Source organism: Cajanus cajan, chromosome 6 (assembly GCF_000230855.2).
Source record: "Cajanus cajan strain Asha chromosome 6, NIPB_CcT2T_4, whole genome shotgun sequence".
In the NCBI taxonomy this organism is placed as follows: domain Eukaryota; kingdom Viridiplantae; phylum Streptophyta; class Magnoliopsida; order Fabales; family Fabaceae; genus Cajanus; species Cajanus cajan.
In genome coordinates this window covers 57,345,813-57,417,901 of record NC_138522.1, presented here as the reverse complement: position 1 = coordinate 57,417,901, position 72,089 = coordinate 57,345,813, and the positions used below count along the sequence as shown (strand labels likewise).

Here is a 72,089-nt window from a genome sequence, read left to right as displayed (position 1 = left end):
ATCTTTTCTTTCCTCTGAGTCTTTCTGATCTTTTTTCTACGTAAAAGGCTTGGCACGCCCAATTTTATGTCGTCTGTTCTATGAGACCTTGTCTGAGCAGTTCTTGACATTCTTGTTTGGCTAATTTAAGATCAGATGGAGACATGCCTGGATGAGAAGCTTTTGTGGGATTTATATGCTCATTCAGCTTGAATGGCAATTGTACAAAGAAGTCAGGATTTTTCCAGAGTGGTTTTGGATGGGTGAAATCTTTATGATTATCAGAACATAAAGATTTCAGTTGTATCTTGATCTCTTCCAATTCTGGTGGAACTTCAGAAAGAGAGTATAACTTATTGGTTGGCACGAAAGGCTTGAATTCTCCTTTGAATCTGAGTCTAGTTGGATGAATGAGTAGCCTGTGTGCTTGAGTGAAGACATCCATTCCAATTAAGATATCTTTGTTAGGTAATTTAGTTCCAACGACTTTGGACCAAATTATGCATTCTCTGAAAAGACAGATGCCTACTGGTGCTCGTGAAATGACTTCTGATTTGAAGATCTTTCCGTCAGCTGCTATGAAGAAGGTATCTTCCTTTTTCCAGAAATGTGGTGGTAAGATTTCTGGGTTCATCATAGTCTTAGAAGCACCTGTATCAAGAAAACCTATAACCTTAATAGGTTTCTCATACTTGGATGGTAGGATCTCAATTTCCACATTGGGTTGTGAAGGGACAACAATTGTCATACTATCGCATTGATCAACAGCGAAGATGGGGACTGAATCTTCCTCTTGGCTATAAACATCTGTATCACTGTTAGAGTTGTCTGAGAAAGAATCTTGTAGAGCAAATACAGTATCTTCATCTGCAGAACTTTGTTCGGAGTAAAGGGATTCTACTTCATCCTTATCATTCAGATGTAAAGATGTAATCATCTTTATTGCCTTTTGAGCTTTATTTGAACAGGACTTAGCAAAATGTCCTCTTTTGCCACAGATGTAACATCTTTGCCCTGGATTTTTCCCACGAATTTCCCTTTTCTTAATATACTTCTTCTTCTTGAAATGAGATTTGAACTTCTTGCCTTTGAATTTTTTCTTTGAACAGTGGCATCGGTCCTTGTCTTTGCATTTGATTTCCAAGAAGGGTTTTCTGCAAGCTTTAGCATATTTTCCTTTATCTTTCAGCATATTTGAGAAGTATTTATGTTGTCGGCAAAGCTTGTCTACAGCCTCTTGGGTCATCTGATGGATTCTACCCATTGTTAGGCCTGTGAAGTCTTTATTTATGGCAGCAGCCATTCTAGCACTGTAAAAAATAAAATAGCTAGTACTGTTACACAGCTCCTTACTCAAACGAAAATCAAAACTTGGTGATCCTTTTTTTCCTAATACAAGTATTTGACGAAGAATGTAGACTCAACACCTACATGTTCATGTATTGAACCTTCTCCCGACAAATATTTACTATTCCTAACCCTTTTGCAGGACCTTTAATAATGGAACTAGAAGGCGAAACTTTATAATTTTCTTTCCATACTCAACACAAATCTTTGATCCTAAAATGATTAATATCCGCAAGTTGAAGGCAGAGAGAGAAAGAAGGGGCCTATATTTCTTGAGTTACACGATACAAATCACATGAATTGCGGTTTGGGTTTGACTTCAAGTGGAACAACAACCATGCACCCACATCCAACTGTAAAGTATAAACCACTGCTAATCTAATCTTGTCTTCGACTTCTGAACCTTTGGACCCTCCTCAAAAGCACACTTGCTGAGAAAGAAGACCAAACAAACGAGTCTAGAAGCCTTCTCTCAATAATTATTACTTTAGTTGAGAGGAAAAAAAATTTATTATATTATGCGTCACATTTAATTATGAAGTAACACTGTTTCTTTAACTTGGTATTGAGCTCACATATAGTTTATTGTGTAATCTTTGTAAAACTGTTTTAGTTGGATATATATTGTTTGGTCTCGTGGAATTAATTAGATCCTGAGCTTGGAATCTATGAATGATCCATTCATGCATCAGTGTGTGGAACAATGCAACTAGATGGAAGTGTAAAAGCAGCCAATAGCATGCATACTTGACCTAAGCATTGAAATCTTATCTATTTATTAAAATGGTCTTTCTGCTTCATCATTTGTGTCCATGACGGGCTTTTCACTGAAAAAGGGACTAGGCTGGCTTGGGCTGTGGGCCATCTCCAAGGATTTTGTAATCTTCATCATGCATGTGCTCCATTAAATGATTCCATTTTGTGTTTGACAGTACTGTTTTGGACACATCCACAATAACCCCCAAAAAAAAAATTTGCACAATTTTTATTTACAGTTATTATTTTATATATTTATTTTCTCATCTATCTCATTTTTTAAATCTTTAACTTCACTTTTCATTACATCATTTTTTTAGTCTCTTTATTTTATCTTCTTCCTTTTAACTTAAAAGATGAGATATACTTAATCTTTCCTTATATTTATTTGTTAGTTTTTTTTTTTTAAACGACAAATATTAATGATTAGTTTATTAATTATTATTGAGGAGATTCGAACTCACACTCTCTTAGTCACTCAACCCTAAACCCTATATTTATTTGTTAGTACCTTTCTTATTGATGTGATTTGTGTTTATTTCGATAAACTTGAGTTCAACTTCATCAGTGGCCACTTGTTTACGTGTGCAAATATTTCTCTGTCCAAAATTTTGAAGTAGAACAAAAGATAAGCGCATATCTGCCATCAAATTAATCAGTTTTATTAAGGTATATATTAGATATAAATTGCAAGTATGCATTTTTTATTTCTCATAATGTTGTTTATCCCTTCATTCTTTTAATTCGTTTCCTCCTTGTAAGGAATTTTATGTATCAGTTTGATTGTCTAAAAAAATATGACAGCTCAACTATAATAATTCTATATTTGATTTGGAAGAAAAAAAAATCATAGAACAACTTGTATATTAAAAAAACTAAAAATAATTTGTGGCTAAAATTAAATTAAATATATTTTAATTATGTTTAATATATTTAAAAATTATTCTTATATATCAAAACTAATAATGTGAATCTTAAAATAAATACAGGGTTAAATGGTTGATGAAACACCCAAGAGTTTCTTTAACATACCATTATGGAATAATATGTTACTTCGTATGATCATTACATTACAAGGTACCAAAAAAGCCATAATGGGCTGAGGGTAAAAGACGGTATAAAGTGGGAAATATTGATAATGAAAAGAAATTTCCCTTTGAGGGGATATTTGAGTGAAGTTTAAGATGATGTAATTTAGATAACAAGATATGTATTAAGTGTTATATATGAAAATTTTACAATTAATTATTTTTACGATAGACTTTTTGGTCTTATAATATTATGGGTATCTTTGTTTAATTTCTTTTCTTCTAAAAGTGTTTCTTTTTAATAAATTAGACACTTTTCTTTTAAAATTTTTTGACGAGTTAGTTTTTTTTTTTTTTTTTTTTAAATGAGTAGTTTTTTTTAGAAGCAATTTCTATCTTCTTCTTGAAAAATTACTTATTTAAAAAAAACTTGTTTAAAAACACTTATTTTAAAGTTTAAACAAACAAAATCTATAAAATGCTAATTTATATACATTTTATTGACTCTGCGGATTTTATTACTAGTATAATTTTTCTTTAATATTTTTAGAATAATAGTACGTTGAGGTTATGTAAATGATCATATAGTGTGTTTGCATTCGAGTTGTAACGTGAATTTTCACGTTTACCTTGAAGCAAAAAATATTAACTTCCATTTTTTGCTGAAATGATACTTTTTTAAAAAAATTTACCTAAATAGTAATTGTGCAAATTTATTTACACCACTAGTACTGTTTATTGTTCACGTTCAGAATGGGCTGTTCTGATATCAGAACGAGTCATTCCAGGTGTAAAAATAACACATGACGAATGGATCAGAACAGGTCGTTTCAGATTCAGAACGGACCGTTCCGAATTCAAATTTAACACATGAAAAGTGGGACTAGAACGGGTCGTTCTGAATCTGGAACAACCCGTTCTGCCCACTTCTAATGGACCGACATATGAAACAATAGACGTGAACACACATTGATGGATCATCCAATACAAGGTCCATTATTTCACACACGAGAATACATGGAATGGTATAAGGCCAATTCCATCTATTTTCTATATGTGTCACGACTACTACAATGCAAGCTCCGACATGAAGATTATTGGCTAATAATGACAAGCCTAGATAACCTGCACATCGCACTAGGAAGACATGTCCAAATAATATATAATTATAATAGTTTATACGCGACATAGTGCATTAAAAGTAAAAATGCATAACATTAAAATTCATATTATATTGATAAAGAGACATAGTGCATTAAAAGTAAAAAACGATAACATTAAGATAGAGTGAATTATATAAGTTTTTTAATCTCCGTAATTGTATCCAATTCCACAACGAGGGCGACGTCTGTTACGGTCTGGATTACGCCGTAGAGGTTGTTGCTCAAAAGGATTTGGTTCATCATCAAACACTGGTTGTTGAAATGCTGCTGAAGAACTACCAGGTTCATTAGCGAATTCCAGTTGGTAAAGAGATTGCATTGTAAAGGGAAATAATAAAAAGTCATAAAATCTGTATAGATAGGTCCTTGGATCTTGTAGTAGTCATGACAGAGATAGGAAATAGATAGAATTGGTCATGTACCATTTCATGTATTCTCGTGTTTGAAACAATGGGCCTTGCATTAGATGACCCAACAATGTGTGCTCACATCTATTGTTCCATATGTCAGCCCATCAGAAGTGGCCAGAACGGTCCGTTCCGGATTCAAAACGGCCCATTCTGGTCCAGTTTTCATGTGTTAAATTTGAATTCGAAACGGGTCGTTCTGAATCCGGAACGGCCCATTCTGATCTATTCATTATATGTTATTTTTACATCTAGAACGACCCATTCTGATATCGGAACGTCCCATTCTGAATGTGAACAGTAAACAATACTAATGGTGTAAATAAATTTGCACAGTTACTATTTAGGTAAAAAAAAATTAAGGTATTATTTCAATAAAAAAAAGTCTATAAAATTCACATAGAGAGAGAAAACAAAATAACGTTAGAAAATAAATACCAAACACGTGCATTGATTATTTGAAGAAAATACTGGCCATGAACCATGGATATACATATAAATTGACGTTGAAAAAGATTGAAAATGGATTATTAATTATTAATTCTGAATAAGAGAGAGCGGAAAGAGACATGTCAATCTCAAATGCATACATTATTAGGTTTGGGTTCAGTTTTTCAGCAAGACGACAACCCATGATTAAAACGAAGATTTTGTGAAAATTGTCGAAAAGTAAAACGCAAAAGAAGGAAAAAGGAGTGGGCCATTTGCTGTACTTGGTGCTGTACATATGTATTTCATTGCCTGTGCAAAGCATACTGACATGTTCACACATTCAAGGAATACTTTTTTGTTAGCAAACGAAAGAGAAGAGGTATATGGCCATTATCCGGGAGAAATAACTATTTTAATTTTAAAAAAGTTGTAATCATTCATTGTAAGGAAAAAAGAGGGGTGTGGGAGAATAAGAATTAAGTTAATGACATTCTACCTCTAAAACATAGATTACAAGTTAGGTATGTTATTCGAACTGCTATTTATACAATTATTTTGTTAAAATGCAATTTTTTAGTTATTTATATTTTTAATCTTATTTCATAAAATTTTTAAAAGTACTAACTCAAAAAATTTACAATATTATTATATATGCATATAATAAAAGCAATAGATATTTTGATAATTACCTTTCTTTTCCGATTTCTTTTAAACACTTCTACCTTTCACACAAATTTCTCATACTATTAGGTTTTATTAAATAAAAATTGCACAATTAACTTACCCAACTAATACTAGTGTGTTTTGGAATCTTTTACCAGCACTTCAAACATGAATTCACTATTTTCAAAACACTAAAATATAAAACAAGTTTTTTTTATCTCTTCTGTTGAACGTGAATTTGCAAGTGACCAGTAAACCGAAAACGTACTACCACTCCTTAACCGTATACAGTTTTGCTTTACATCTTTTTTCTTTAAAAAAATATCTTTAAAGAAATATAGAAACACAATTATCTCCTGCACTCTGGTCTATATTAGCGAATCTTATTAGTTAGATACAAAACTTTATAAAACAAGAAGTAATGTAAGACATAATTTAAATGCAATATTTTAGATGCTATTTTTAATAAGAATTAAAATTCTGTCTTGATAATTAATATATTTATATTAATTATAAGCGTGTGTGTGTACGGTGAGAAAATAAAAATATGCATATATGGTTATAATGATTATCTGTATTTATATAGAATTGATAGGAGCATGAAGGTAATATGAATGAAGGAATGTAGGTGTGAGTGAATTTTGAATGATTTGGTGTATCTGCGGGAATCCAAATTAACGTGGAGGGAAGGCGGGATTTGACAGCATTAGAATAGAGAGTGGTGTTGGGGCCTTGGGGGGACTGAACTAAGTATCTAGGTTCTTGAAATGCGTCTGAATTCTGAAATTAATTCCCTTGCTAAAGTAGGGAAGTACATATAAGAAACAGAAACTTCACATGGATTTATACGAACGCTGTCTACTGAAATGATTCAAATTAAGGGGTAGGGAGAAGCGGGACCATTTCCATAAAGTGAAAATTTAAATATAGACAAATCTCATGAACAATTAAATCGTTAAAGAGATACCCTACCAGACTTTGAAAGGTTTGTCACACATCTTACTACTAAGCAAGCAGGGCCATGGAAGACACTGTCATCAACCGATCGACCCCAATTTAGGACCGAACAATGCGAACAAAGGACACGCGCGTTCTAGTGGCCGACATCATTTTCGTCTTCTTTTCGATATATACCTAGTAAGCATATGAAACACGTGTCCATGTTTCGAAACACTACGGACTTGCCAAGTACATCAAATCATTTAAGTAAACACTATCTTCCTTTATTTATTTATTTAAATGATACATATAATTTTTTTTATATAAAATAACATAATTTATACATTATTTAGGGAGAATAAATTATGTATATAAATATTAATAATTAAATAAAATTTAATCTCTTGATTAATTTTAATTCTCAAATTATATCATAAATATTATGTATTTTATGATTTGAAAAATATATCAATTTCAAAAAATAATTTTTAAGAGTTGATTAAAAAAATTTGTTTTAAAATTTTAAAACGATGAAAATTTTATAAAAAATAAAATATTATATGTAATTCAAAATTAAAGAATAAATACATATTTGATTGGCAAAAATATAAATTAATTTTTATTTTTTTTCTCCTATTTTAATTAATAACATTATTTTAAAAAGAAGTGAATCATTTTTAAAAATTAAAGAAGACGCGTGCATTATCTAAACAAACTCCATGAAAGGTGAGTGCAACTTTTTTTTTGGTTCGTCCAAAGGTGAGTGCAACTACATTACTCACTTATTTTTTTTTTAATATATTCAAGAAAATCCAGTTAAAAATTAATTATTAATTTTTTCAAAATATATTAATATTTATTTATAAATTAATCTCTCAATAAATAATCTTCTATTTACACGAATTTAAAAATAATACATGTTTGATTAGTTGTCGATTGTATATTACTCATTTGTTTTCATAACCCAAAACATAATTAATTCGTCCGTGTGTCATATCTATACACCTTTAATATCCTAATATCTTTCAATTATATATATATATATATATATATATATATATATATACATAGGTTTTATTAATAATAATAATAATATTATTATTATTATTATCATTATTATTATTATTACGTAGTGTGTTTTAAGTTAGTGCGATTCTTTCTACTTCAATTTAGAGACTCGTGCTATACACGTTAGTTAACTAAAATATTCGCATTTATAAATAATACTTTAAAAATAAAATTATAATTATTGATAAGTGATTAGTTTATTAGGTGTAGTTAAATATTTTTAAAAACATCATTATCTTATCGTATCTTTATCTCTTTCAATTAAAAAACTGTATTTATTTCTTTGCTTTATCAACAAATAATATCATTTCTTTTGCCGTCGCGGTATACACTCTTTCATCATTATATAACATATATATATCAAGATTATAAATTAGTTTATAATTACATGATTACTTCAAAAAAAGTCATGAATATTTTCCTTTTCCTCTCAATCATTCAATTTGATCTAATCTAATAATATATATTTATAATTTCTCACAATAATTGAGTATTCTCACGAGAGTCTCTTTGTATATCTATGTGTTTACTTTAGTGAAAAGCTTAATTACACTTCACTATTTAGTTTAATTTAAAGAAAATGATACATAAAATTCATTACAATAATTTAATAATTAATTTATATTTAAAATTTTAAAAGAAAAGGAAAATACAATATAGAAATATTAATAAATTACTTTCGTTAATTTAAAAATACCATATTTTAAAGTGTTTATCCTGAATATAAATTAATATTAAGCTTGCTTTTTTTGGGTAATATTATATATTAAGCTTTCTTTGTTTAGCCATTGATTAATTATTGGAGATATATGATGCTCATGCCACAAGTTATAATGAGTTTATTCTTCTCTTTACTTGATCCAAAATTTTGATAGAGCCAATTTTGTGCATTCAAATCCAATTTAACAACATTTAAATTACATTGCGAATTTACTTGACTTATTGACACAATATACTAATCTTATATTATATATATAGTTAAATGATATAATTAAAGAAATATACACATGCAATTAAAATATATTTTAAATTGCATATATTTTAAGATAAATAAATTTAATATAAATATTATATTAAATAAAAATCTCACTCTTAAGAACAAAATAAATAATCTCAATTATTAAAAAAAAACTGAAAATGTTATATATGTATATATGACAAATTATAAATGTACTCAAGTATTAAATAATGATTTTTTCAACGATTATGATTATTTACATTATTATTCTTACTATTTTAGAGAATCTAGTTGTCAATTTAAGCTAGTTAAACCCTTATCTTGGCTTGGCATTTCCATTTTCCACGCCCTATGGCTATGAATGAGCCAAAAGATCCATCACATCACAAGCGGGATTGTCTCATATAAAACATAAACCTATATAATACGACGGAGAAGGATGTTTGCTCATATCTAATCATAGCCCCTCATAAACATGTCAACTTGATTCTTGTAGGGAAGATATATGTCATAATCGCATACATTGAACCGTGGCAATTCATGTATTCACCACAACTATTCAGAGAAACGTGGGTTTACCACACATCAGATTCAACCATTTTGCCACGCCTAGTCCATTCAGTGCGGTTGCGGTCATGTAATGGGAGTGCATTGCGTCCTTTGAATCAATGCCATGAATTATGATTTTCATTTGGATAAAAAGGAAACGGATAGATAAAAGCATGCAATAGTATAACTACATATATACTTTTGCCATAAACATCTGAGGTAAAGGGCCGCTTCATCAACCACATCTGAGGCTTATCAACAACTAATGCCAGAAAACAAAACCTCAACATCATGGAATATTTTCTGGAATAAGTCACATAAAATTTACGATTTTTTCAATAACTTTAACCGAATATGAATATATTTATCTTTAATGTAATATTAAATATTTATAATCTTAATTTATTAAAATTTGACTTTTAAAGGCAGGACATGAAAATATTTATATACAGCTTTTTCTATAAAAAAAATTAATTTTAATCATTAATGTATTGAAAATCAATATTTATACACATGTATATTTTCTATAACCACATGCGTGCCTATGTATTAATTTAAAAAAAAAATTCTTTAATGAAGTGAAGTAAATTTAAGAAGGGGAAGTGGAGGATCTAGATCTAGACAAGTGGATATAAATAATGAGATGAATGAGAAAGAAGAAATGAAAGAGTTGTGAGGTGGGCATAGTAACTTTTTTTTCACTTTCACACGTTCAATGGTCGGGCGTGGCCTGTTCCCTGTAGTACTACTGTATTGCACGATCGCTCTCCTGCTCCCTTTTATTTTGTTTTTGATACATGAACCAAATTGTGATTCATTAACTGCATATTCAAGCCATTTCTCACGTGTCGTTTTGATAGGAAATGTAGAAACATGAGCACGTATATTATTTCTTCATCTACACAGTATATATTATTCTGATTTTTGAAATAATTCGTTCAATACCTCTACATTGTAAAGGAAGTTAATTTGATGCCGATCTAAATTTTGATATTTATATCATTTGATAATTTTTTTTGAAAATTGTAATCTATAATTAATTCATACCTTTATTTTGATAATTATTTTGAAAAAGTAAATAATACAAATTGAATTTAATTACTAGCAATAATGTTGTAAGAATATTAATGTGAAAAATTTTACATCAGGCTGGTACATTATTATTCGTATATTAATTATCAAGTTTATTTTTTTTACCCAAATATCAAGTTTATTAAATAATATAACATCAAAAATTTTGATAGTACTTTTCTAGCGAGCCATTCAAATTAACCTTATACAATTCTTTCTTTGATTTTAATTTTCAAATAAATAAATTATAGTGGTTGTTGGATTCCCATATTCAAAAAATAAGTTTTTTTTTTTTAAAGATAGGAAAGATTAAAAAGATGATTGCAGTGAGGATTGAACCTAAGTCCTCATGCTTCTAACTATCCCAACCACTAGGCTAACCTTAGTAGTAAAAAAAATAGTTTTTTTTAAATGTTTCTTCAAAATATGTTTTTAAAAAATGACCTCTTTCTTAAAATATACCAAAAATTAAAAAGATATACTTGAGATTTTTATACAAATTTAACAAGTAAGACGAGCTCTCCAGATGAATAATGTACTTTTTTAACAATGAAGATTATCTGCAATACTCTCTTTACCATACTCCTTCTAATATATTTTTATTATTGGTTAAAATTTATTAAAACTATAAAATTAAAAAAAATAGTTATTAAATAAGAAGTGAGAATATAATATATATACCAAAAAAAATTCAAAATAATATATTAAAAAAAATAAGGAGTGAGACTTATCAAAATTTAAAAAATAAATTTCAATCAACAATACAAAATATATTTAAAAGAATGTGTTACATTAACATTTGTCTTTAACTTGTTTTGGTTTAAATTTATTGCATAAAAATTGAAGTCCATCTTTTATTCTTTGTTTTATATCATTCATGATATTGTCTAGTTGTATAATTGACATGAGTATGTTAAAGGGTTATAAAATATGCACACGAGTATGAAATGGTATTTTAATTTTGTTTTGGATAGGAATAGAAGATAAGTCCGCAATAGCGAAAAGACAATAGGGCAATTAAATGAAGGATTGGGACACAGTTAATGTGTGTATATATATGTGGCAGGACGAGGTAGATGGATAGAGAAAAGAAGCATACATGTCTTCGGCACCGAAACTATTTGGTTTCCCACTAACAGAGCAAGAGGAATTTGCAGATGTGGGAGAGGACAGAAAATTCAGATGCCACTACTGCAAGCGAGTATTCGCTAACTCTCAAGCCTTAGGGGGCCACCAGAATGCTCACAAGAAAGAGCGTCAGAGAGCAAGGCGTTTCCAAATCCACACTCACCAATACCATAGACGCTCCCATGCAAATGCAATTACATCAGTAGGACTACTCTCTTCTTCTGCTTCTAACACCTCTCCTGTTACTCTGCAATCCATTTTCTTTCCTTTCCACCTTTATGTTTCATCTAATGTACCGCCTACTTCAGAGAGGGAAGTTGATGTCCATCTCAAATTATAATCTCATTTATAAATTTTCCACTACCAGACACAACCACTTTGCTTCCTTGTCAATTAGATTAAATTTTAAATAATAATTTTTTTTTCAATACTATATAATTAACCCACTTATAGTATTATGGAGTTTTAGATAGGCTTAAGTTTTAATTTTATTGACGCACAATTATAAATTACTCATTTGATTCGGGCCTAAAGAGTGTATGAACTTTGTGCACCATCTAAAACAATTAAAAGGACATCAAGAAGACATAACAGACAACGAAAAATGCACGCATCCCAGCCACATACATGATACATGTTGTATTCTCTGATAACAATCCAAAAGTGTTTTCAGAATAATTTGGTAGTATTCATCATTTGTCAGGTCCTTCACGTTGAAGTCAGGAAATAACATGTATCAAACATTAAAATAACCTAATTAAGTGATTAGTAAGCTAGACTTATTTGGTCAGGTATAATCTCTCACTTTTATAGATTATTATATTAACTCTAGACTCGATCAATAAGAATCAAAGCTTTTAACTGAATCATTGTAGTGATAACATATTTTCCTGAGGAAAATAATTTCATTGGGATTCCAGGAAATGTGGTGGACAGCAGAAGTGACGTCGTATGTAAAACGAAACGAATCATGAGACTCACACACCAAAATGGACAAAGTCGTTGGTTTTACTGCAACCCAAGTATCAAAACACTGCAGCATCCATAAGCGGTCATTTTCATTTTCATTGTCTCTCTCTTAAATTTGAATAAACCGAAAAAAAGTTTTTAAAAAAGAGAGGGTTCATAGTTTCTTTAATCGTGGAAAGTACCATCCCAGATTCCGAGCGCAAAGGCCACTTTTCAAAGATCAGAACATTGCACATTCCTCGCCACTGCACTTCCCAATATACCCTTTAAGTTGAGTCTTTCTCGATTCTCGAAATTTCTAAACCCTAACACAGCTTCAAAAATAAAAGGCACTAGACGCTGTTTTTTTTTTCCTCCGCGGCAGGCATGGAGAGTCACGGGCGGAGGATGGAGGTGGTGAGTGGCAAAAGCCACGGTTGGAGTGGGACTCGGTCGCCGGACTCAACGAGGGCGAGTGAAAAGCCATGGAGAATAAGCGATCCAGAAACGAAGCGGAAGAAAAGGATAGCCAAGTACAAGGTTTACGGCGTGGAAGGGAAGGTTAAGGCTACGCTCCGGAAAGGGCTTCGGTGGATCAAGAAAAAGTGCTCTCAGATCGCCCATGGCTACTAGTAGTGTAACCATGCCACGTCAAATGCTGACATGTCAATATCTGGCTGTTCTGATTTCACTCCTCGCAAAGGTTCTTTTATTTTCCTTTTGCTTTTCTCGATTCTTTTTTCTTTTACTCCAATCACTTTAAAGTTAATATTCTTCCGGACTGAAAAAAAGTTTGCATCGATAGAGGATTGTGATTATCTTGTTACTTCTACTAAGGGATGCCCGTGAAATTAGAGCCGTTAGATTTTTTTTTTTCTTCTTAATCCTAATTTTGATGTAAAATGTTGTTCTCATTTCTAAAATTCCATCTACTTTTAAAAAGTATTTGGATGTATTGTTAATGTCCTCTCAATCTAAGTGTGTTTTGATTAGATTTTGATTTTATCCAAAATTAATTATTATAAAAGTACGTTGAAGACAAAAAAATAATAATAAATAGTTACTTTAATTTTTTTCAATAATTTTCTATAATTTTAGAGTTCAATATCGAAACATATTAACAGTGTGTAACCATTCAACGATGTTGAATCAATTTTTTCATCTTTCCAATATAAAAAAAAAAAAAAAAAAACTATCGTGTAGTGTTATATTAAAGTAAGTGCAGTATTGTTTTTAGTTATGTTAAACGAAATTGCAATACAAACAACCTATATGTTTGTATTTGTACAGCAGTTCAACCAAACGTAATATAAATCCATGTATTTATTATTAAAGTTTTGAATGTATAAATAATTTTACTAATTTAAAGTTTTTTTTTATAGGAAAATGCTGACTAATATCTTACGAGATAGGTTAAAAATAAAGTGGAACATTTTTATGGTAAGAATGTATTTGCACATTTTTTCAAATATCAGACAAATCCTACTGTACTTTTATAAATTTAAAAGGTTTTGGAATTGTTTTATATATATATATATATATATATATATATATATATATATATATATATATAAAAGTTATTGGTATGAGTGACATTGGATTATTTTTTTTAATAAGGCTTTGAATTTGAATTTTGTATATGAAAAAAGTGTAGTTGGAAAGAGAGATCTTAAGAGATGTGTGTATGTGTACGCACATGCAAGTGTGTATACGGAATAAACAAAGGTTTTATGAAGTTTATCCTTTTAGTAAGGGTATATTTTGATGATCTTATGAACCATGAAGAATTGAGATTTTTAACACTTGTGTATAAGTTATCAATAATTTTATTGTGTTTTTTCACTCTTATTTTAATTTCTATAAAATGATTTGAAATATTTAGACCAATATTTAATGATAAGAAAGAATAAATTGACTTAAATTATTCAAAAGTGAAAAGAAAAAAAAATACACATCATTTCATATGTTGGTTTAAAAATTGAATGTATCAAAACAACTCAATTTATATGAATACCGTGGTAATTCTCCTAAATTTATTATAATTCTTAATAAATAAATTTTACATATTGATTTTTTTTAACAAATACTTTTAGAGTACTTGTTAGCAAGACTATTTTCATGTATACTTAATAAATTTTACTTTGTTTCACACTGCAATAACAAAAATTCAAGAAATAAAATAAACAATAAAAAATCCAATATTCATAGCAAAATAAAAAATAAAATCCGAAATCAAAGAACAAATTCCTAAAACTAAAAAATTTACATAACACCAAAAATTGTAGATCCCTTAATCAATTTCATCAAAAAATAATAATTGTTCGTTATTCATCATGGATATGGTTGTTATTTGTTTGTCACATCACTATTACTCAACCAATATTTGTTGGATACGAGATTGAATCATCCAATTGCATAGTGGTACAGACGTAAGTAGGTCTAATGTTGCCTTTTAGAATCTCATCTCAACCAAAATGACCATCACTATCTATATGTTTAGTATGTTCATGAAAATTGGATTTTTGGAAATGTAGAAAACAACTTGACTATCACAATGAACACGTATAGGTTGAGTATGTGAAATACCAAGGTCGAAAAGAATTTCCTTTAACCATTTCATCTCGTAGACAATGGCTGTCAGGGAACGATATTCAACCTTAGTGGATGAGTGCGAAACTATGGGTTGCTTCTTTGTTTTCCAAGAAACAAGAGAGTTACCCAACTGAATAAGTCATCCTGTGAGGGACTTGAGAGTAAGGGGACAACTTCCCTAATCCAAATCACACCATGTAGTCAATTACAAATCATAATTTCTACTCAAGAGCACATTTTACCCTATATTCCCCCTTAAGTAGTGAATTTCTCACAACACAACTATTCCCAATGCTCTCCTCTAGGTTGTTGCATTAACTAAAATAATATGTGGACACAATAAGACAATTCTGGTATAATAAAACAAAGGTAGATAAGGAGTCCCACTAATCATCTACATTGATTAGGATGAAATAATTATAATCTCGTAACAAGACCTAAATGATGATTCTACTTCATGGGAGTACTTGTTGGTTTTGCTCCTAAAAGTTTTGTTTCTCTTATGATATTCAAAACACATTTTTGTTGATAAAGAAAAATTTCACTAGAAGAGCAAGCCACTTCAACACCTAGGAAATATTTAAGTTTTCCTAGGTCTTTCATATGGAAACAAGTATACAAATAATCCTTGAGGAGGTTAATAGTTGCATGATCATTTCTGAAAATGATATGTAAGGTCGTCCACATAAACCAAAACTACAAGGAATAAGTGTTGTTTAAGCAAAACAAAAAGAGATTAGTCAGAAAGTGATTGTTTCAACTCATACTTCTTTAATGTAGTAGCCAATAGACAACTTTGCAAACCAACATCGAGGAGCCTGCTTAAGCCCATAGAGAGACTTCTTGAGTTGACAGACCATCCTAGGGTCATGAACAGTGAAGTCGAGTGGTGACTTCATATAAACGACCTCTTCAAGTTCCACATGCAAGAATGCATTATGAACATCCATTTCATGTAATTCCTAGTCCTTTGCACCCACTATCACTAACATTGTACGCATAGTCACCATTTTGACAACAGGAGCAAATGTCTCAGTGTAATCAATCCCTTCCACCTAATGATTACCAAAAATAACTAATCACTCTTTAAACCTTTCTATTCTCCCATTAGATTTATTCTTTATTATAGACCCATTTACAACTAAGCATTTTCTTCCCAAGGGGTAAATGTGTCAATGCCCAGGTTCTATTATTTTCAATAGCCCGTATCTTGTTTATCATGGCTTCCCTACACCTATTGTCCTTTAATGCTTTAGCATAAGAAAATGGTTCCTTTTCTTGTGAAATAGAGACAAGAAAAACATGATGTGCTAGAGAAAAATTGTCACAACTCACATAGTGTGACATGTGATAAAGATCATCTAAGCATACTATTGAGGAGGATGAATGGTTGGATGAGCTCATTCTTTTAGTAGTGTGAGTCACAAATGGTTGTTTTACTATGTGTCCTCTACCCTATTGTTCAATAAGTTAATCATTTGGTGCACCCTTTTGTCATCCACTAAGGTTACACTTCCCATAGAATCTTGTCCAAGGCTCCTCAGAAGTTACCTTTTCTAAATATTCATTAAAATTCCTAACATTATGGTTACTTTGTTCTTTGAGTGCATTGTCACTAGCAAAAAGGTACATTGACTCAAAGAATTTGAAATCTTAAGAGACAAAGAACTCGTGTCTCCAAATCAAACAACTTCCAACCCTTCTTACCATATGAATACCCAATAAAAACACACTTTCTACTCTGACTTGCAAATCTTTATCTCCTTTTCTTCCTTGATGATGATGTGAATAACACAATGATCCAAACGCCCTCAAATGTTCACACATGGTTTTTTGTCCACGCAATATCTCGTAAGGAGTCTTTCCATTCAACACCGTGGAGGGAGTTTGGTTGATTAGATAACCTGCAACCAAAATACATTTTCCCCAAAATTCAATGGGAAGATTTTCTTGGAATTATAGTGCTCGTGTCACATTCAAAATATGTTTATGTTTCCTTTCTACTTTCATTTTGTTGGGGAGTTGCAATGCAAGATGTTTGAAAAATCATTCATGATAAAGAAAATATTTTCTCATGCATGTGAACTTAGTCTTGTTATCCCTTCAAAATATTTTTACTTGTTTATGAAATTGCCTCTCAACTAAGGCAATTTTTTTTGAAGTTTTTGTGATACCTTATTTTTTATCAATCAACAAAAATATCCAAATGACACGTGAATAATCATCAACAATTGTCAAGAAATAGAAAGCACCACATGTTGAAGGGGTCTTATATGGTCCCCATAAAACACAATAGATTAACTCAAATGTACCACTAGCTTTATGTTCACTCAATGGAAATTTCTCTCTAATTTGCTTTTCTCTAAAACAAATATCACATGCTTTATTTAATAACATATTGTCTTTATGTCTACTAGATCCAGGAATTAACTAAGTAATGTTCATTGAAGGGTGTCTCATTCGTTTGTACCACAAGTCTATGAAACTCATTCCCTCAATCTTATAAGCCTTCACTCTTCAAAATCCCCCCAAATAATAGTCCATCCACGTGTTCACTTGCACCAATCAACATTCTTGAAATGCAATCCTACATAACACATAATTTATTAGTGAATTGAACAACACAATCCAATTCATCCATTAACTGAGAAATTGATATCAAATTGCATTGCAATTTAGGAACATAAAGAACGTTAGTGATTTTCAAGCCTCCATCCAACACAACAACTCCTTTTTTTTGTTTTTGTTGTGTGTAGGGATGGCAATGGAGTAGGTTTTCCTCTTCCAATACTTGCCCCCGTAATTTATATTTTAAATATTTATAAAAATTAAAAATTTAACTTTAATTTTTATATTTATATTTATATATGTGTATATATAATGCTATAAAAATACAACAAGTTGGGTATGCATGCGAGAAGTTACATACTCGAACCCGTACTTGAACTCAATTTCTCAAGTTAAAGAAAATTCGTATCAGGTCAAAGTATATTTTTCCCCTCAAAATCAAATCGGGGTTGGACAGGTACCTACGAGTGTGAGTTCAATTGTCATGCCTAGTTGTGTGTTGTCCATTAGGGAGTCTTATTGGGCAACTTTGTGCAAATCATACATATTGTTTAAGTTTCTGGTCATGTAGTTTGAAGCTCTGGTATCAATAATCCATTCGGTAGTGTTGCACTCGTCTCTCATCTTCTTATTACAATTTATTTGTTGACCTTTCAAAATATCCATCAACATCTACAATTGTTTTGCAATTAGCCCAATCAACTCAGAATTATCTCTTCTTGGGTAGGTTATATTAGAGTCTACTCCACCATTTTGAACATTCATTCTCAAAGCCTTAACCTGACCTTGGATGCAATAAAGAACTCTAATTTAAAAAAAAACAAACTTGTTCTATTGTTTATTTCTTCACAAATATGTGAATATATATATATATATATATATATATATATATATATATATATATATATATATATATATATATATATATATACTTACACACACATGAATGATACCTCAAAATACGTTATAAGAATCTCTAAGAATCTGTCTTGAAAATCTTCAAGAATCTATTTACAAATTTATCTTAATAATTGATCTAATACACCAATACAAATATACCAAATATATCACAAAATATGTTAGAATATATTAGATAATCTTAAATATCTTACAAGATATGTTAGGATATGTCATATAAAGAATAGAATTTGTGGAGAAAGGAAAAGTCATATCTTCACTAACCTTCTTGTGTAAAGTTCTTAAATCCATATAACATTATTGGCCCATAAAATAAGATAAGAAAATCACTTAAAATATAAACATTAAAGATGTCTTAATAGTAGTATATTAAGTTATATGATATTTTGGGATTCTGCTATAGTTTATGTAAGCTCAAGAATAATACTCTTATAATGAACTTGTATAACCATTTTATACTATTTAAGTTTATTTTATGAAAGTCAAATATTTATGTTGAACTCAACGGAGATCGCTTGTACTTTCTTTAAACAAATATACAAAGAAATATATTGCAAAAGCAACAGGGATGAATTTTGTCCTCACTTCCGGGACTGTCTCCTTGAACCTGTTTGTATCATCATTAAACTGTAAATCTGCGTCTGGTCTCATTTTGGTCAACTAAGGCAAATTAACCTTATATCTTATTAGTGTAAAGTTGTTTTATACTGACAACCAATCATATATTTTATTAGTATCATATCATTTGTTTATTTAATGAATTAAAAATAAAATAAAATAATTTAAAAGATATGATTGATTATTAGTGTAAAAAATTTTATACTGATAATGTATGGATGATTAACTCAGTATACATCATGAATAAATATTTGGAACATAATGGTATGAAATAAGTGAATTTCAATGGGCACAGGTCTGATATAGTTTAGTCTTATATTTTCTAGTGAAATATAATGTAGATAGGAAAGTGTTTTAAAGACTTTTCAAGTAACCAGTAATCATACGTGACCTTAAATCCTGTTTAGAAGTGCAAGGCCTAGGGCCCTTAATTGGGAAGGCCCAAAAACTTTTCAACCATGATAATTTCTTTATAAAAAAAAAAACGTAAAAACACATGTTTTGAAAATAAAAAACCGCATTTAAAACAAACAACATTCACTTTCTAAAATATACTTTTAAAAATGATTTTTGTATCTTATTTTATAGGTGACGGATAAGACAGCGAAATCGACAAGTAAAACAAATATTTTGTTGATAATAAAGGATAATATAAGAGTTGATTAAAGAAAAAAAGACATTAATTTTTTTTAATTTATAAAATTCAATTATATTATGTCTTAAAGTAATAAGACATACAATTTTTTTTAATGAAATTATGTCCTAATTCATTGTTCGTCGTCTAAGGCAAGTAAAATGTTAGGATTGGGTTCGGGTCCTTCAAGTAAGAGACATGGATTTGTATATACGAGATTGAGCCTCATAGGTATCATAGGTTTTAAATTTTTTAAATTACAATTTTTAATCACCGTTTAATTGACATGGTCTTTTAATAAACTTTGCGCTAAATTTTGTGGGTGTTTTATATATCCAAGAGGACCAAGAGTAATAAGCTAAATTTTTTTGAAAATTTCAAAAGCGCTTAAAAGCAGTTTTCAATCCTTATGAGTATGACAAGAGTGATGAATCACGAGCCCAACGACCTATTACTTCGCTCGATGTAATCACGATCCATGGAATCGAAACGCTGCAACCTCATTTGTTGGTAGAACTGAGCAATGAATTCCTCAGCCTTTGAATCAATCATCTCATCCCCATCACCGTCTTCTTCTCTGCTCTCCTTCTCCTCCTCGCTCTTGACAAGCTCGTTCAACCCTTCCGCCGAAGCGTAACGGCTACTCGGTGGGGACGACGAGTAGGGCTCCTCCGCCGCCGCCGACGGGGACTGCACGGGGGTGGCGCGTGGGGATCGGGTGCTTTGAAGGTGCAACGGTCTCATGGACCCCACAAGCCTCCTCCAAAAGCCCTTGGACCCGTCATCGTGTACAGGAAGCTTTTTTGGTTTTGCGGAACGCCCTCGCGTTATGATGAATGCCACCCTGTGAAACCGCTTTGCACCGCTCTTCCGCTTTTCATGGTGAAGAGGTTTTATTGTTGTTATGTTTGGGATGTTGGCGACGGCGCATTCAGCTTGTTTTTCCATAAATTGAGAGAATGAGAGGAGGGAAGGAATGAGTATTTAAGGAGAAATCTCACCCCCTCCCCTGTGGGGAGATTGAAAAGCGCTGACCAAAAATGTTGCTGACATTAAACAAGTTTATATACGAGGAACAAACTGCATAGCTTTTTATGTTTTGTACACGCAAAAATTGGGTCAGCAGTGCTTTGGTGTAAGGTCTCCATTAATGACTCTTATATTTAGACAAATTCTTGGGGTTTCTATTGCATGTATTATTTGGGAATTTAAGTAACCAAAATTAATAACCTTTTTTTTTTTTACTTTATTTTACCCTAACAGTAGATTAAATAGTGTCATATTATTTCAGCTTGAACAGTGGTATATGGTTTCAAATCTGAATTCTAGCTAAAAATGCAATTACACTTAGTAAGTACTTTAGGGGAAAAAAAAGTGCAATGCAGCTTATAGAGACTATACTTGTATTTTTTTTTATTTTTTTTATCAATATTAATATAGATAGATTTACTTGGTTTTTTTTAGGATTTATTTGTGTCTTTTTTACCTGTTTAGAGGAGGAAATTAAGAAGAGAGAAAGGAAAGAGTTAGAAGTTCTATTTAGTTTAAAGAAGGGGATTAAAGATATTTTAGTAAAGCAGAAATAACTTTTTTTTTATGCTTTCATATTTTTTTAATGCTTAATATTCTTCTTGTTTAATTCACGTGGATAGAAGAGATTTTAAAATCTAATATTGCCTTTATGTTTCTTTATAATTCTGATTTTATGAAATATAAATAATAATATTTTACATATTATATACAAAATATTTTAAATATATATTCTTCCACTTCTAAAAAATTGAAGTAATTAAACAGCAAAATTTTAGGTGTTGTATGCATTATTGATAAAATTACCGCAAAGGAAACTATATAAAAGCCCAGGAAGGAATAATATCTATATAAATCCATCCTAAAATGATTAATTTTGTATACAAGCTGTCTTGATCCCAGCCTATATAAACTATATATTTTTCTTGCATCCTTGTTTTTTGTTATCAGATGGAATTTACATTGCCAAACACCATAGAAACTCTCACACCAGATGTTTCTAGAATTAATGATGTACCCCCTTGTATTGATTCATCATCGACTGGGCAAAGTAAAGGTCGGTCAAACATGTGGGAACATTTTACTAAACAAAAACCTTATTCTGAGAAGAAGGCTAAATGCAATTACTGTGGAGATTTGATTAAATATTTGGCTGGGACAAGTGGCATGAGGAATCATTTGATGAGATGCAAAGAAAATCCTAATAGAGAAGTATTCAAGAGGCAAAAACTTTCATCATCAACTACAGAAGGGGTTAGTGTTGGCCCTTCGCCAACTATTTCTAAATTTGACCAAAATGCATCTCGAATGAAGTTGGTGAAGATGTTTGTGAAATCTGAACTTCCTTTTCGATTTGTGGAGGATGATGACTTTCGTGACTTTGTATGGTCCTTGCAACCACGATTTGAAGTCCCATCCCGCACCACATTGAGGCGTGAAATGTGGGAACTCTATGAAGAAGAAAAAGCAAAGTTAAAATTTTTTCTGTCAAAACAATGTGGGAGGGTTTGCTTAACTACAGACACATGGACTTCAATCCAAAATCTAAACTATATGAGTTTAACAGCGCACTTTATTGACAATGACTGGAAGCTTCAAAAGAAAATTTTGAATTTTTCTCAAACAACAGGACATTCAGGAGAGCTCATTGCTAAACATGTTGAGGCTTGTTTGAATAATTGGGAGTTGAAGCGGGTCCTTAGTATCACTGTGGATAATGCTACAGCAAATGATGTTGGGGTTCAATATCTTAAAAGGAGGATGTTATCATGGAATTGTCTTGTCTTAAAGGGAGAATATGTCCATATGCGCTGTTGTGCACATATATTGAGTTTGATTGTGAAGGATGGTTTAAAAGAGATCAAAGATTCAATTTTGAAAATTCGAAATGCAGTTAAATATGTGAAGTCTTCTCCAGCTAGATTTGCTAGATTCAAGGCTTGTGTTGAGCAAGAGGGAATTTCTTACAAAGGTATTATTTGCCTTGATGTTGAAACCAGGTGGAATTCAACTTACTTAATGTTAGAGGCAAGCTTGAAGTACAAAGATGCCTTTGTCTTGCTAGATATGCAAGACAAGAAATTTGGTGTTGAAATGGCCAAAGGTAATGGTAGTGTGCCACTAGAAGAGGATTGGGAATATGCGAGGTCTGTTCTACCATTTTTAAAGATGTTCTATGACTCTACCATGCGCATCTCTGGTACTTCATATGTCACCAGTCATATGTACATGAAGGAGGTGTTTGGAATTGGTAAAAAGATTCGACAATATTCTGAGAGTAGTGATGTGAGCATAAGGTTGATGGCATTGAGGATGAAGGGAAAGTATGACAAATATTGGGGAAATCCTAATGGAATTAATATCTTATTATTGATTGCTGTTGTGCTTGATCCTAGGAGTAAGTTGGATTTTGTTAATTACTTCATTGACTATATATTTGAATCTGATATGGCTAGTCAATTGAAATCAAAATTGTTGTCATCTTTGAAAGCACTTTATGAACAATATCAAGGTGTAGAGGAGGGTTCTCAAAGTAGCCAACAAGAATCACAACTAGATGATGAAGATGATGATCCTCATGGCATGAGTTTCTACCTAAGAGCTACTGGACGTAGAATTGATTATATATCAGAGCTTGATAAATATTTGAGAGAAGATCCTGAACCTTATACAAAGTTAGTTGAGCTTGATGTTTTACATTGGTGGAAAGTCAACTCAACTAGATTTCCTATCCTTGCAAACATGGCTCGCGAGGTGTTAGCCATTCCCATCTCTACTGTAGCATCAGAAAGTGCATTCAGCACAGGCGGAAGGGTGATTAGTCCTTATCGTAGTTGCCTAACGCCTAAAATAGTGGAAGTACTTGTTTGCACCCAAGATTGGTTGAAAGGAACACCTTTCTCTATACTTTTTGATGAGGATCCTAAAGAGCTTGATAAATTTGAGCAAGGTGAGTCTATATTAAAAATCTATATATTTTTTAGTTTATATTTTAAATTTTTGAAAATGATAGAATATTTTATTTTTTTTGTAGAGATAACCTCTCAAGATGAAGTGGGACCTTCAAGTGTTATTCATTTGGATGATTGAAGATGTATTAATTTTTTGATTTTGTTGTTCATGGGAGAACCTACATATTTGAACATACAACTTATAGTTTTATGTTTTTTTTTTTGTTGATTAGAAACCTATATTTGATTTTGTTGGTTTCATTCTGTTTAGTAGTAAAATGTCTGGTTATCATGGTTTTCAAAATTTCAATGCTACTGAGAGATTGGATTATATGTTATAATTATGATTATATGTTTTACCTCTTAAATTAAATTATGATTATATGCTATTCCTTTGACACCTTGGCAATAACCGGGGACAGTCGGTAATGATCAAGGTATCTAAAGACTTGAGATTTTCTATTCCTTTGGGCAGTGAAGCCAACCTTTTGCATTCACAAATCACTAGTTTACGAAGTGATGTGAGGTTGCCTATGCTATCCGGCAATGAAGTTAAGGCGTTGCATTCATAAAGGCATGCAATGCAACTCACGGCAGCATTGGACATGTAGTTTAGAAATGCTGATAAATAATGGTCTATCTTTTCCCCCCTTCTCAGTTTCCCACCAGCTTCTGAGTTTTGGGCAGTCAGAGATTGTAAGTTCCTCCAACGATGGAAAAAATGGTTATTATCTTTGGGGTCCAATGAGGCAGAGAACTTCATTTGCTCCAGATGCAAAATTTCCAAGTTCCCTCTAAGGTTATTGAGATCCGCGAGTTCCCTAAGACCTCCCATCTGGTAGTTCTTGCTGGCCCCAAAAAGTGACATTGTCTGTAGATGACTCAACTTGCCTATCCCACGTGGCATGAATAGTACATTGGGATAGTTTCAACGTCTACTAGTGGAAAAGCTTTGTAATTGAACTAGGAAGCTTCTCTATGTTATTATGGGACAGATCGAGATACCTCAAAAATAGTGCATGAATAGTATAGTTATTAATAAGTGGAAGTTTAGGCACAGTTTAGGCACAGTTTAGGCACAGTTTAGGTTGAGTTTAGGCACAGTTCATGAATAGTTCAGTTTAAAAATAGTGCAGTTCAAAAACAGATTAAGGTGTACAACAGTTCAGTTTAGTTTATATTATAGTTCAGTATAGTTCAGTACAGTACAGTTTAATAGAGTAAAAAACAGTTCAGTTCAGTTCGTCTGAACTAATATTTAGTTTAGTTCAGTTCATGAGAATTATTTTTAAGTTTAGTATAGTTTTTATAAGTTAAGTTCAGTTCAGTTCATTTTGCCCACCCCTAGTTTCAAATCTGAATTCTAGCTAAAAATGCAATTACACGTAGTAAGTACTTTAGGGGAAAAAAAAAGTGCAATGCAGCTTATAGAGACTATACTTGTATTTTATTTTTATTATCAATATTAATATAGATAGATTTACTTGGTTTTTTTTAGGATTTATTTGTGTCTTTTTTACCTGTTTAGAGGAGGAAATTAAGAAGAGAGAAAGGAAAGAGTTAGAAGTTCTATTTAGTTTAAAGAAGGGGATTAAAGATATTTTAGTAAAGCAGAAATAACTTTTTTTTTTTATGCTTTCATATTTTTTTAATGCTTAATATTCTTCTTGTTTAATTCACGTGGATAGAAGAGATTTTAAAATCTAATATTGCCTTTATGTTTCTTTATAATTCTGATTTTATGAAATATAAATAATAATATTTTACATATTATATACAAAATATTTTAAATATATATTCTTCCACTTCTAAAAAATTGAAGTAATTAAACAGCAAAATTTTATACAAGTATCTCTCCATCCCCCCATTTCCAACCAACTTAATGTTGAGTAAGGTCTTCAATTTGAGTTTCTTTGAATGAAAAGAGGTTAAAAAAAAATACTTTACTAAAAGTGATCAATTCAATTTTTTTGACAAAAAATTAGTCATTAGAAAAGTTAATGTTGTTAACTATAGTTTAAGATTTTTATACATAGATTTAGAACAATAATAAATATATAATTTTTGATATAATTATACTAACATAGTCTCATTGTCTTAATAAATAAATTACTTTTAATTGTGATGATTAAAGACTTTATGAGAGAATAAATTAAGAAACGATACAAGATATAACTTTTTTTTGGTAATAATGAAAAGTTTAGATTAAAACAAGGTACAACTTCATATAAGGTAAAGTCAATTTTTTTTTTAAAGATTTTTAACAAAATTACAAATCATTTATTTTATTTCTTGCACAAATTCATATATAAAATACAAAAGAAACCAATTTCAATCTCAATCATAATTAATAGGGGTGAAAAGACTTAATTAGTTGTGTCATTTTTGTAAGTGAAACAAGATATATAAATCTACGTTAACTTGTATCTCATTTTGAATAATAACTCAATTTTTTAATCAATATTAAGTGTAATAAAAAATGTACAAATTTATCATCAAATAATATTTTAGTAATTACATTAAATTTGCAACGTTGCCTACCTTGATAACATGGTAATTGGCAGTTTAATAGTAAACTTTAAAGTGAAGTAGTTTATTAAATAAATAGAAGAGTTTTTTTTTATTTAATTTTAATTTTGAAAGTAAAATTGTTCATATAGTAAATATTAAAATCGATTCATTTTAATTATATTTTTTTTACAACCATTTTATTTTATTTACTAATAAGTTATTAACATCCTTAATTTTTCTGTAGATAGTATTAATCTTAAAAAAAATATTAATTTTAAATTTAATTATTTAGTTTGAACAATGATCAATACAAAATTATTAACAAAATTTATGCAACAGATATATTTAAAGAGGAGAATTATAATAACACCGGTGTAACTTTTATTAAGTGTTACACTGTTCAATAACTTTATATTAAATGCGAATTTTGTAAATCCAACCGTTAAATTGTAAGTTCATGTCTCTTAGATCATATATACAAAATTTTATATTAGTCTAAGATGATTTAATACTTTATTTTTATAAAATAAAATTGACATAATATATTCATTTCAAAATACACTAAAATATGAACAATTTGATCACCTTCAAATTGTTGTTTAATTTTAACAAAATTTGATATACACGTATAAAGTGATATGAACTTTCAATTTAACGGTTGAACTTACAAAATTCACATTTAATATAAAGCTATTGAATAGTGTAACACTTGGTAAAAGTTACACCGGTATAATTATAACCCCTCTCATATTTAAAATGACCATTAGTTATATTTTGTAAGATTATGATTGTTAGGTAAAATTTGGGTTCAATTACGAATGAACTTAAGATGTTTGACTTTATTTACGATACTAAAAATATTAACGCAGAAGCACACATGTGAAGTTTACATGCTAGCTACGTACCCTAAAACAAAATGATTTCCCTCATAGTCTTCAGAGTGAACTATATATACCATTCAAAAAAAAAAAAACGAACTATACTGTCACTCAAGATTTTATAAAATTACATAAATACCTTCTAAATTTTCTATCCTTAAGGTAACTTCTTCAATTATTTAAAAAAAATATTAAAAAAACATATTATATATTACATTAACTCTCCCTTAATTATTTTTAAAATTATTATATATCGTAACTCATTGTAAAAGAGTTATCATAAACGTTAAAAAATTAATTATGATAGTGTAATTGTTTTTAGAAATACTTGCAGAAAAGATTATTCAAACAGCACTAATCGTAATTTACTCTGGTTTTTACATCCATAAATGATCATGAAGGGGAAGAAAAATGACAGAGAATATATATGTGGTCCTTAACACCTAAAAGAAAAGTGATTATACATCAGGTTGAAGAGAGAAAGCAATGAAGCATAGCATTTTGTTTCTATGGATCAATCTCTCGAAAGCTCTGAAAATCCGTTTCTCGGTCTTCATCTTCACACAACCAAGTGAGGAGGTCTTCATGATCGAAGTGCACCATGCTTTCCCAGTCCCAGTTATCATCGTCCAAGCCCGAAGCCACGGAGGAGGAAGAACGTAACTCCCCAATAATTTTGTTGGCACACGTGTCGTCACCACTTTGAATATTCCGAACCACATCATTGCTACCAAAAAAGGCCAAAGCCCCACTTGGTTCCTTCCAGCAATTGTCCATCATGATATCATTAACAAGATGTACAGCTTCCTCACAAAGGTTTTGTTCTTGAGTTGCAAGATTTTGTTGGTGATGGGCACTAATATTGGTGGGGAAATTGTGGGTCTCAAGTGGTTGGTTGTTATGAGTAGAGTGAATTTGTTTGTGGGCATAGGATTTGTTCTTCTTCATGGCCCATCGACTGGTCCTACCACGTTTCCGGCTGGGGGGTAGGGTACCGGTGATGAAGTCTTTATTACTTGTCCCGCCGCGGAAGCTGTAGATTTTTCTGCTCAAGTGAGAGTTCCAATAGTTTTTTATCTCGTTGTCTGTTCTTCCAGCCAAGTGACTTGCTATCAACGACCACCTGACAAGTTACCAAATCAACAACTATATACATATCATTATGTGCCACCACGTCCTTTTCTTTTTATTCTTTACCTTCTGTTTATGTCTAAATGATAACATCTATATTAAAAATATAAATATATCAAGGTAATATATTCTACCATCATTATTATTCTAAAATTTATAATTATTGCTTTTTAAGTCTTAAACTAGAGATGGAAGCATTCTAGCTTAAGACACAAATATAATGGAAGCATCTATTATATTTGTTTGGCCATTGTATTTGGGTTATTAGAATAGAAATTTAGAAAGAATAAGTATTAAAGCATGAATCATAGAATGTTAATTACATTTAGGAGTAATTAGAGTTTCATTTGGGTCACATGTTTTGTGCTAAAGGTGACTGCACATGTGTACATTCAAATGAACCCTAAATTACCTCTAAATGCAATTAAGAATCTAGGGCTGCACATGGCTTAGAATAAGTGGATGTCCAATTTGAATTCAAATTCAAATTTGAATTCAAAATTGGCGCCACTTTTAGTGCACATGGGTTGGCTCCTTGATCCGTGGCTTTATATACTTGAATCCTTCATTATTGTAAACATTATTGATGAATAAGAATTCTGAACATTTTTTAGCCAATTCTTCTCAAGAGCCACCGTGAGCTTTCTTCTAGCCTTAGGGAACCCTACTTGTTTTCTACCATTGAAGTGAGCAATCCTTTGTGTCTTAAGCTAGGATGCTTCCATCCCTAGTTTAGGCATTCCTAATTCGTCTTCTATATCAATCCAAGCTTCATTCAATCGGTGCAAGTCATCAAGAAGTTGATCCTATGCGTGGTGAAGGAGAGGAGAAGCAAATCTTCCACTTCTTCATGAACTCCACCATCATTTTTTATTTATTTATTTATTATTATTATTATTATTATTATTATTTTCATTTGGGAGATGCCAATCCAATAGCTTATTAAGAAGCAATTCAACCACAATTATACTTAAATTAATGAGATATTAGTTGTTATTTGTTTCTTATATAAAATATTGTAAGAAATGTTATTTAATTAAAAATAATACAAACAATTTTGAATTTTGAGAAAAGGTGCTTTTAATCCTTATTATTTTCATGTCAAAGGTTGTTAAAGATTTGTATTTTTATATTAATTTGTTTTTAAATTTTAATATATATATATATATATATATATATATATATATATATATTCACTCTTGACATTAAATATATAGTAAATAGTATTTTAATTTGTACAATACATATAGATTAATATTTAATTATGAATTAAAATTTATAATAAATTATATATAAATAAATATTATATTTAATATATAAGAATTTATTTGATAATTATATATATAAATTTTTTTTTATTTGGTTCGTCCTTGGAGTATCCAAGGTCGATAGTAGTGACTAATTTAGCACCTCAAAAGGTGGGATAGCTGGTCCCAAGATTTAATGCAGCTGCATACACAAGGCATGATTCGAACCCCTGACCTTATTTAAGCGTGGATCAACTCCTACCGCTAAACCACACGCTTGGAATATATATATATATATATATATATGAAGTTTAAAAAAAAAAAAAAAACTTGCACAGTAGTGATCCAACGGATGCATGAAAGTTTAAAATGTATTTTTTAAATTAAAATTATATGAAAATAATATGTTTTATGGCCTGCATTGTGTGGCTTTGTTGAACAACTGTAGAGAAACCTGATCCAGTGTTTCCGTGATAACAGCCACTAATGCATTAATGCATATGAAAAAGAACTGCAACAGCATTTAAGTTTGGGCATAAGCCCTCACTCCATCATTATTACGGGTTCACCCTGTTATTGTTAGTCCAACCTTTTTAATCAATCAGGAAGAAAACTTTTTTGTTTTTTAATTAAAAATGATATATTATAAAAATGGATGCAACCCAAATTCTCATATTTTGTACTATCTCAATCTCTTCCCTCAATGCTCAATTATTAAGTTAATTCTACTGCTCAAAAGTTAAGAAATGAATAAAAGAAAAATAACTATACATTATTTATATAATAGAATATCAAGTTAATAATTAGAATATAAAAAGTGATTAATAAAATCAAAATTGTTAGTTGATGTGATTTGTAATTTATACTTTTTAATAAAAATTAAGGTTGACTTTTTACCTTAAACATAAAATTGTGATTAATAAAAAGTAGATTATATAATCAAAATTTGTTAGTTTAAGTAATTTTTATGCTGTTTAATCAGGAAGTAAGTATCGATTTTCACCTTAAGCAAAAAGTTGTAGTTGATGAAATTGTAGTTAAAAATATGGCTTTGTTAAAAAAAAAATGTTTTATAAACAGGCAGAACAATCGATAATATTAAAAAAATTAATTTACAATTTTGTTATGATTAACATCAAATAATTAACTCATCATGCTTTATAATTCATGTAAGATCAAAAGAAATCATGAAAAGTTGATATAACTTACTTTATTAAAAAAATTATTAATTTATTATACTTTCAGACCATATTATCCATGATAATTTCTTACACCTTATGGTAAAATTGGTTTTGCTTCCAGTCTACATGATTTTAGTAAAAATATAAATATTTGATTATTAATTATTGTGTAAAATTGATTTTGTCTCTAATCATAGTTTGATTGAAAGTGATAGCGCATAACTTTCATGTTAGATTGAAAAAAATTATACTAAATTTTACATTAAACTTGCTTTTCGAGCTAGATAAAAAAAAATTCCAAACATTAATCAATTTATTTCAAAATTAATTTTATTAATATTTATTCTTTTGGAACCCTTTTCTTTCCTTTCTCTTTAAACTTTTACAAAAATTGTTATTGAAGTCTCTCGTCTCAATTATCTTTCCAAACTAATTAAACATGACATTAATTGATCGATTCAGTAAAGTTATTTTTTCAATAAAATCTGGTCTCTTAATTTTATGCACGAAGTTATAAATATATATATATATATATGTATATGTGTGTTAATATCGAGGATACTGAAAATAAAATGAAGAAGAAATTGTTATATATAATTTTTGAAAATACTTTAGAATATTTAAAAGTAAAAATGTTAGGAATTGTATTTGTAATAAAGTTGGCGCTTTATGTCTGTTTTTATCTTGACTTACATTTTTAATTTTTAAAGTAAGCAAAGGGCGTTGAATCTCATATATGAGCATGTGGACACTAACCTGTTGCCAAACGAAGCATGCAATTTGACGATGGTAGTTTCCTCCTCAACAGAAATGTTCCCACGTTTGAGATCAGCTCTCAAATAGTTAATCCACCTAAGCCTGCAACTCTTCCCACACCTTAGCAGCCCTTAGTTTAGAAGAAAAGCCATGAGATGGGGGTGACATCGATCGCAGTCGACAAAAAGGTACCCAGCTAAGCAAATTAATTAAATACGAACTTTGGTACGTAGTTACCTGCTTTTTTTGGCAATGCCCTCCAAGAACCTTCTCCATTGGCCTGAATGTACTTGGCCAAAATTTCATCCTCCTCCTCTGTCCACCTCCCTTTCTTCAATCCCACTTTCTCACAACAAGGAGCTCTACCCATGTTTGAGCTTCACTACGTGCCACTAGTGCAAATATTATTAGTGCAGGCAAAGGCAACAAATTAAACTAGCCAGTATTGAATCGCGGTGCATATGTGATATACTTAAGAGCAACACAGGATATTAATTAATAAAGGGTAGGGTGGTAGGGAGTAGGGAGGATGAGAAGAAAGTGGGGCTAACGATGGAGATATATCAGTGGTGGTAGAGCGTGCCACGTTCACTGTAACTCAATCATGCAATCGTGGCTTTCCCACCGTCGAGGGACACCGGCCTCGTGACAGGGCATTCCATCTCCTACCTTCATCCACCTATGCATTTCATTTATCCGTTAATTTCTCATTTTTGCTCCTCCCGCTTCTATACTATTACACTATATAACTTGGGATATACTTCTGATAATCAATAAATAACCTACTTCTCCTTGTTTAATTCCATCATTATATTATATAGTGGTCCTTCTTATTTCATTTCATATTTCTAGTAATCTAGATCACTTATTATTTCTGACTCAATTTATTTTGTCTTATGAAAACAACTTATCTCTTATTTATCATTGTGCTCTATTTAGTATATGCATGGGTGCATGATGAACATAATTTCAATTAACGTGTTCGGTTCTGAATAAGTTATTGACAGCCTGGTAAGTAGTAGATCCACATTGGCATGATCACCGTGTGGTTGATTGGGCCAAATACAATCAACATTGGGCCCTAGAGGGTCCATTTTCATAATTGTTATCACTTTAATATTTAAATTTAATGAAATTAAAAAATGTAGTTTATGAATTTGTGATCTTCATTCATATTTTTTTAAGTCTCTATTTATTGACTTAAGTGAAATGTTTTATACATCTGACTTGTTAGGAGTGAAAAAAGGAATTAAACTCACCAAATCAATTGGCCAAACTTGTCAAAAATATGAGATGGATTAATAATTTCATTTACCAACTTGACAAGTTGAAGGCAGGATAGGAGGATTCAATCACCTAGTTCATCTCATCTAATTCTTCGAAATTTTTAACTATTACCAAATAAATTTATATTTAATATATAGATGCATATAACATAAAATATAAGTTGGTATATTTTTCTATTTTTTCTACCTTTTGTAGGTTAATTGGCAAATCCACTAATAAACAAGATGGGTTGTGTTTAGCCTACTTTTGTTAGGGGGTCAATATGTCATGTCTCAGCTATTTTAAGGGAAGTTGTCCTGATTTGCCATCTCATACAGCATGTTAATTACTTATGAAAAGTCATGTGTCCATATAATTCACATATGCAAAGATTATTTTAAAGAGTTTCAGAATTAAGAATTTATATGAAAAGTCATAAGTAATCCGATTTAATCCTTTTTTCTATTTCTTCCCTCGTTGTATTTAACACTCGTTACTATATTAGTATTTTAATTTGGCAAAACTAAAAAATTGCCCATAAATTTGTATTGCATAGTAAACACTGGTATTTTTTCTTGAGATCAAGGTATAACTATAATTTATTTTTCAAAAAAGGTATAACTATAATTTTAAAAAAATAAAATCAAGTGCTCGAAATAGATCAAGGCATAATTAAGTGAGAATTTTTAAAATTAAATTAAAAAATAATATAAAGGATTATAAAAATACTAAAAAAATTGAAATTGTTACAAATATAATATAAAGTAAAATAAATATTTCATTATTTAAAAATGAAATTTAATTTAAATGGTAACATGATAACAATAATTGAATTACCAGTAAGGAAAAGCTTTAGTTAACCATAACTTATAACATATGCATTTTAGCTAATAAAAAGAAAATTCCCTTTAATGTATAAAAATTAATTAATAATTTATTATCATATGTTAATTATTTCATGAATACATCTGATGAGACCAGATTTTGTCGTGGTCCATTTTAAATCAAAATTTTACGACCGAAGAGTACATAAATTTGAAATGTTTTATTTATAAAAATAAAATTGAAGAATTTCAATTACTAAAAATATATTGAATGTATAAAAGTCTTTCAAAAGATATTAAATTATTTTCAATTAGTAGTTTTTTAAATAAGATTTTACATTTAATATATGTATTAGTTTTTATTTCACGACCGATTATGCCAAATTATTATTTCTTAATTATATAATATTTAATAATAATATAAATTATATTTTAATTTTAAACACATTAAAATTCTATGTATTTTAAATCAATACTCGCGTAATGCGAAGATTAACATAGATATTCATTTATTCAAACCAATTTTCTCATTTTTCAAAAACTAATAAGTTAGTATTCAATTGAATTTTTCTACTTGAATACTCACTTTTTTAAAAAATAAATTAAACAACTTTTTATTTTTATCTTAATGTAAAAAATAATTTAATTAACAACTATATTTCGAATATGTAAAAAAAAAAAGAACAATAGTGACCCATGCAAATGCCTATCGTTTTTGAAAACTATAGAATTGGGTCTAGATGTGGGCTTATTGTTTTTACTATTGGACCTTATGGATCATTAACCGGACCAAAAAATAAAGAAAACAGAAAAAAAAAATTCCTTAAGAGGAGAATTTCCAAGACGTTAGGAATTAAGGAAGGTGGTGAAATGGCAAAGCTGACGTGGAGACGCAGGATTGGCTTGAACAAGCAAAGGCTCACGGTGATTGGCCAGTTTTAAAAGGAACACGTTGCAAAAGCAAAGCGTATTGTCGACTCCCATAGTCAAGTCTTGGCGGAATCACTTTCAGGCTCTCTCAGAAAACACCACAATACGAGAACCCATTCCATAAATCAGAAATCATACATCACTAACCACATTTAATTTCTCATCCCAGACCCTAATCCCCAATTTTGATTGCAATTCCAAAGAGATCCAACGAGGGAGCATAGCAGAGCCCTAGAGATCTAAGTCTCTTCATGGCGCATCGAAGAGCGAAGCTGTTGTTCCTTTTATGCGCTCTTTGCTATTCTTTCAACGCCATTGCCGGGTATTCTTTCTCTCTCTTCTTCCAACAATAACGTATCCTCCTGCATTGATTGCATCTTTCTTATATATGTGTATATTTGTTTGAACGTGTTGCAGAAAGAGCTATTATGATATACTTCAACTGTCGAAGGGTGCATCGGACGAGCAGATAAAGAGAGCTTATAGGAAGCTAGCGTTGAAGTATCATCCTGATAAGAATCCGGGCAATGAAGAAGCTAATAAGAAATTTGCTGAGATTAGCAATGGTATATATATCTTTGGTTAATTTGATTTTAATGTCCTCACTCGTTTGAATAAATTCTTCCATAAATGCTTATTATTCTTTGAAGGAGTTAGACGAGAGATCTTCTATGAATGTTTAGTGCATCAGTTGATTTTATATTATAGGAGAAACTCATTTTGTTTTACCATATTATAGGAGAAACTCATTTTGTTTTACCTTATTATAGGAGAAACTCAATTTCCATAAACTCTCTTCGTTATCTACAAGTGTTCAGGAAGAAGTTTATCCAAACTGTCCATGATTTATTGACTATTATAATATTATTACCGTTTGTGTTGGTAATTTTTAAAGGGTTTTTGTCGTTGCTGCTTTTGATTGTTATTACTACCAGCGTATGAAGTGTTGTCGGATAGCGAGAAGCGAGGTATTTATGACAGGTACGGCGAGGAGGGTTTGAAACAGCATGCTGCTGGTGGAGGCAGAGGTGGTGGAATGAACTTCCAAGATATTTTTAGCACGTAAGTATTAACTTTAGCTCTTGCTGGATTAGTTCTTAATCTGTCACCATTGAGACATGGTTTTCTTGTGCTAATTTCTGTTTTTTTTTATTTGACATCTTTGTACATGAATTAGTATGTGAATTGCATCAAAATACTAAGAGTACAGGCATTGGGTCAAAAGAGGCGACTAAGGAAGGCTAAACATATTTTCTATACAATCGTACTAAAATACTCTTAGCAGAACATTTATATGGTTTTTATTGATTTATGGCACAAATCTCAATCTAGCCATTGATTTGTGGGCTAGATTATACAGCCATGAATAGGCAGACAGCTGTGTTTTGGACGTGTGTTCATTCTGCTATAATTATGTGCTAAGCTTTATAGCATGGGATTCTGAGTTTTGTTAAATAAATGACGCTGAAACATAATTGTTTGGTTTAGTTTCTTTGGTGGGGGATCAATGGAGGAAGAAGAGAAAATTGTGAAAGGAGATGACGTGGTTGTTGATTTGGATGCAACACTTGAAGATTTGTACATGGGGGGTTCCTTGAAGGTGAGACCACATTTAGTTCCTGTTCTGATTTCTGAGTAAGTGCATTAATTTTATATATCTGCTGATGTTGTTAGCTTGCCACGTGTCATTTTAGAATTTCAGCTAAATTTTATTCTAAGATATAAAATGGACACAGAATAGGTTCAAGATTGTCAAATTTGTTTTCATGTAACACATGGTAATGTCAAAGTACACTCTTATTAGCTGCATTATTCAGTAGAAGAATTAGGAAGGAGATGATAAACAACTAGGAAGAAGCACTCTAGGAGCTGAGAAGCCGAACTTAATCAAGCCCAGCCTCATGCATTTAGTATTCATTTAAAACTTGAGATCTGATATTCCTTCTCTGACCTATCTTGGATACTTATCATCTGTATTACACAGTTAAATATATTCATCGAGGTAACACTTTAACCACTAATCAGGCACTCAGGCATAGTTAATAGTTGTAAACTATTACTATGGATATCATTTTGTGGAGAAATTTGGTCTGTTATTCAAAGACTAATTTATGCATCAGTGACTTGAAATATGGAATTTGAGTTGGTGATTTTTCTCTTTTTATGACCATTGCATTGTAATTTTCAGGTTTGGAGGGAAAAGAATGTAGTAAAGTCAGCACCTGGGAAAAGACGCTGTAACTGTAGAAATGAGGTTTATCACAAGCAAATTGGGCCGGGCATGTTCCAACAGATGACAGAGCAGGTAAACAGCACGTCTGAGAATTTTGATAGGATACATATTTTTGAATTTTTCTGATTCTCGTCATTTTCTAATGATGTCTATTCTTAAAAAGACACAGATTCCATGCTTCATGACATTTACTTGTACGTTTGTGAAATGTTTACTTATTGCTCATGCTCAAAGTTTCTTTTTCTTTCCTCCTTGTTTGTGTGTTTGGGGTAGAGGATTGTGCAGTTTTTATTTTTTTAATCCTGTTTTCATATGTGGAATTTTTCACTTCTATTTCTGAATTTACCTGTTCAGGTCTGTGAGCAATGTCCCAACGTCAAATACGTGAGGGAGGGGTATTTCATCACTGTTGACATTGAAAAGGGCATGCAAGATGGACAGGTAAACTTTTAAAGTTTATATCTTATGCATGATATCATGTCTTATTACCCATTTTCGTTAAAGCTCTCTACACTGAAATATATCTAAACTTGTACTCTACATCTAAATTGTAAAGTTAAAGTGCTTTGTTTTATAATTCCAATTTTAGTTCTGTTAGAATTGGAACTTGTTCAAAATTCAACACTTTAGTTTGAATTGCGCACAGGATTTAATAAATTCTCTGTTTTGTTTCACTTAAACTGAAGATAAGTTCTTGTAATTTACAAATTATACCTATTTGTACATTTAATTTATTTATTAACTTTAAGATGTTATAAAATCAATACATCAATTATAGTCTCTGTTGCACTAAATAAAGAAGAAAAATCAAACATATTTACTAAATTGTACCCATAGCCATATGCATAAATGTTAAAGTTATTTTTGGTTTTGAAACTATCTACGCTCACCTTGTACATATAATCCTGACTATCAATATGATCAATGGTTCCATGTTATTTAGTGGGTGCATTTGTTGCTAGTTTTTAGTGCTATATATCATGGAACTCGTTGGTATAATGAAAGTTGAAGAAAGTGAAAGGTGGGATAAACACCACCAACAACCACATTGTCTTTCCACTACATGGATTTTACTTGAACCAATTGACATTGTTGTTAATGAGAGAAACCGCTCCATTTTCTCTACTATTTTCCACTTTTCTACTCTACAAGTGTTAGTTTTAATTAAATGATGTACATGAATGGTGATTGAAGGAAGCCGGCTGAATATTTATTTTTTCAAATTTAAAATTGAGACAATTGAAGCCCTATGGAGTTATAAGTTTTTGTCCTTTCACAGGAGGTGCTATTTTATGAGGATGGTGAGCCCATAATTGATGGAGAATCTGGAGATTTAAGGGTTAGTAACTCGTCACTTCCTGTATGCATGTTATTATGTGTGCAATGTGCTGACAATTAATATACTTAAACAGTTTCGTATCCGTACTGCACCTCATGAACTCTTCAGAAGAGAAGGCAATAACTTGCACACTACAGTCACTATAACTCTGGTAAGTATTGTTTTTGTTGATATGCATGTTAAATATATTAAATATTCAAATGCCTGAGTTTTACTTTACCTTTGCTGTTTTGGACATGATGAAAGTAGTAACTACTGTTCGACTTCTCTCTCTGATATTGGCAATTGGCATCCTTAAAATTCCGGGCATTGTAATATTAACTTTAATCTTCTTCAGGTTCAAGCCCTTGTTGGTTTTGAGAAGACCATTAAACACCTAGATGAGCATCTTGTCGACATAAGCACAAAGGTGAGTATAAAATATCATCCTTGCTTCAGATCAGATCTCAATTAGTGTTGATGTGTGTTTTTGTGAGGAACACAGTTGACTGACTTCTTTTGACCCCTTAGGAAATCACAAAGCCAAAGCAGGTGAGGAAGTTCAAAGGGGAGGGTATGCCATTGCATATGAGCACCAAGAAAGGAGATCTTTACGTCACTTTTGAGGTTCTATTTCCCACGTCACTAACCGAGGAGCAGAAAACAAAGATAAAAGCAATTCTTGGTTAGAATACAAACAAGATACATGTTATTTCGCCCATTATGTCCTCAATGTAACATGGTTAGATGGTTATAGTAAACGCATACCTTGGGCTTTCTGTCCATGCCCTTTTTGTTAGTTGACAAATAGATGCCTTTTCCCGTTCATAATGATGCGCATCTTGTAATCTTTGCCGTCCTCTTAATTTCATTGTATTATTGACGGTGCTATTTTGACACAAGGAAAATGACATTAGCTGAAGAAAAAGAATTCTTCCATTGTTTTGTACCGTGTCTGAAATCGTTCATCTTGTGAACTGGACTAGATTGCTTGTCTCCTTCGTGTTTTTGATCATCATTCAATGGTAGTTGACACTAACTTATGATGAGTTAATCCTCGGAGATTAATGAGGTGCTGTCTCTTTGATAATGCTGTCAAACTTAGGATTATCTTACTGAAGTTGATGCATTTGTAGCTGCGGAAACGTTGAAAATAATGCATATGGACCATAACCGTTGAGAGCTACCTGCCTTCAATAAAAACTTTCATTTCTATATTCAAGGCTGATATGCTCAAGCGATATGTTTATTGTTTATTATTGCAAGCTCACTATGATGGTCACGTGCCTTGTGTTTGTCTGAGTGCATCACCTAGATATTGAGTGGTTTGTTATTAATCAAGGCTTCATAATATTGTTATTATCGTATTAGACGTATTTTAATGATTGATTTAAATCAATGATCGAAGTTAAACCTGGGATTACTAAATCGATCGTGTTAGAGCTAAAGAAAGAGACCGACCGTTGTAGTCTAGTAGACACGTTAAGGGAGCGCTTGAAAGAGTTTATTTATAATTTGTTTAAAGTTATGATATCAATATTTGTAGCGTTTGAGAGAACTGGTAAAATAATTTATATGAAAATAGTTTAATCATGTTTCTTATTTGATTATAAAACCGCCAAATGTTTATTTACTAAGCATTTAAGTTACTTATTCAAATACAAACAAGGATAAGCAGTACATTTACTTCTCACAATTATTTTTATACATAAAAAAAAATTAAAATAAAAACTTAAAAAAAGCCAATTACATTCATGTGAAAAATATCACTTAACATTAAAAAAAAAGAGTGATAAAAGACATTTCGTTAAAAAAAAATTCAAAATCTTACAAATGGAAGATAAATCTCGATCACAAGTTATAGTTAATTTGTACAATTACTATCTATAAATCAAATTTATGGAGAGTTGATTATTGGTTGTAAAACCTGACATTGCAAATAATTATTTGTTTTAGATTAGATGATCGTTTTGTATTTCCTTGTTGACAAGGAAATGTATATTTTATTCATGTGTCATGATTGATTGCCATTGCAATCTTATGTAAGGCATATTCCTACACCTCTTTGGTGGACGATTAATATATTTTTGTAATAAAGGCATGGTGGAAAAGATTGTATGTTACCGTTTTGCTTGCTCATTTTTCTTGTTTCTGGCAACGTTGTTGTTTTGCAAATTTCCGACATTCCAAAAGCAAACACCACCTCAAATATGGTCACCTTAACAATGCAATAGACTTAAATGTCGAATGTCGATGCTAAAGGGAGAGCCTGGGTCACACGTTTCACAAGACCCTTTAGTACCTTAAACCTCAATTAGAATTTAGATGTGAGTAGGGTGGGTATGGGCTGATTTAGGTCCAAAAAGCCCAATCCACCAAACGTAGAACATAATATGGCCTATATTAAACCGTTTGGATTGCGGTGTTAATCAAGTTCGGATTGGATGGAGTGGGTTGATTCATACATGGGCCAATATTAAACCAGTCAATTTTTATCATCAATTTTTACTTGGATCGTAAAAAAAACAAAATGATGCGGATTGAATATTATCTATAATATATATAAGAAAATACAATACCTCTATTTGATTTTTACATTTTTTAGATATTTTTTTTATTATATATTATTTTTTCTACCATCATACTTTTAAAGATAAAATAGAAGAAAAAAAATAATTATCCATTTTTTCAATAATGATTATACTTTTATTTTGTAACCACTTTTTTCTTTAATTTTATTTAAAATTATTTTTCTTTTTTTAATTATATATTATCTCACTTAATTTATATTTTATATTTTCTATTATTTTTAAATAAAACGTCTAAAGACATAAAATGTCTCGTTAAAAAAATGAATGTAATTTAACAAAATAAAAGGAACATTAGGATAATAAAAAAATTTATAAAAAAAAAAAAAAAAACGCTGTAGAAAAGCATAGCAAGATTTTTTTTTCACTGAGGTAGCATGATACCATACCACATACCAGTAAAGATAACGCCACGCGCGCATATTGGTACTGTGTACTAAAAGTCAAAGATAATCACTGCCTCTGTCATGTTTAGGTTGACTATTAATTTGCTTCGACCATAAATTAAACTCTGACCAGTGTTTCTTAACTGTATAAACTAACTTCATAAGAACCTTGATAATTATAAAATGAATGATTTTAATTTTATTTTCTCAATAGTATGATTATTTAAAGGGCTAAATATTGTTTTCACTCTAAAACTTCACTCTATTCGATTTTAATTTCTTAAAGAAAAATCATTTTAGTCATTCAAATTTATATAATATTTGTTTTTAATCACTGATAACTTGTGTAGTTGAAATAGGTCAATTTAACATCCAAAACATCATTAGTTTATTTACATGAAAATTTTTAATTTAAAATAATAATTATATTTTTATTGCAAATAATTATAGAGATCTCAAAAGGCTAACTACAATCATGTTGAAAAAATATATTTAAATAAACTAACCTTTAATTTAAGACTCATAAAAAAAATTATAAAAAAAATTATCCTTTCTATTTATATCTAAAAATTAATTTAGTTTCTGTTAATTAATATTTTATTTTTTATAAGAATATAAATGGGTTAAGTTCAACTAATCTGTTAAGTGAAAACAAGTTAGATACATTGACCTTCCGTATTTGAGGATGCCAGGATAGGTTGGCAGTCAACAGACCAGATTGCCAAAAAAAACAAAAATATATTTATTTTAAGTACTTTTCTTAATATATATTTTCAATATTTAAAAGATTTACATAAATTAATACAGTTAAATGATAAAATAAATATCAATTATAATAGATTTGATTAGATTTGTTGCAAACAAATTTCAAATTTGTTTCCTTATACAATAAATATATCATTATAATAGTAGTAGTTCTTTCAAAATATTTGCTGCACAAAAAATATTAAATCACATATAATATAATAAAATAAATTACTTAAGTTTAATATTAAAAATATATAAAACAAATAGGTAGACTAGCAGACTAACTCTATTTAGCCTGTCATTTGGTATGTCAGGTTAGATGAGATGGATCGAGCAAGCTAGAAATATCTAACCTAATCCATCTTTTATTTGCAGACTAATAGACTAATCTATAAATCAAGGCCCATTTTACCATCATATAATTAAGTATTATAACTTTTAGAACCTCATAAGATTAGAACATGTCTAGCTTTATTGGATTCTTTTGAAAATTTTATTTTGATTTTTTTTATAAGGCCTTGTTTAATTTTTTACCAATATTTTAGTATGTGTGTTGGATAAAATAAATATTTATTATATATAACTAAAATTTATACTAAATTATATAAATAAATAAATATTATGTTTGAATATATAAATTATACTTATATTTTATATAAATAGATAATTTTAACATATCAATTATAGTTTAGATTTATGATAAATAATTTATATTATAACATAATATTATTTTAGTTATTAATAATTATTTTAAAATATTAAATTTAATTTATAAATAACTATGATAAGTAAAAATCAAATTTTATAAGATGTTAAAAAATTTTCCTCTGATGAAAAACAAATTGAAACTCCACTTTAGCCTTTTAATTTTCCACATTACACGTTTATCACTAGTTTTTAAAATTGAAACTCCAATACCCTTTCCATATAGTTTATCACTAGTTTTAATTAGACCTCAAGCTTTTGTATTTCATTCATATTCATTAATATTTTAGCATTTTAGCAGGTGTAATATATAATATAAATATTATTTATTTTATATAATTAAAATTATAATAAGTACAATTTTAAAATATAAATTATATAATTTATAATAAACGATTTAACTTACATAGATAATTATTTTTTTGATGGAAATGTATGACTTGAGGAAACAGTGGCGTGTCTGTGTTAATTTGTAGCGAGTAGGTAAGATACTATAGGCGAGGTGCGTGAGAGTGAAAATCTGTCCAAAATGATAGGAACATGAATTTCAATGATTGTACCATATTGTTCATCTGCGCTTTACACCACGTGGCACCTCCTTGCTTTTGCCACGCAACTTAGGAACAAAACGACGTAGCTGCGAGAAAAGCCACGTGCGAATAAATGAAACATGGATGAGTATCTGTTTTTTCTAAATCAAAAAGTCGGTCTTTCCTTGCATAGTTCGAAATTGGAACGTGTCTGAGATTAGCAAATAGCATTACCTATATTTGGCCATTTGGTTACGTTTTCTTCTTTGATTTGATTTGATTTTGTTCTGTTCAACACAAATCGAAGAAGACAGGAACCTGAAGATTCTTTGGGTTCCACCATTCCCTGCTCTCATTCTCCTTTCTTCTTTCTCTGCAAACCAACACACAACACAACCATTATAATAACAACCATAACAATACACAATGGATACTCTCTGTTTACAAACCAGTATTCGTGGGATAGTTCCTTCCATTCCCATAACTGCAACAACCGCACGTGCCAATGATTATGTTTCACAGTCTCAGGTTAACGCGGTGGGACATTCTTCTTTGTTTTCCAAATTCTCCTTTAGATTCCCTTTGAAGTCTTTATGGCCACATCAATCAGCGGGGAATGCCTCCGGCTACAACGGTCTCGCCGTTGATAACGTTGTTTTGGCGGAAAATGGAACAGCGGAAACAGAAGGAGAAGAAGAGGGTCAGAATGGGAACTGGGTTTTCAAGATTTTTCATACAAGGTCTGTTTGGGGAGGGGAACACAAGAGCCATGACCATGATGAAGAGGATGAACAAGTTGTGGCTAATGAAGAGGAAGAGTGTGATGGTTGCATGGTTGATGATGATGATGATGATGATGATCATGAAGAAAATGAAGAGGTTGTGTTTGACAGAGACTCGTTTTCGAGAATGCTTCGAAGGGTGTCATTGCGCGAAGCCAGATTATATGCACGCATATCCCACTTGGGGAATTTGGCATACTCTATTCCCAAAATCAAAGTATATATTTAAACCTTCTATTTCATTATTTCCTTCTTAACTTTTTTTAAAACATGCAACGTCTTACCAAAAATGAATCATATATCTGATCGCTAAATTGGCATCAAATTCAGAAACTGATTTTAAATTTTGAATAATATATTGTAATCCCATTCTTTGAAGATTCCATCAATTATGTATAGAAATTTTGTGCACATTCTATCTCTTTTAGGTCACTGTTAGGTGTATAAGTTTGTTTTTCAAAAACCCTTCAAGGTTTAAAATGGCACCAATTTGGAAATGCATTGATTTAAGATTTGATGTTTGCATTTATGTAATCAAAAAACTAGGAATTTGGTTTAGCAAGGAATGGGCATGGTATGTGATACTATATCTTGTCTTTGTTTATTTAGCCAGGGAACCTCTTAAAAAACTGTGGTCTGCGTTTTGTAACTTCGTCCATAGAGAAGAAGTTAGTCATGGAAGCTGAAAAAAATCAGACATCTACCACAACACAGAATGAAGAAACAAATGAGAAGGATGAGAGAGACACAAAAGAGAAAAGCAATGGTGGATGCAAGACAAGTGCATCTGCTGCATATGATATTGTTGTTTCTGCTGCATCATATCTCAATGCTCAGACAAGGAACATACTTCCATTCAAATCTTCTGATGCTGTCGAAGGTGAAGGTTCACTTGAAACAAGCAATGAAAGATTTGACAATGATAAGACGTTAAACAAGGATGTGGCGGCTTTACGGGCAACTACAAATTCAGTTACAGCAGTAGTTGCTGCAAATGAGGAAGTAAAACAGGCTTTTGCAGATGATTTGAACTCAACAAGATCTTCACCTTGTGAATGGTTCGTATGTGATGATGACCAGACCTCTACAAGATACTTTGTGATCCAGGTGAGACATATTAGTTAGATACATTTGTTTTTATCTTGTCCAATAAAGTACATTTAGTTGCAGTATTCTCATAAAATGGTATTAATGCATGAACACTTAAATATGATCATTAAAAGCATGATTATTTTAATTACCAATAACTAGTTATGTTTATTTATTCCTAATGTGTGATCACTTGCATTGTATGCGATTCACTGCCAATTTTGGATATATATGTAATGTGTTGTGTCCAAATAATTATTGTTTAATTTGCAGGGCTCCGAGTCTTTTGCATCATGGCAAGCAAACCTACTATTTGAGCCAGTTCAATTTGAGGTAACTGTTACATTGCATTATTGCAAGCTAATTAGCTAGGTTTTTTTTTTTTTCTCATTAAAGAGGGAAATAATTTTTTTGTTTAAAGTTATAAACAAACTCAAATCTTTTTAATGTTCATCCTTTACTGAAACTGGGATAATTAAGATACACGTTTTTTCTTAGGGGTTTGATGTGCATGTACATAGAGGTATATACGAGGCTGCAAAAGGGACATATCAGCAAATGTTACCAGAAGTTCGTGCTCACCTAAAATCTCATGGTTCCCGTGCAACTTTTCGTTTCACTGGTCATTCTCTTGGGGGGAGTTTGGCATTACTTGTGAATCTTATGTTGTTGATAAGGAGTGAAGCACCGTTATCATCTCTGCTTCCCGTGATAACATTTGGCGCACCATCCATCATGTGTGGAGGTGATAGTTTACTTGACAAGCTAGGATTGCCACGGAGCCATGTTCAGGCAATCACATTGCACAGAGACATAGTTCCACGAGCATTTTCTTGCAAGTACCCTAACCATATCGCCGAACTACTAAAGGCTCTTAATTTTAACTTCCGTAATCATCCTTGCCTTAATAACCAGGTAAGCTTCCACTTTTAGACCACTCATGTAATCTCTAATTAACATAGTTAAGCACTTATTTAATAAGCTTATCAATTTAATTTATATCACGCTATCAACACATTATATCATGAATTTAACAGTTATTTTCTATTAATGCAGTAATTTTTACATGATCAATTAATTAGAAATCATTATTAGTATGATTTTTAAGATATTTATTATAAAAATCAACAAACTTGTTATATATAATATTTTATGATTTAATGACAATGTAAAACGAATTTAAATTATTATTAGTAGATACTCTTAATATTAGATGTTAAAATAAATTTGCATGTAACAATTTCTTTGTAGTTTTAGCATCATTCAATTCTTGGTGAATCTTTTTACTGCAGAAACTGTTATATGCACCAATGGGTGAACTGCTGATTCTACAGCCAGATGAGAATTTTTCGCCAAGTCATCATCTTCTGCCCTCAGGCAGTGGTCTATATCTTTTGAGTGGTCCTTTCTCAGAATCTAATGACACGACAAAAGAACATATTTACGCAGCTCAAATGGTGTTCTTGAACACACCACACCCACTTGAGATATTAAGTGACCGATCTGCCTATGGTTCTGGAGGAACCATTCAAAGAGATCATGACATGAATTCATACTTAAAATCTGTGAGAACCGTGATTCGCCAAGAACTTAACCAGATTCGCAAGGCAAGGAGAGATCAAAGGCGAAAGGTGTGGTGGCCTCTGGTGGCGCCACGTGGAAATGATGCGGGCATGGTTGTTGGGAGGTCCGTGATGTCTGTTAACATGATTCATCAAGAGCAGTCTCCATTCTCTGGCATCATTCAGATAAGTAGAGAGTCATTGAATAGGTTCAGTAGTCTTGTTGCGTCCCAACACATGCAATTGTTTATAGTGTTCCTTTTTCCTGCACGGTTGTTACTCGTGGGAGCATGCAACTTGATTAGCTTAAGATGAAAAGATGAACATTCTTAATTTTTGTGATGGGAGAGTTGTATAGGAAGGGCACGTTGTTGGTGGGACAATTAGATCATTCTTTATTCGTTCATTTCAAAATTCATTGTATCTCTCCTCAATAGTAATTGTATAGAAAATATTGACAAACACAATTCTATTTGGCTAATTTCTTTAGCTCTCACGCAAGTGACGCTTTTTGTCCAAAATACAAGGAACCGAGTATTGGTTTTACAACTAGTTTTAGGTGAAATGTTCGTTATTTATTATTGGTTCATGTACGTTAAGACCACATTAAACTCATGCGAGGATGAGGACACCATGCCATCAATATTAATATGTTATTTGACGGGCATTTCCAAGCTTGATTTAGAAAAGGAATTAACTTGGTTGAGTTAGGTGTATAAGTTGATGTAACCTTCCTTAATTTGATTTTCATAAATAAATAAAGTGAGAAGATAAATAAATAATCAATTATCATAGTCTGAAATAGTTCAAGTTTGTACATATCTAAATAACTTGAGTGATCGATTATATTTATTAACCTTATTGTTCAATTCTTAAATTGTATATATGTTGTTAAGGTTGAGCCAATTTTTAAATATAAACGAGACAAATAACTCTTAAATGTATAGATCAACTATTAAAATATAAGAAAATAATATTAAGATTAAACTAAATCCTAACCACAAAAGTATGTGTATATATCTTAGGCTTAAAGTTAAGATGGATCATGTAACATTCTTTAATGTGATGGACTTAAATTATCACTATATTTTTCTAAAGAATATTTTTTGTGACGAAATTAATTATTTATAAATAAAGATTATTAATATGTTTAATTTTGCGTTCAAGTATTTTAAAATGAATTTTCATAAATTATAATATTTTAAATGACAAAGCAACTATATTCATAAATTTAAATAATAAAAAATGAGTCACATTGAACCCAACATATATTTTCGAGGACACACTACATCTATGTTGTGTCTTTACGTCCACCAGCCTCACGACACACGTTATGCACATGCTGATTCAAACATCAATATGAGAATCCAAAAACCCAGATGGCATTTAGTCACAGACAAAAGAAGAGTCACCTCACACCCCTAAATCTTAGTAATTATTGAGATACAAACAAGTCTCACATCGATAAATTAACACAACAAATAACAACTTATATAATACAAACATACTTCAATGATTGAGAGGTCTTTTGGGTGATGACCATATCCAACCAACAAAGCAAACACCCGTCAAACTTGACAACATCGATTAGGATATATATGCTCCAACCACGTTTCCATTTTAATCTCAGCCAAAACTAGAAACTGTCTACATAGTAATTTATATCAATCAGTGCATGTCATCATACAAATCCTGGGGACGATTTCGAAATTTCATTGATCCCTAACATCATCCAATTCTCAAACCATTTGAGGTAGTTGCAACAACAAATCGTCATCCTTCGCGTCCAAAGATCAAGATTAATCGTTATTACTTCTTTATTACACCATCGTCAGTCCATACCGTATGCAAAAGGGTTGGACATTAATATTTGTAAATACTTATAAATCTAACAGTATTAAATTATAACGTTTTTAAGTCGTAACATGTGTATTATTTTAGAAAGAATTTAATATATAGGAACTGAAAAAGAGAATGTATGGATTAAAATTAGAATACTTACCCAAATGTCATAAAACTTATTATTATTATTATTTACATTTGACTTAATTGTAAATTCAGTCTCTTTAATTTAGACCACGTGTGATTTCGGTTCTTTAATTTTAACATTGAACAAATTTGATCTCTTATCAATTTTCTTACACTTAAAATAGTTGGAGTCTTATTTTTAACTCATAATGTTCAGAAATGTTTTCTATCAAAGGCCAACAAAACAACATAAATTTAACCAAAAATAATAAATATAGTAAAATTTCCCACATGATCTTAAATCTCATCAATCTTTTTAATTTTATCAAGTTTCTAATGAAAAAAATTTACTTCCAAAGTTTCAAAATTATTTCATAAATCAAATTCATTATAAACCCTCTAAATTTAAATAGAAAATAATTTGAGGGTCTAGAATAGAAAGAAAATAGATGCGAGATTAAATATATTAATTTTAAAAATAATGAGAAATCAAAATCATGAATCCAAATTAAATAAAAAATAAATAAAAGGCCCTTACAATTTCACTTCATCCCTTTCTTGATTAAACAAACTATTTTTTTGGGGGGTCCATGTAAGCCCACTACTGTTTTATTATCTTGTGGGACAAATATTTGTTACGGGGTTCATGATATATACACCTCCTTTTTTGTTTTTTATAAGTACACCTCTTTTTTTAAAAAAATTAAAATTCTAAAATATTCTTAATTTTTTAATTTTTAATTTTTAATTTTTTAATTTTACATCCATAACATTTAATTTAGTTTTTTTTTCACACATCTTTCCTCTTTTTTTTCAATTTTTACATGCACCCCCTTATCTTTTATTTACCCTACCTATTTTGGTAACATGTGAAAACTAAAAGAAAAAAAAAATGTGTGAAAAAGAAAAAGAAAGTAACAAATTGAAAATTAAAGATGTAAAAATAGAAGATTTAAAAAAAAAACTACAATATTTTATAATTTAAAAAAATATATAAAGAAGGTGTACTTACAAGAAGAGGAGGTGTATATATCATGACCTTGTTATGGTTGGAAGATGTAAGTGAGATTATACACAGCCCGTGTTCAGGCTCAATCATAAATGAAACAAAATTACTGGCTAATGTTGCTTGTGTTGTGTACGTCAAAAATAAAATTTTAGTACTTCGATGTTGGTGATATAATGTACATATATATATATATAATTATATAATTATATAATTATATAATTATATAATTATATAATTATATCACCAATAACATATCATATTAGAAATGACTTATAAGTATTGTAATAGCCAACAAGATGATATAACAGCGTTTGAAAGACCAATAGTGTAAAAACTTTTCTTCATTATTCTTGTACTATTTTCTTAAATTATAATCATTAATTAAATATCAATTTAATTCAATCTATTTTTGAAGATATTTTTATTTATTAAATAAAAATATATATAATTTTTTTTAATTAGTCGGTCTTTAAGTTTAGGTTTTTTTAAGTTTCTAAATTATAAAAATTTGTAATCGAGTATTTGATTTATTATTTTTTAATGAAGTCATTGGGGCAATCGTTTATTCACAAACGGTTAACTTATGTTCATAATGCTAGTTACAAAAAAATATGAAAAAGAAGATTACGACCTAGTTAAAAGAAACTAAAAAATTATTTAATATGCAAATCTTGTGTGTTATTTTATTATTATTATTTAGAGTTGAAGAGAATAACATTTTATAAAATAATTACAAATAAAAAATAAAATATATCTTCTCTTAAAAATTAGAGCACTCAACATTGGTATGTCCCAATAATTTATTGGGTTAGATTAAGTCAAACTAATTAAGTTACACTCTTTAGTTTGTGACTGATAAAAAATAAGGAAAATTTGATATGAAGGGTCAAATGGATTGAGTCAAGTTGTGAGAAAGTTATTAAATTTATTTACTTGATATTCTTGTTTTTTTTATAAGAAGTATATAAATTTATGTTAAAGAAGAAATAAAATAGGTTAATTTAAACTAACTTGTAAAAAACAAATTGCGGTTTGTAAAAAAACAACTCGCCTACTTTTCAAACTTAAGTGTGTTGAACAGTTTAGATTGAATAACTCGTCTAGATAACACTACTAAAAATGATCCAACTAAATTTTTTTTGACATTAGTATTATATCATCATCAATTCACCATATATGTTAAAAATCAGATAGTGAATTAATAATGAGAATAAAATCGACAATTTTTTTAAACGTGTAGACCAAAATAAAATTAATTAAAATAATAAGAAATCAAAATTCTCCACAGTTAAACTAGGGAAAGAAAAGATACAATTAAACCTTATAATAAAAAATACGTCTCTCATTTGATCGTTTTTTCTCTCGATTTGTGATTATTTAGCAACCTAGAAAATTTGAGTTTTTATAGATATAACTTATAAATTATTTTAAACTGTCGTATATTTTGAGTGGTATTTTAAAAAGATTAACATATTTATTTAATTAACGTTTAGAAAATTATTATAAATTAGTTTAGTTCATATCTAAAATATATTTTAATTAAATTTGGTTTTATTGATTTGGTCATATATATTAAGTCTTATCTTATCCCTTTAACTTAGTTTTTTAAGAATTATTTTGAGATAGGTCTCCCACATGTCTCCTTTTTATTATTTTATAAATTTCACGGGTTATTCTCATTTAAAATACTTGCTAATTTTGTTATCCTTGATTACAATTGAAAAAAACCTATTATATCTTTGGAAACTTGTGCATCATACAGATAAGTACTTAAGAATAATGTTATCACATATTTCAAATCATTTTGTATTTGTGATTGTACAAGTTTCGAATAAGAGAAAAGATCCTTATTCGTGATTGAGGTCAAAGATGGACAACAATTTAGTACAAAAACTACCTAAAATACTAAACTACACCTAGATAAGAAAAAAAGTAGAAAAAGGTAATAGAATTATGTATTTGATGTGATAAGAAGAGAAATATATATAAAAATGTGAAGATGTCAATGAAGTGTTTGAAATGCTTAGTTATTTAAATATTATTATTTGTCAATGTTATAATTGAAGGGTACTTTTTTTTATCATTTTTTGGATAATTATGTTTATTTATTGATATGAAGTATTTATCAATTTTGTTAATAATTAATTTTCATGATAAAATCGGACCAATTATCTTTAGTATAATTTTTTTTAATCATTTCTTTTATACACAAACATGAATAAGAGGTCAAGTCCAATATTACTTAAATCAACAATTTTTTTAATTTTTTTAATCTTAATTTTCTAAAACCACAAAGGAAAGATAAAATTGAAAATACTATGATTTAGAACATAATTGTAAAAAAAAAAAAATTGGATAAGCAAAATAAAATTAATAAGAGTACAAAGGGTACTCTAACCTATTTACACAAAGTACTTTATAGAAATAAATTAAGAAAGTTAATTCAATCCACGTCAACCCAAAAGCTCAACAAAAGAGCGACTTAATTAACTAATATCCAGCAAACTTCTCGTATCCCAGAAAGCTAACAACCAATGTACAATATTAAGAAAGGTAATTGTAAAATTTTATGGAGAACCATTTAGAATTTCTTGCTTTTATAACATGATAAATCAAGCAATTTTTACACCATAAATTATATTCGAACAAGGTAAAATGAATGAAAATATTTATATATATTTTTTATTTAGTGTTATACATTAAAATCACTGAATAATGCATTTTTGAATGAAAATTGTGTAAACTTTGAACTTTTTTTTACATAATGATTATTAAGATAACGATACGTTAATACACAAATTGACATTCCAAAAGCTTTGAAGAATTCTTTAAACCAAAATACAATAATTTTAATAAATTATTTTAATTGCCTTAAAAATTTATTATTTCAAAATTCAAGTTAAACTTGATTATAGGTGGAATTGCCTTTGCATCTAAGTGAAAAGTGAGCTTAACCTAAGTTAATAGGAGTACAATCATCATTTTACAGGAGAGGAAATAAAAAAGTAAAACTGCCCTTTTTATTTATTTATTACTATTTACTGATAATTAAAATGCTGCTTTGCTTTATCGGTAATCCTTCATGGAAAATCGAAATGCTACAAGCTAGACTAGTAGGGGGGGAAAGGCAAAAAATTTAATGCAACTTGCCTACATCTAACTGGTTAATTATGTAGGAATGAAATACTATACAATATAATATTAGAATAATTCTAAATCTTCCTACGAATTCTCCGGTTATCATTTTATGGTAAGTATTAATAAAAACATATTTAATATTTTAAAAATATATATGCTTACCATAAAAGAAATAATAGAAAATTTTTAGGAGGATTACGTCGGAGAATATAACATTACTCAAAACATTATACACACGCAAACATGGGATTCCATTATTTCACTATATGCATCAACAAGTGCTGCCTGCGGCTGCGAGTCATGCTAAACCCTTTCATTAAAATTAGTGCCATGTGGCGCTCATTTCCCTAGTTCATAACAAAATAAGGCTTAAATATTTGTTTTCTTTAAATTCTGGCCTAATTTTCTTTTTACTTTTCAAATTCAAAAGTAATTATTTGAGTAACTAGCCATTTTTCAAACTGTTGTGATAAAAGAGTAAAAATAGTATTATAAAAAAAAATATTATGTGAATAGTATAACTCATTACATTTTATGATTTAGCTTTCAACCTATAAATTTCATACATACAAAACTTATTTATTATATCATAAAAATTTTAATTCCCGTATTCTAATCCAAAAATTATGCATACTTTAATTCAGTTTCTTTTTTAAATTAATTCTATTCAACTCTATTTCACTGTTAAACTAAATAAACTCTTGATGAACACAATTTTCATTGATAAAGTATGAATTACCTTCAATAAATAGTTGATATTAAACATCAGTTATATCTTTGAATTTAATTATTTAAGTAAATAAATGAATTAAGAATGCTCATCTTATTCCATGTTAGCATGAGTTTAGTGGTAATAATATCTTAAATTGTTCTTATATTATTGTCAAAATTCTTAAAAAGATTAAAAAAAAAAAGTATTCGATGTTAGCTACCATAATGTTAGCTATTAGTGTTACAAATTTATGCAATGAAGGGTTCAACAATATTATTAGGTGCACAAGAAACTAAGCCAAAAATAAATAAAATTAGAAGGTAGGCTTTGTTTCACTTTCATCTGATTCTTAACAGGGACAAAAGGCTTTGGCTTCATGTTAAGTTTCAACTTGTGGGATCGCAAAGACTATAATTGTACGATTACTTTTTTGTTCATTACCTAAAATTTCAAATGGAAACGCCATCAATCTACCAAACTAGTACAACGCGTACTCAATTTACTGCATACGACTTTTTAAGTCGCAGATAGAAATTTAGAAAGCCTTTCATTTCCTTACTTACCTTATCTAATTACATTACATGGTACTCTACACAATATGATGTTTATGGCCCATACTCTTTTCCGTGGACATTCACAATGAATCACATCACAAAGTGCGTAACACCATACATATCCATAACGTTTGGTGCCGAATATCTAACGCAGTCTTATGATGCAAATGATGCAATAGATTTAGTCATAGAGATAGACGTATAGGCCTATGAAGAATTGGACAAAGGCCATATCCTGAGACCCCCAAAAACAAATCAGAATCCTCCGTAGCATTGGTTATTTTCAGAACCACTCCTTAAACAAGTAATGTGTTTTCAAATGTCATTGCCATTCTTCATATATAATATTAATTACGGTAGAAAACTTAATTGACTAGTTTACATATAGTGACATAAAAACCATTCAAAATGAGTTGTAAAGGTTGTTTACTGCAGACTCAGATCTCTATAAACGTGTCTTTTTTTAGCTCATAATGAAATTCGACTTCCCTTGTCCCAAACAATAAGAAAAAAACGCATTCTTTTGTACCTTTTCTTTTGTAACTATCTGCATTGCATTATAGAATTAATGAATAAAAATAGATAATGTGAGAAAATTTGTCAGATATTTCATCCAGCACACGGTGCCACCAAGGTTTGACAAAGAGCCAAGAGAAAACCCTCTATAGTCCATCATTGTTTGGACGGAGAAGCACATGGTGCCACTAACATTATAAGTGGGCATCACTTCCCCTATTGTTCCCTACATTCAAACATTGAGTGTTATTTTTTTCCCTCCCAAATACCTCTCAGATATGTTTAAGCTTATCTCAATTTCAGCCCCAGTTATCCCAAAAACATTGTTTATAACTATTACTATGTCTCCCTCTTAGTCAAGTCCCCTCAAAATATTTTAAGGAGAAATTCTGAATACTTTAGATTCATTGTTCATTTTATACAATCTAAATACAATATATGTACAAAAAGTATTACATTTTCTAGTGGCGTCATTTCATGAGGTGAAATACATGTGGTTAATATATGATCCTAGACTCCCTAATTAGTCTATAGATTTAACAATAGTATAACACAAAATGACACACACACTTCAATGTCTAGAGAGGATCCGACTCCGAGTGCCACACTCACAAATACACAAAAGTGGGGAAGAAAAAGTCTTTCACAGATGCCCTCAAGACTCTGACTACAAAATAAAGTACTAAAGAAATAGATGGATGCCCTCGTGAGAAGCAACTTTTCTTTCGCCTCAAGAAATTGAATTATGCTTTCAATACGAATATGAAAGGTTAATGAAAAGAATAAAATAATATTCTGTCAGAGGAGTAGTTCAAGATCACTAATTTAGCAATGGCGCTAGGTGGAAGAATTTTGTTGTTTACAAGAATGATGGAGATGTGCGAGGCATGTTTTCCTCTTTCCACCAATGCGATTCATCATTCCAAATCTAGTATAAATGATACAAAATTTTATTTATAAAACTCTTTTTCAATGATTGATAAATAAGAAAAGAAAGGAGTAGTATGAATATAACATGTTTATAAATAATGCACGTTTTATTATTCATTCTATGACAAATAGGAAATTGGTTAAGAGCATTCAAAAACTTCAAATCAGTTAAGTATTAGCTGTGCCGCGTGGCGAAGTATACAATACATCCAGCTATATATTTAACTTCATGTTTCAAAAATTGAACCAAACTCACATTTTAATCCCCACACCCGGTCCCATTATTTAAATGTTTGCTTCAAGTGAGTTGGGAAGCACTTTTAGTGCAGGTAGCTAAAATGGAAGGTGGGAAGTTATTATTTAACATGGGTGCAATTTGAACTTGCATCCTCTAATGTTAGTGGCAGAGAAATGCATAATTGCTTAATTACTAGTTCCCTTTACTCTTCAATAAGGGTTCACGGTTGAAGATGATGCGAGAACATTCATAAAATATGCTACAAAATTACTAATGTTCATTAACCAATTATTTGGTGAATCAATGATCTATACAGAATTGAATGATTGTGGATGACTCGAGGCATCTTGATAATATAAATCATATTTACTAAGGTGAAAAATATGCAAACATAATCATAAAGTAAGGTTGAAAAATAAAGTGCCGTCCTTCAAGGAAAAGGGACGTCAAATCTTTTCTTTTAGTTGTTTATTCTTGCCAAGGAAAAAAGGCATCAATTCACTTGCAAGCAAGGAAAGGAAGAAAATTTCTGATCTCCCGGGTAAAGATCAACGAGACTATTGAATACATATGGCTCTTTAGGAAGCCTCTAAATTAGGAAGCGATGAAACGTAGGAAAGGGAAAAAAGAAGTATGAAATGGCCGTCAAATAAATCACTAACAAAATGGTTAAAAATTTAAAAATGCAATTTGATGGGAGTCCTTCACATATATAGTGTGAAACCGGAACGGGACCTTTATACATTTGCAGTCAACATTCAATCTGCTCGTTGACCCAAAAAAATAAATTAAGTTTCACAAATCCAACTGTTAATGAAATTGAAAGCATTGAATACATCTCTCTTCTGTTTTGGAAAATTCTCAACGCAATGGGTTTTTTTTTTTTAAACCTTTGGCAGAAGGATTTTGACCTATTTTGTATTATTTGCGGAATGAAAGATCATTGAGATTTTTTCTAATCTCACGTTTTAAGTTGCTTTCATATTTTGGATTCGAATCAGCATATAGTCAGCCGGTGTATTCTAAGCTTTTTTATCCTTCTGGCAACAGTTGTATCAGTCGTCCAAAGTGACAGCCAGGGAATCACTGTAGAAACACAATAATGCATCTTTTCGTGGAGCAGAATCACACAGGCTTTTTCATGAATCAGAAGCCACGCCTCAAATCATGCACCATTATTACTCTTGGGGAGGTTGAAACCCACATTGATTCCAAACTATCCCCTTCTTAATATTGTCCAAACGAAAGGACTGAAAAAATTGCTTTGTTCTTATATATTACACGCTCTTTTACAGGATAAGTGGTACCAATGGTCCAATGCAACAACACCACCAACATCCTCAGACTTGCTAATACCTACACTTCGTTTCATAAGAAACATAGCAACTTACCCAACCATAAAAATAAAAAGCAGTACGGAACATATGTACAGAGCGAATAAAGTTAATGACATTTTCTATCTAATCCCTTTGTTTTCTCGTATTGAGTGCAGATTAGACCCCCTTGCTCTTTTGTTGTATTCCTGAGGCTGAAGGGGAAGGAAAGAAAAATCTGACAAACCCTTTTTTCTGTTCACTTCAAAACTGTCCTCCACTAGAATATGACCACGTTCACGTACCTCAAAGTCATGTTCCATGAAATGGACACTCTCCCATCCACAGCAAGTGCTTTTCCAACCCTTCCTCATGAAAAAAGAACAAGCCAATGTAAGCGCAAAGAAGAATGAGTAACCAAGACCATAAAAAAGCATAAAATCTTGAGACTTTTTTAACCCAAAACTCGGGCGTAGCAAATTTTTGGTGGACATAAAAATGAATAAGATTTAATGGAACGCCAGATTTCCTGATAGATTGCTGAGAAATATGGAAAGCAAGCACATAGGGACAACGGGAAAAAGGAAATCGGTTTCAGTTACTGTACCACGCTACTGGCACGACAACAAACAGTAAAAGCCTTTATTTTCCATAACCTAACAAAACATAGAATCTATTTTTTTTCCATGTCCATTAGAAGCACAAGATTACCGTTAATCAAAACCAACATCACTTATATACGAAATTAAAGAGGAAGATCCAAGCAAGGCAAAGCCAAAATCCGAAAGTAGAGTCTTCATTCAGTACTGATAATCTGTACATCTGATAGATAATAAAAAGATGGCTAATAAAGGATAAAAAGTAAAAGGTGACAAAATTTTCCGGCAGTCTAAAATACTTTTAATTTTCCTTTGCATAATTTGTACAATAAAGTGAACGAACGAACCAGAGATTCCCTCTGCCGGTAACATCTCCACCAGCCCCCCCACCCACCAAATATTACCATTTCCGACGAACTTCATTTCAATTCAATTTAATTAATCAACAGCTCAACGCTTCATACTTAACCGGCATTGACCGATTAAACCCCGCCTGAGAAAGCAAGCTCCCCACCACCGCAAGATCACGGCAGAAAACACCCTGAAACACGGCGGGATTCACAGTCGAAGAAAATACCACAGACTTATTCTGAGACGTTTGAATATTTTCCACGCTGCTCCTGTTACTCTGAATACTCTCCCCCTTGTTACACTCAGATTCATTGGCTTTCTCTTTCTGCACTTGAATAGCTTGCAAAGCAGCTTTCTTCCTTTGCTTCTCAGCAGCTTCCTCATCCATGATGCAACCCATCACATTGGTATAACCCTTCTGAATCAACCTATACAGCAACAATGCTGACATCTTAGACCTCTCCTTAACGGACTCAACATCACGCTCGTCCGCAAGCTCGCACCTTTCGATGAAACCCGTTGCCTTATCAGGCTTGTGCCGCAAGGTTAACAACAGGTGAGCCCTCTCCAGCTCCGAACGCGAACACCCACGTCGGACACCCATCAAAGCATAGTAGTCAACGTTCCCAATTTCACCGGAAGCCAGCCTCTGCTTGAGTTCTTGAATTTTAATGGTGAGGGCGCAGAGTTTCCCTGGAATCTCCCTATAGCGCACGTTGTGGCGCTTCCACGCAGGACCGGGAAGCTTGCGGTCACGCAGGATTGCATTGTAGAGGAGCTTCAAGTGCTCGAGGTCGTGCAGAGAATCGGGTAGGCAGCGAATGGTTTCAAAGAGCGAGGCTCTGGTTTCGAGGGCTTGAACGCAAGTGGGGTCCAGGGCAAGGGTGCGGTTGCAATCGGCGATTGACTCTGCGATTCTACCGGCGGAGCGGTGCGCGGAGGCACGGTTCATGTAGCATTCCGCGAGGAAGCTCTGTGGCGCGCTGCGGCGGCCGTCCACGATTTTCGAGAAGTGGCGGACGGCCTCCGAGTAGAGCCCGGCATCGAGGGCAGCCAGTGCCGCGGAGCGACGGCGGAGGAGGAACTTTATGTGGCCGAGGAGTTGGTTCACCACGGTCTCGGAGTCGGCGAGTAGGGTCCGCGACGGAGTCGTGGGTAGCGCGTTTGTGGCGTCTCCGGTGAAGGAGATGTTAGTTACAGAAAAGCTATCTTCTGACCAGCACACACTCTCCCGCCGGAATGTGGCGCTTGCAAGACGCTTCCCCGTTTGAAGAAGAACCATTGCATCCTCCATTAGGCCAAGGTGGCAACATGCTTCACCCAATAACAAGTACCTGTTTGCATTTCACATACAATTAATTAAACCCACTCGAACAATAATACATATACAACTGTAGTTGTCTACATGTTTCAACATTTAATTTTCTAATCTAACTATATTACCTGTCAAATAGTTTTATTTAAACCATTTATTTGATGTATAAACTTGTCGTTAAAGTGGAAGAGCGTATCAACGGATGGGAGAGCATTAGCAATGTAAGCCACATGGTATAGTTCAACTCAGATGGCATTTTATTAGCTTTTTTTTTTTTAATGTCTTTGAAATATGTATATGGTAAATAGAGTAATGTAGTAGGGTAAAAAGAGGCGTGACAGTAAATAATGGAGTAGTACTTTGATGGTGCATTGAATTAGAGTGGGTTCGTTTTTGGAATAAAAAGAGCTAGAAAGCATTTGCCTTGCGTGTGTCTGTGGTGGCTGGCAGTGGCAGGAGCAGGAGAAGGAGCATTTACTTAATTACTTGGATCTCATGGCAAACTTAAGTAAATAAAAATAAAAAAAAAAAAACGTGAGAAGCAAGAGCAATGAAACAGAATAATATTAAGTAAATTACCTCCATTGGCCTTCCTTGTCGCAAGTTTTACTCAGCCCTGCCATGACCTTCTTCTTGAGGTCGGAGACGGAGAAGCACTTGAAGGTCTGAGGCGCGTCGGAGGAGAGAAGCTTGACTCCCTCCCTGGAGAGCTGCTGCGAGGAGGCGTCGGAGGAGTCATCGTTGCCCATTCTGAAGCTCGGAATGTAGTCCTGAAGCATATCGGCGACGTCCTTGTAGCGCCGCAGATAGAGCAGCGCCCTCGCTCTCAGCTCCAGCGCCTGGTCCAGCCGCGGCGAAATCGCCAGAGCCGCGTCCACAAGGTTGAGCGCCGAAGCGATCTCGGTCTGGTCTTGCGTGGCTATGAGAGTCCGCGCGTCTTTCATGTATTTCTCAACAATCTTGAAAGCACACAAGCGTGAGACTCCAAACATTTGGAAACCATAAAACCTAACCTAATTAAAGAGTGATACTTTAACTTACCTTTCTGTTGGTGAGCCACCAGTACTTCCTTTCTGTGGCAGATAGAGAGTGAGTAGTGACAGCCATTTTTGGAGCATGAAATTCTGATACTGAAAGCCTTTGTCTGGTTCCCTCCCTGTATAGGGGAAGGAGGTGGAGAGAGTGAGAACTGAGAACTGAGAAGGAAAAAGAGTAGGGAGTGGAGAGTAGGGAGGGGTTTTATTAGTTTATATATGAGGGATGGATTTCGTGTTAATGTGGTTATAACTTATAACGCTAGTGAAACAAGTTACAAGGCCAGAAGAGGGAAAAACGCATTGACCCTCACGGAAACCTTTCATAGCTGGCAATGGCATGCCAACGCCCCAGATTCTCTCTCTCTCTTTTCAACCACTGGGGAAAAGGTAACCCCAGCCAAATGCCTCAAAAGTAAGCAAAGCTTGTAACTAGATCCGCGTCTTATTTATTTCTCACCCAATTAATTCAATTCCGGATTTACCCTTCTATACGTTGACCCTATATCTCTATCATCCTCCATTCCTCCTTCCACAGATCATATTTTTCTCTCTTTTTTTAATTATTATTATTTAATAATTTTTCTATACATACAAACGCCCTTCTTTTCTGTCTCTTTTCAGTAACGCACCTAATACCATGATTGACTCAATGAGAATTGTGAATAGAGAGGCAAAGAAATAGTAACTCCACATGTGAGCTTAGCTTAGAGGGTAATCGATGAAACAGATAATTTAGCCTTTAGACAATCTGTGTCACAAAAGCCACTCCAAGGATAAATAATGACCAATCAAGGATTCACTTTGACATTAAACACACCTTTTTTTTTTCTTCTTCAAGTTGCAATAATCACAGTGAACGAACGAGACAGGCCATCCATAATTTGACAAGCACAAGAGGATAGGATATCATCATGAGGTTTTGAACCAATATCATGGTACCAATTTTTAGTTATTAATTATTTTCCAACTCATATTATATATGTTTCTTGTTTAACAAAATGCATTTGTTGTGGTTAACGTTAACGTTGTTGTTTGTGGGTTGTTTGGAGAGGCACACATTGCAGATAGGTGGTGATAGGGAGTTGTAAGTGAGGGCAAATTGGTGAGTGGGAGGAAGAATTAGTAAAAAAAAGGAGGAGCATAAAAATGAATGGGGAGTGAGAAAGCGACCCTTGTCTCGTAAGGCACAGGAATCATGCTTTTTCTTTTGGAAGGGTTTGCTTTGCTTTTGATTTCACCTCACCCACATTGATTAATGAATGCACATGAATTGGGATTAGATAGCCAGATGGGTTTGTCTTAAAGGCTCTCTAACTTCCCTTTCCATTGCCCCCACAATCCCATTATAAATCCTCTATATGGGTGCACTGCCTACAATCTCGTCTATTCCCATCTTAGTCCCCCACATCCTGCCATGTAATCCTACTCATGCCAGCCTGTCTCCACGTGGCATTTCTGAATTTCGTCTATTGCAATTCATATTCCCATCTTCGATTTATTTATTTTATTAAAGCCATTGACAATTGCGGAATTAAGCCGCCATAGTTCATACTATGGAATATATTACATTAGATGCTCACATATTTTTTTATCCAAATTTCTGAAAAATCAACTAGTATGCTTATTCTATTTTAATAAGTAACTACTTTTTACTACTTAAAACCCCATGAAACAACTAAATTAAATCTAAATAAATTAAATTGAAATTCAATCTACATTTTTAACTAGGAACATTAGAGTATCTCCTACGCACATTGCTTCATTGGTTCTTATAATTAATAACTTCTTTCTATTTCTACCGTAAGAGCAAATTGAAAGTCCATGTAAACATGGTTGCTTAATTAAGGGACAGGTGTTTAACGATAACAAAAAAAATTTTCGAAATCCACGGGATCCTACTCTTTACCACTTAACCACATGCAACAACTAAATTAAATCTAGTTAATCAATTAAATTTTTATATACTTCTTGTTAACTATATATGAACATTGATATTTTTCATTCTAGTTGGATGTTAAAGGTTATATATACTTATTAAAAATTACAAAATTTTGCAAATCTCATACCTTATTTAATGAATCTCTCACATGATTTTATATTTTTTTAATAAATTATAACAAATTAGAGTAATGTGTTAAAAGAGTTTTTTTAAGACTTTACAATCAATTCAATTAATAAAAAGAGACATTATTCTCTTTTATGTTTAAATAAAATTGTAAATTATTACATTTTTTTCTTATATATAAGACTCTTTCAACTAATTTACATTCTATAAGATAGTTGATTAATTTATTTAATAACATAAAATTTGGTAATATTTATTATCAAAATTATCCTTAATACTTTTTAATAGGGGAAAAAACTTATCTCATTAATTTGTATATTTAAAGCCAAAGTAGATGAGCGTGACATTTGAAAATTGTGTTTACTCATCTACTTTAATCCTAGTAATAAAAAAAAAGTTTATCTCCTTAATTTTCAAATTTTATTATTTTTTCTTAAAGAACTATTAATTAATACAAGAAAAGAATCATATAAAAAAAAAACAAGTAAAATATTAAAAAAAATCTTATAAAATTTATTTTCATATTATATCTTAAAATGCAATACATGTCATTCTCAATTTAGGCTATAAGTTATGCAAAATAGCATCAAATTATACCGGAACAAATGAATACGACTGAATCAATGTTAGAGATTATAATGTTTTAAATGATTATGACAATGTTAAAACACTTTACACCGTAGATGCAAGCACTATTTTCTCTGACAATAACATTTTAGATTTTTAAATGATTAAATTAACAACAAGAGATATTACACTAATAATTCTGTAAGGCTAGTAGTTAAATAGTATTTTTTTTCTTTAATATATTAATCTTACACTTTTTTCTATGGTATGGTGACTACTATATTTAACCTCTTTAACAATATTTTTATTAAAATTTATTAAAGATTAAGTTAATAGATTATTACAATATTTTTTTTATAGAAAATGATATTATGCATAAAGTAACATTCTTTTTATTTTAATATTATTTTTATAATTATCTTTCAAAATTAAGTCTTATATAGAGTAAAAAAATAATATATAAAAAGTATATTTCTCTCACTTCTAATTATTTTCTAAAATTAAAGTCCCACATTAAATAAAAGAATAACATATAAAGAATATATATAATGATAGAGTAAAACTTAAGATAAATAATTTCAATATATGATCTATATTTGATGGTGACTAACTTATGATATCTTTTTTTGTCAAAAAAACTTAATATATCTTAAATTTTAAAAGATTTGTGGACAAAAGTCATAAAGTATAACTGATGATATCATCTAATTATCATTTTTTAAAAATTACAAAAATTTAACAACATTATTAAAATGTTACAAAATACCACTTTGATAACATTTTTAAAAATGTTGTCATTAATATATAAAATATTATTAATTTTTTTTAATAATATTGATTTTATCTTACATTTGATAAATATATTATTAACATTTACTTATCATTTAATAGCATTTTTTAAATGTTGCTAAAAACACATTTTATTGTAATGGACGAACCTAGTTTTATTTTATTTTATTTATAAAGTTTTTCATATGCATTTTTTTATTAATAAATAAAAAAATTATTATAACAACAATAATAAAAGTATAAATCTAAAATCTTTTATATATAACCCTAGCCATCAACTATTAGGTCAATTATAATAAGTTTCTTCATATACATTAATATGCAATACTCAAACCTCAAATTATATTTAAAGAAAATTATACATGTAAACTTAATTCAGCCTACCATTGATAATGGCGATAAAGTATTAGATACATTATTATTAATTATTAAAAAATAAATATTGAATATCTTTTCCAAACATAATATGCTTGGAGGATGTAAAATTGGCCAGCCGAAAATCGTTGAGTTATAATGAAAACACCCGTAAGTAGTGATGGCAATGGGGTCTCATGGGGATGGGTAATAATAAACCCGTCCCCGTCTTCGTCTCGCGGGATAAAAATTGACTCTATACTCATCTTATATCTATGCGGGTATTCATAAATTTATTGAATACCCACGGATATCCATGGATATTTATAAAGTTTTTAAGAAATTAAATAATTATATTAAAAATAATTTTAGGTTTATATTTAATATCATTGAAATATTAAAAATAAAAATTCAATATTAATTTTAAACTTGTATTTAACGTTAATTTTGTTGAAATAATAATAAAAATACAAGATAATCAATAACTTAAAATACATCAATCTCACAAGTGAAAGTCTCATATAAGAAATCTACAATAATTCAATCTCATAATTTCAAACGAAAGTAAACAATTTAAAATACATAAATCTTATTGTGATGACTAATGTGTGTAGGGATGGCAATGGGGCCCCATGAGGGTGGGTAATAGTAAACCCGCCCCCGCCTCGCTGGATGAAATTGGCCCTATACCCACCTCATATCCGCGCGGGTATCCATGAATTTATTGAATACCCACAGATATCCATGGATATTTATAAATTCTTTATGAAATAAAAAAATAATATATTACAAATAATTTTATGTTTATATTTAATGTCATTGAAATATTAAAAATAAAAATTTAATGTTAATTTTGAACTTGTATTTAACATTAATTTTGTTGAAATAATATTAAAAATGCACGATAATCAATAACTTAAAATACACCAATCTCACAAGTAAGTTAAAGTCTCATCACAAAGCTACAATAATTCAATATCATAATTTCAAACGGAAAGTAAACAACTTAAAATACATAAATTTTATTAGTCCAATTAAGGCTAGAAAATTAATCAAATTACATCCAACATAATTCTATAACATGTTTAACACATGTTGGTAACTTCATCAACTTCACTTTTGTAAGAAAATAAGATGAAAGAGTGTAGTTTTAAGGTTACGTAGTACAAGGATAATTAGGATATTTAATAAATATTATTAAACGGGTACCCGCGAGTATGAATATCATCATACCCACCCCCGCCCCGCCCCGCCCCGTTTATAAACGGTAAAAAATTATCCGTTCCCATTATCTACGGGTACCTAATTAGCCTATCCATTTATTATTCGTAGCGAATTTTACCCGCAGATACCCACAGGTGTGGATATTTTTTTCATCCCTAAATGTGTGGACTGTGCGGCTATGGAAAGAAAATAAGATGAGAGAGTGTAGTTTTAGGATTATGTGGTACAAGGATAATTAGGATATTTAAGAAATATTATTAAACGGGTTCTACGGGCATGGATATCATCATACATGCCCCCACCCCGTTTATAAACGGGTAAAAATTATCCGTGTCTATTATTCGCGGGTACCTAATTAATCTATTCATTTATTATCCGTAACAGATTTTATCCACAAATACTTACAAATGCGGGTATTTTTAATGCGGGTATTTTTGCCATCCTACCCGTAAGTGTTTTGGGGGGGGGGGGGGGGGGGGGGCCTGGGGAGGTGAATGAGTTTCTTGAGTTTTTTCTTGGTTTTTTAATTTTCAATTTTTTTCTTATGCTATTCTTTTCTACCTACGTAAGTGACGTGTGTATTATCGTTGTTCTCACTTCCCACCGGGATATTGGGACCATTACATTGTGGAAGGACAAGGGTCTACAAAGTTTGGTTTCTTCCATACACATGGCTGCAATTCTGCTATACGCTGGAACAGCTAAGTGGATCAAATGAGACTGGGACCCTTCACGGTGATGGTGACGATGTGTTTAATTTATTGGTATGAGTCATCAATGGCGGAAACTAAGACATGGCCATAAGAGGGTCCACTTGTTTTATGTGATACACCCCCCTTAAAGCCCTATACCACAAGAATAAGTTTTGTGCACTATATTTATTCCCCTTTGGTGCGTCTTGTTGAACACTTGCTTTCTGTGCATGACCCCCTCGTCCCTCTATTAGATAGCAATAACTAGTTTATTCCAACCTCAATGGCCCTTCCCTTTCCCCTCCATTTCTGTTAGAGGGATATTTGAAATTTCTTCATTAGGCGTTATGAAGTCTCTGTTTGTTTGTATGAAGATGGGGGCATGAATTGTTTAAAGGACTATCTTAAATAACATGCTAGCAAACATATCAAGCGATCATTTAAGTTTAAGTCTGCACACAACACATGCAGTGTCTAAAGGTTCCTTATGTTAATCAAAAGATGGGTTCTACAAAGTGACATGTAGATCACTACAAAACAGAGAACATAGGCCCTTCCTATTCGACATTGTTTAATTGGTGCACCCATAATTTATAATTCCACTTATCCTTATTTCGTTGTCATTCTTCTCTTCCTACTATTGCCAATTATTAGGTCAGTCACCCTTAATTCGAATGCAACTTCCCTCCATAGAAATATTGGTCTGGCAAGTTCCTATATATTTTTTCTTTTATAAAAGTTTTGATTGGATAAGAAGCCTAGTTGATAATGGATGGTCCTAGAATTTGTCAATTTGGTCTTTCAAGTTATTATCTTCACTTTACATCATTTTTATAATTGAAAATACGTATATTTATCATCTGGTTAAAAGAAGTCTGCTTGAAAAAGATCCTGTTATATATGCAATGATTGTTATTGGGTTTGAAGCTCCAACTTCCAACAAGTTATAAATTGTATCTAATATAAATAAAGTTTAAAAATCAGTTCATAAAGAAAAATAAATTTTAAACAAATACGATTATTTTTTAATACTTATTAATTTTAATCAAATTTGAATTTAAATAAACTTAAATGATATAAAAATTAACATTAAATCAGAACTATTTTTTTTTGGTACATACTAATTTATTTAAATGTACAATTCACCAATAGATTACTTATATATATATATATATATAATGTATGATATAAGTATTTTTTTTTATTATATACATCAAATTATAAATGACAATTCCGGATCGATGTGGAGAAACAAACTTTTATATGTTCTGCTGATTATATCGGGGGACCATTTTCTGTTATTAACGGGAATCTAAAATGGTTGTGGTACCTAACTGCATGCCATATTAGTACTACTATGAAACAAACCCTCATTACTTATTGTCGTCATGCCATGGTTACAGCTTTAATTTAGTTGTAATTCTAACAATCGCCAAACATTCCTCTAATTAATTAGCTAAAACAACATTAAAACTGAACTACTTAATTATTGCATCGTATCACTGCACTAAAAGAACGACCCAATAATAACAAAAAATGATTAATACTATTTTAGAGGCTAATCCAGATACCAGAATATGGACTGGATGCTATAACGATCAATATATCAGAGAGGAAAAAATAGGATTCCCATAAGAGGCATCACTTTGCCAGGGTGGACATTAACTATTCCTTATGCAATAAGATATATATTTTTATATATAAAATAACCAATGAAGGAATCACGACTTTGGTGATTAATCTTAGTGGTTAAAAAGTTATAGAGTTGATTAAGAATTAACCCACGATTAAAAATTAGGGTTCATGGGAAACGGTTCCATTCTAAAGACATGTTTGCACACATGGAGGCAGTGTGACGTGAAGTCCTAAGGATTCTCTTATGAAAACTACCGTTCCTGGATAAGGTTGTTTTCTTTTTCCCCTATGTTCTTTGCTTTGGCGGCACAATACGTCAGTGACTATAATATAGTAAAAGATTTTTCATTATTCCGAGTTATAACTCATATGCGACGCATTTCATTTGCTTACCGTATTCGCCACACTTTATTCAATGTTATTAGTATTTTATTCTTGTTCTCTGCAAAAGCTCGGGGAAGCTATGTGGGATGCACGTGTCTCGTGGATGGAAATTCACGAGGAAATGGTAAGGCTATAAACAAGTGACATTAGATCGAGTTTTAATCAAGCCCTAAAATTCAACTTCACCAGGTAAATCGATTTGTTATATGAAAAAAAAAAAAAAAAAAACGAAGGCAACTAAATAAATCGATTTAGATCAGTTGACGGTTTACCCCCCATATGAAATGGTGACCCATGTGCTTTGCGAACCAATGGTAATGAAGTCTTGAATGAAATTATGGCCCACGAGGCCAACTTAATCAGAGTGTGATCTGCTCATAACAGTGCTTACCTCAAAAGTTTGACAACAATGCATCCACTCACCAAATTTGAATTCAAATTTCAGACAGACGTAATGCACAAAACTGCTCTTTAAATTATTTTTGGTATCAGATTACAAATGTTCTAAAACTATACAAAATCTGTTTGAATGTGATAAAAAAAAAAATGTATTCCCAAGCAGTGGAGCTAATTAATCGATAAAATATATTGGAAAGTGTAACCGATTTTATCCGGGTGAGAGTATTGAGTACCTATTCATTCATATTTTTCTTGTAAAAATAGTTTGATATTTATTGGACGCAAGACTTATATCTTATATAAAATTTAGTTATTAAAGATTATAATTAAATATCAAAATATGATATTTAGTGATGGGTAAATATTTACAAAATCTTAAGATTCTTAAGACTCAAAGGTATAATAATTAGTTATAAAATTCCTATTTTAGGATAAAGAAAAGCATAATGTACTTTTGATATTCTGACTTTAAACAAGTGACTAGGTTACTTTTAGTGCATTTTCTAAATTAGAACATTTTGGTTTTCACTGTGCGATTTTGTTGCTTCAAAAAAGTCTTTCTCACAATCATTATAATTACGATCTTTGATCTTCTGTTAAATTTTAACTTTGCCACTAAACACCTCTTAATCCTAACATATTTATGTAGTTAATAAACTTGAAATAAAAGACAGTTAAATACTTGATTTCATCTTAATATTAGATTTTATTATACCGAAATATATATATATATATATATATATATATAAAATTCCAAACTTATAAAATGCATTGCTATATATAATATTTGAATTACTTTTTGATAAGTTTGTTTATGAGTAAATCATGTTAAACCTAGAAAATTGATGATGTACACAATCTGATCCTACATATTTGGATGGGATTTAATTCATGTAACATATACTATTATTGTTTTATTTGAATATTGAATTTTATTTCATTGTTATTTAGACATATAACCTAATTTTTAAATATTTAATATGAAGAATTTGGTTTTCTTTTTAAAAAAATGTTGAAATTCGAAAAACAAAAATATCATTCTTATAAAAAAAATATTTTCTTATATAAAATAAGAGTATAATTGTATATTTTGATTTTCTCCTAAACTTCCAACAAATTTATTGCCTATATAAAAATCATAAGGATTGCTCCTCCAAAAAAAAAAAACCTCTTTATTACTCAAAATCTTTTTTCAACCTCTTTATGTCTCATTCTTAGATTTAAATTTATTTATCTTTTGAAAAGTTTTTTTTTTTTTGTAATTTGTGTATCTTTTACTTATTTTTTTTCTTCATTTATTTGCACAATCTTGTCTTTTTATTTAAATGTTTTTTCATTCATTTATTTCATGTATGCATGTGATCATTAATTCTTGTGGAATTACTATTTTTGATAATAATTATGTTTATATATATGAAGTTTAGCCGAATGCCTAATTGAGTATCTCACCACTTATACCCTTATTTGTAAAATAGGTTGACATTTATCCAATTCAAGACTTATATTTGATACAAAATCTAGTTATTAATGATTATAATTGAGCACCAAAATATGATATCCAAGACAGGTATATTTTCATAAAATTATGAGATTCTCAAGATCCATAAAGACATAACAATTAGTTATAAGATCTTCATTATAAGGTAAAGTATGACATAATATATTTTTGAATGTTCTGACTTGAACAAACAATTAAGTTACTTCTAGTGCATTTTGCAGATCATAATAAAAAAAGAACAAAATAATTGTTTATATATAGGGTAGTGACAAATTGAGAAGAATCAAATAAGGAACTGGTTAGGGTGGATCGCTACTTGATATTTCCTCAGAGGCCATGGCCAAATTAAGTAACTAGAGATGAATGATGGCTACAAGGAGATGGAAGCATCCTTGATTTTTAGTTGAGAGACATTATCGTTCATTTTTGTATCCTCTTGATAGATAACCGACCAAATGACTTACACTCTTAAATCTCTTCGTGTCTTAGTGCTTGAAGCTGAGGGGTTAATTATATGCCCTTTCCAAATGTAACTAACCAACCGATTCCCTGATTCACTCGGTCGAGTTAATTGGTGGATGATTGTTTTAAACTATGACAAGGTTTGAGTAGATAAACTAGCGTTGTGATTTAGGGGATCATTCCTATTAGTAATAATGGTTTTGTAGTTTGCAAGACAGTTGTTGGGAGATCTAATATGCACATACAAGATTACTTATACGTATATAAAGAGATTTTTAAGTTAGAACAAACGAGTTACATTCTTAAATATTTTAAACTTGAATAATTGTTAATATTCTTTAGTTGTAATCTTTTGTATTGAAATAAATTCTTTTATTTAATTTAACTGAATCTAATTACAAATTTAGTTTTTTTTAAACATAGTTTGAAATAGAAAAAAAGGGAGAGTTGTTTTTACAAACTCTGTTTTTAAAATAAAGTTAATTCAAACTTAAATTTACCAACATAATTTAATCTAAACACGCATTGATTGAGTCAACTCAATCATATCGGAGTCCTTTAATGTTTCCTAAATCAAGTTCAAATCTATACAGAACCAAAAAACTGAAAGAGTAGTAATAATAGTGAAGTCTGAACTCTAAAATAGTAACCCAATCGAATAAAGTCAATGGTGTAACCTAAAATACTAGCTAGTAATATTTAGGCTGTGCATGCATGCCTATGATACAGGTTCATACTTCATAGAAAATGAGAGATTTTTTTCCCTCACCTGTTTCCGTACTGAGATAAGAAAACCCTTCTTCCTTAGGGAAACAGTGCGAAAGGAGAGGAAAGGACAGAGTAATCCCTTATGGCCTTATCCGTATGTATCTCCCAATAATTGAAACAAACACATGTCATGCATTGCAGCCAAAAAGTAGTGGGTGTCAACTTTTGTAATACTGCGCTGTGCTGTGCCTCATCACTGCTTAATTGTACACTTGTACTCTACACCCCTTTTTTATTATTTTTATTTTTCCATTTTTTTGAACCTATCCGATTTAATCACCCTTTACTCAACTTTGAATTAATATACTGTAGAAAAAGAAAAACTCTTTCTCACCTCTTCCTACTTTGCTTCCTCTGCCCTCTGTTTATTCCTTTTGCTTACGCCAAAGAAACATATTCCCTCTTAAAGCCATCGCCACTACTATTAGTGACGCATACATGGAGCTTCAGATGTGATGTTGTTAAAGAGAAACTTCAATTCAAAGTCAAGCATCCCTTTTATACATTAACTAACTACGTACCCTTTTATACATTATCATGAATATGACTATTATATAAAAAATCAACAAACTTACTATATTATGTATTATGTTTTCAATTAATAAAAAAGTAAAAGATACATTGAGGTTAGTCATGTGTATGTTATAATATATGCAGAAACTTGAATGGGCAGCAACTCAAACGTACAACTTCATTTATCAGTTGAAAACCCATTTTATTATTGTGTTTATCTTGTAAACATGTACTACTCTGCAATATTTGTATGTTTTTAAAGAAAATCTCATTTTATGTTTTTGATTTTCAGTATTTCTGAACCCGATATGCGTCTAGAACAGTGAGTAGACCTTGTGCGGAATGTGTGATTCCAAATATTGGAACATGGGGACATTGATGCTTTGGTATGGTTGGTTTATGAGAGCCAATGTTGTCGATGGATCATATCAATGCTATCTAATTAAGCGTGTCAACATCAGAGCCATTTCCAGTTCTCAAAGCCACCTTTTGTTTTTATTTTGCTGTATTTTTGTTTTAATATATGGGCCAACACATGCTACCTTGGCTAGCTCATCTCATCAATTGTTGCACATGCATGATTTTGCCCAGTCTCTCCAATATCAGTCACACATAAAAGATAGCAAGTCTTGCCACTCTCTTTTTTTCC

At 30.9% G+C, this 72,089-nt stretch overlaps 5 protein-coding genes across 5 annotated transcripts; 2 read left to right on the top strand and 3 right to left on the bottom strand.

The window, feature by feature from the left end:
* Positions 1 to 20,120: 20,120 nt before the first annotated feature.
* LOC109814724 (cotton fiber protein) lies at positions 20,121 to 20,823 on the bottom strand. Its single transcript, XM_020379220.3, has one exon. It carries the CDS (start codon positions 20,712 to 20,714, stop codon positions 20,199 to 20,201), a length of 516 nt encoding a protein of 171 aa, XP_020234809.2. The 5' UTR covers positions 20,715 to 20,823; the 3' UTR covers positions 20,121 to 20,198.
* Positions 20,824 to 27,399: 6,576 nt separating this feature from the next.
* LOC109814765 (transcription factor MYB12) lies at positions 27,400 to 32,227 on the bottom strand. Its single transcript, XM_020379274.3, has 3 exons — positions 31,688 to 32,227; positions 31,451 to 31,580; positions 27,400 to 28,258 (listed from the first exon to the last, which is right to left on the bottom strand). The coding sequence occupies exons 1-3, from the start codon at positions 31,818 to 31,820 to the stop codon at positions 27,643 to 27,645; spliced, it is 879 nt and encodes a 292-aa protein (XP_020234863.1). The 5' UTR covers positions 31,821 to 32,227; the 3' UTR covers positions 27,400 to 27,642.
* Positions 32,228 to 34,512: 2,285 nt separating this feature from the next.
* On the top strand, positions 34,513 to 38,960 carry ATERDJ3B (DNAJ heat shock family protein). Its single transcript, XM_020379270.3, has 10 exons — positions 34,513 to 34,792; positions 34,888 to 35,036; positions 35,406 to 35,532; positions 35,959 to 36,070; positions 36,659 to 36,775; positions 37,058 to 37,144; positions 37,983 to 38,042; positions 38,116 to 38,193; positions 38,380 to 38,451; positions 38,553 to 38,960. The coding sequence occupies exons 1-10, from the start codon at positions 34,722 to 34,724 to the stop codon at positions 38,709 to 38,711; spliced, it is 1,032 nt and encodes a 343-aa protein (XP_020234859.1). The 5' UTR covers positions 34,513 to 34,721; the 3' UTR covers positions 38,712 to 38,960.
* Positions 38,961 to 43,230: 4,270 nt separating this feature from the next.
* Positions 43,231 to 46,899, top strand: LOC109814764 (alpha/beta-Hydrolases superfamily protein). Its single transcript, XM_020379273.3, has 5 exons — positions 43,231 to 43,976; positions 44,369 to 44,866; positions 45,122 to 45,181; positions 45,347 to 45,763; positions 46,141 to 46,899. The coding sequence occupies exons 1-5, from the start codon at positions 43,404 to 43,406 to the stop codon at positions 46,723 to 46,725; spliced, it is 2,133 nt and encodes a 710-aa protein (XP_020234862.1). The 5' UTR covers positions 43,231 to 43,403; the 3' UTR covers positions 46,726 to 46,899.
* Positions 46,900 to 57,568: 10,669 nt separating this feature from the next.
* LOC109814760 (uncharacterized) lies at positions 57,569 to 60,510 on the bottom strand. The gene is made up of 3 exons (XM_020379269.3): positions 60,095 to 60,510; positions 59,633 to 60,012; positions 57,569 to 59,072 (listed from the first exon to the last, which is right to left on the bottom strand). The coding sequence occupies exons 1-3, from the start codon at positions 60,158 to 60,160 to the stop codon at positions 57,830 to 57,832; spliced, it is 1,689 nt and encodes a 562-aa protein (XP_020234858.1). The 5' UTR covers positions 60,161 to 60,510; the 3' UTR covers positions 57,569 to 57,829.
* Positions 60,511 to 72,089: the final 11,579 nt, after the last annotated feature.

Bases quoted from the DNA above. Each gene is read 5' to 3' on its own strand.
- LOC109814724 (XM_020379220.3), bottom strand. From the start codon at position 20,714: ATGGAAAAACAAGCTGAATGCGCCGTCGCCAACATCCCAAACATAACA.
- LOC109814765 (XM_020379274.3), bottom strand. From the start codon at position 31,820: ATGGGTAGAGCTCCTTGTTGTGAGAAAGTGGGATTGAAGAAAGGGAGG. The intron at 31,581-31,687 runs GTAACTACGTAC...TTCTAAACTAAG, and splicing joins GGCATTGCCAAAAAAAGCAG to GGCTGCTAAGGTGTGGGAAG. The intron at 28,259-31,450 runs GTTAGTGTCCAC...GTAACTTGTCAG, and splicing joins CATGCTTCGTTTGGCAACAG to GTGGTCGTTGATAGCAAGTC.
- ATERDJ3B (XM_020379270.3), top strand. From the start codon at position 34,722: ATGGCGCATCGAAGAGCGAAGCTGTTGTTCCTTTTATGCGCTCTTTGC. The intron at 34,793-34,887 runs GTATTCTTTCTC...AACGTGTTGCAG, and splicing joins TCTTTCAACGCCATTGCCGG to AAAGAGCTATTATGATATAC. The intron at 38,452-38,552 runs GTGAGTATAAAA...TTGACCCCTTAG, and splicing joins TTGTCGACATAAGCACAAAG to GAAATCACAAAGCCAAAGCA.
- LOC109814764 (XM_020379273.3), top strand. From the start codon at position 43,404: ATGGATACTCTCTGTTTACAAACCAGTATTCGTGGGATAGTTCCTTCC. The intron at 44,867-45,121 runs GTGAGACATATT...TTTAATTTGCAG, and splicing joins CAAGATACTTTGTGATCCAG to GGCTCCGAGTCTTTTGCATC. The intron at 45,764-46,140 runs GTAAGCTTCCAC...TTTTTACTGCAG, and splicing joins ATCCTTGCCTTAATAACCAG to AAACTGTTATATGCACCAAT.
- LOC109814760 (XM_020379269.3), bottom strand. From the start codon at position 60,160: ATGGCTGTCACTACTCACTCTCTATCTGCCACAGAAAGGAAGTACTGG. The intron at 60,013-60,094 runs GTAAGTTAAAGT...TGTGCTTTCAAG, and splicing joins GGTGGCTCACCAACAGAAAG to ATTGTTGAGAAATACATGAA. The intron at 59,073-59,632 runs GTAATTTACTTA...AAATGCAAACAG, and splicing joins GACAAGGAAGGCCAATGGAG to GTACTTGTTATTGGGTGAAG.